General features: G+C 36.9%; 2 protein-coding genes across 4 annotated transcripts in view; one reads left to right on the top strand and one right to left on the bottom strand.

Moving 5' to 3' along the window:
• Positions 1-22138: 22138 nt before the first annotated feature.
• LOC121313971 (androgen-dependent TFPI-regulating protein-like) lies at positions 22139-52375 on the bottom strand. The gene is given in 6 exon segments (XM_041246740.1): positions 22139-22479; positions 34366-34517; positions 39601-39716; positions 44766-44867; positions 50236-50370; positions 52119-52375. Coding segments are annotated over 6 exon segments (1002 nt in total). The 5' UTR covers positions 52275-52375.
• Positions 52376-58459: 6084 nt separating this feature from the next.
• LOC121314863 (zinc finger protein 40-like) overlaps positions 58460-72089 on the top strand; it is an 83628-nt gene continuing 69998 nt past the window's right edge. For 2 of the 3 annotated variants that reach the window (XM_041248579.1, XM_041248581.1), the window contains exons 1-2: positions 58460-59012; positions 60506-60630. In XM_041248579.1, coding sequence (XP_041104513.1) covers positions 60591-60630 — 40 coding nt within the window. In that variant the 5' untranslated portion in view covers positions 58460-59012; positions 60506-60590. The remainder of the gene's footprint in view (positions 59013-60505; positions 60631-72089) is intronic. The other variant, XM_041248580.1, reaches the window with a different exon arrangement.

The following is a 72089-nucleotide window of genomic DNA, read 5'->3' on the forward strand; positions in this document are numbered from 1 at the left end:
TGGGCATTTCCCTCATGAGCACCATCTTGTAGTTCAAGGACTCTAGTAGTTAATCCTGTGGAGCGGACTCTCTCCTGGGTTGTGGTCGTGTGCAGGGGTAGATCCTCCTGGGGTTAGCCCATGTTGGTACGAGTCTGCAACACAACAAACAAAACACAGCAATCTTCTCTCAGCACCTGGATGTATGGCTATGGCTGTGCAGTGGCCTCGAGCTGTAGTACAGACACTTTTTGACTTTTTTCTTAGCAACGCGTCCTAGCTGATTCCCTATCACAGTTCTCCCTGTCACAGTTATTTTTCTAGGAATTTGATGTCATCATACCATCATCACACTATTCTTTTGGAAATGCACGTTCCAAGCGTGGAAGGTATGGAGGGGGTAGGCCAGTACCAGTTTGATTCAATTAACATTATTCAAATGAAATACACTTCCTTATCCCCTGTAAGAAATACTTAATGCACAACTTCAGAACAAATAATGAAAGAGCCCATGTAACTTGGTACCAAAAAAAAAGCCAACCAGGGAAAGGGCACAGAGCTACATCAGCACTTCCCCATGATTGTCAAAAGTACATACATAGGAATTTCACAACAGACTTCTCTGAATAATCTCAAAACAGGTTCATCTTTTTTTATGAATATACATTACAAATACAGGATAAAATTGAGGATATACTTAAGACCGTCGGTGCTAAAACTACTAAAATGTGTAGATCAATTAATTAATCTTTAGCTTGTGGTCATTAAGATCATAGCATCAAATCCTATTGTAGGAACATATTTCAACACAAAGGTACTTATTTTATAATAATTACATTTGTCACATAATTTTTTACATTTATTTTATTTATTTGGTTTGGAGCTAAAAATCTTATATATTTTTACCAGACATTTTGTTTTAACTTGAAGTTCATATTATATTGATGCTATTGATACTGATGGTCGCATTGCTGATCATATTAAAACAAATATTAATAGTATATAGTTCAACACATAAACTTCAGATTAATTAGCAGTAGCATATTTGCACAACTGTTGCACAGCAAACTAACAAAGGGAATCTTAAAAGAAGCATTTATGAAATAATTACAATAATTACAATTAACCATCCGCGGAGGTAGATAGATAAAGTAAAATCGGACCGTTTCTGTAATATCGTTCTAAAAGCTTACAAAGCTGTTGTAAACACCCTTTTTAATGCAATGCACATTTAATTCATAAACCGGTTCTTATGATGCATGACATCCGAAATATTAACATGGTGGCATTTAGAAAGTGGTAAAACCTGGGTCAAAATAAAAAAAGACAGGGCCAAGTGAATTGTTTAACGTTAGTATCATAGCATATTACCTGTTTGGTTGTAAACAAAGAAACAGGTAGGTGTCTTAGTGGGGGTTAATTTGTGGGGGTTTATCAACTATGTTGACAGCTATGCCTGCTGTAACTCATTGATTATTTTTGCGTTACCTACTTTGAACCATCACACATTATAAGCTATTATAAGCTGTTCCTCCACATTTGCATATGCCTATTATAGGCTGCTTGACTTTTTACCATTATCTGAGGTGATGCGGATGTACTTGACCTAATTATTTCAAAGTGTCCTAACCAAGTTTTACAATAGTTAAGAAACTGCAGCCGCTTAACTGCTGATACTGCCTAGAATTTTGTGTTGTATCAGTTTTATGCCAAGATGGAGAATCACCAAATAATTACAAGACATGTGAAGTACTGTAATTTGTGTATATATATTTATATATATATATATATATATATATATATATATATATATATATATATATATATATATGTCATGCACTCCATGCATTGTTTAAATGGCTCAGCTGTTTCATTAAACATACCTTGTACAACAGGCACCTGTTTTAAAACATTATCCTCTCATAAAAGCAAATGAAATGATAATACTTAGTAGGATCGATCACTTATAATCCGTGTTTACGTATACTATGCTTCTATGTCTCTATATGCAATGCTTCTAATATTTGTAAAAGTGTGTGTGTGTGATATTCTGAAAATGACCATGTGTGTCATGAAGCTCATAAACACAAGATTCTAGGCAGTAACCCATTTCTACCACATGAATAATGTAGTCTTATATACTAAGGACTATTGTTTATTACTCCACTGATTTCCTTTATGTTGTTCCATAAAGATTTGTCAAACCTTACTTAATCAAGTAACTAGACAAAAGGGCACAATGCCACAGTATCGTGCCTTCAGCACTGCAAGCCTTACGTACAAAGAATGCACTACACAGCAAGTCTAAGACACCTGCCTATTAAAAATATATATTTTTATAATATCTGTCTGGATCTCTTATCTGAAAGATGGCAAACAATATAAATCTGTCAACATGTGCAGTATATATAAACTTTTATTGTTAATGCAAGAACTGAACTGTTATCATACTGCAGTCCTTCAAACAAGCATAAGTACACCCACCCATATCTAGGGAGAGGCTCGATTTAGTGTTTTTGAAATTAATTTGCACTACACATGTCTGTCAGGGAGTAGGGTGTATTTTAACACAAATCTAGCACAGAAAGTTTCCATCATCTCTGCCAGAGGCCACACCTACTCATAACCTACAGCAACCCTCTGCTATTGGTCCATTCTAAAACAAAATAATATTGTTCTGGATTAAATTAACATTTTAGGCGCAAACAAATGACTAATGGCTTTGGAATTTAACAGTAATCAGTTACTGTGTAGAAGAAACAGTGTGTTGTTTTGATTCAGAATCTGTTTTTCTAGCCTTAAAGTGTTAAAGAGGTCAATTGTACAATAACATCCTGATTATTCAGCTAGTTTCTGGCTGTTTAATGATCAGCACAAGCTGAATGGCATATTTAAGATAACAAAAAATACCAGACACCATTGTTTTTTTGGGGCTTTTTTGTTCCAGTTCAAAAGACAGGAAAAGTTTCTTAAAAATACATTTTTAAAAATGGGAACTTGAACAACACATAGTATAACAATAATTATATTGGGGCAAAACTATTTCCCAGTTCATAATTTTAAGAATGAAATTGAACCCAAAAATAGGAAAGAATTTATATAGCTTTCCTGTAATTAAACCACACAGCATGTGGAAGTCCAAAAATAAGTAAAAATATTCCTCCATCACAGTAAAGCTCTCAACATCTCATAACAGGGCATGTCTGTCTATGCTTTATTTCAGACAAGAGAAAACTGTGTGTCAAATTAGGCCAGCAATATAAACCCTTTGAATACTAGAACAGTACTGTAGTAATGTGAAGGTGTATGTATATAATGCAGTTCAAGTTATGCCACTAGAGGTCAGTAGCGCCCTACATACTTACCCTCTACCTAGGATACCGTGGGGTCGAGGAAGTCCTTAGAGAACACTAATGTGTAGGTTTCAACAAAGATGGTTCTAATGAAGACACTGTTATTTAAGTTATACTCTTGCATCTTGGATCTCGGGTTATTACATATGGCGATGAGGAAATTGGACAACTTGTCTTAGGTCGTTGAAAACGGAGACAACGAAGGAGAAAAGACAAGTGTAGCTGCATAGCTTCGGCCCAACCTGCTAAAGTTAGCGGAAGCGCTCACAGACAACGGAACATGGCTGCCACGGTAGGAACAACCGCGCCGTTTGATAGTCAACTGCAGACATGGGAGGAATATTGCGAAGTGCTGTCGCATTTTTTTGAAGCAAATGAGATTGACAACATCAATAAAAAGAGGGCGATTCTCTTAAGTTCGGTGGGAAGCCAAACATATAGTCTGATGAGAAATTTGTTAAGCCCAGATAAGCCAGGGGACAAATCGTTTGACGATTTAGTTGAACTGTTGAAAGCGCACTACAACCCAAAGCCCAGCAAAATAGTTCAACGCTTTAAATTTAACTCGAGAAACAAACAGGCAAATGAGAGTGTGACTGAATATATGGCAGTGCTAAGAGAACTGGTTCAACATTGCAACTATGGAGACAGGCTAAAGGAAATGTTACGGGACAGGCTAGTCTGTGGTATAGACGATGATCATATTCAGCGCAGGCTGTTAGCAGAAACCGAGTTAACATTTGAAAAAGCATTGAAACTTGCTCAGGCATTGGAGACAGCGAACAAAGACGTTCAGGATTTACAATGGCAAAGCAAAGGAAGCAATGGTGCTAACTGGAAACATGCTAGCCAGGCTACAGTGCAAAAGCTAAAAACGTGGAGGGAACCACGAACTGGCGGAACTATGAGGGCATGTTATAGATGCGGTGGTGAGCACATGGCGAATGACTGTCGTTTTCTTAAGGAAATGTGTCACAGATGCGAGAAAAAGGGGCACATCAGGAAAGCGTGCAGGGCGAACTCCAAACCAAACCTAGAGGGGGAGGAAAACAAAAGCAGGGAAAAGTGGAAAAAAAACATGGGGCTCATCACATTAGCGAAAATCCTGAAACAGATGCAAGTGACGGTGAAGACGTGTTGATTATGAATAACGTAACAGAGACAATTATTCCCAAGGTAGCGCCTATCACATTACAGTTAAAAGTGAACAAGTCGGATGTGCAATTTGAGGTTGACACGGGGTCCAGTGTTACAATTATGAATGAAACAGAGTACTCCAAACTAAGGAATGGGGCAAAAGTACCTGAGCTAAAGACATGTTCCCTGCATCTCAGAACTATACAGGCGAAAGAGTGAAAACATTGGGTACTGCAAACTTAGCTGGACAGTACAGGGAGACTGTTAAACAGCTGCCAGTAGTAGTAGTGTCTGGCAAAGGACCAAATCTACTGGGCCGCGGTTGGATTAAGGAGTTGGAATTAAACTGGGGCACTGTAAACCAGATAGCTAGAGACAAAACAACACTCCAGGATGTGTTGAAGAAACATGAGAATGTATTCAAAGAGGAATTGGGGACATTGCGAGGCCCACCGGCTAAAATATATGTTGACAAAGAGGCAACACCAAGGTTCTTTAAGCCAAGACCTGTGCCTTATGCTATGAAACCGAAGGTGGAGGCTGAGCTGGACCGCCTCTTGAGAGACAAAATAATTGAACCAGTGAAATTCTCTGAGTGGGCAGCTCCCATAGTCCCAGTGCTAAAGCCTGATAACTCTGTGAGGATTTGCGGAGATTACAAACTTACTGTAAATCGGGTGTCCAAACTGGAACAGTATCCCATTCCCAGAATTGAAGATCTTTTTGCAAAGCTCTCAGGAGGGGCAAAATTCAACAAATTGGACATGAGTCATGCCTATCAACAGGTAATATTGGATGAGGAATCAAAAAAGTATGTAACTATAAATACACACAAAGGGTTATTTACTGTAAACCGTCTTCCATTCAGGGTTTCATCCAGTCCAGCTATCTTTCAGAGAATTATGGAGGGTTTGCTGCAGGGAATTCCCCATGTAGCCATTTACCTGGATGACATCATGGTGACGGGCAAGAATGATCAGGAGCACCTGCAGATGCTAAGCGAGGTAATTCAGAGAGTGGAGGAGGCAGGCCTACGGCTAAAGAGAAGTAAGTGTACCTTTCTGGGAAGTGAAGCTGAGTTTCTGGGTCACAAAGTGGATGCCACAGGACTACACCCACTTAAGAACAAGGTACAAGCTATCCAAAATGCACCTGCACCTACCAACATAACAGAGCTTAAGGCTTATTTAGGACTATTGAACTATTATAACAAGTTTTTACCTAACCTGTCTACACTTTTGGCTCCACTGCACAAATTGTTGAGAAAAGACACAAAATGGCAATGGAAAAAAGAGCAGGAGGCTGCTTTTGAGAAATCTAAAAAGCTAATGCAATCCAGAGATATACTTGTGCATTACGACAGTGAGAAAGAGCTGATTCTGTCCTGTGACACCTCCCCCTACGGGATAGGCACAGTACTTTCACACCTCATGCCGGATGGGTGGGAGAGACCCATAGGTTTTATGTCAAGAACACTCACATCAGCTGAACGAAACTACTCTCAGCTTGATAAAGAGGGACTGGCTGTGATTTTCGGGGTGCAACGGTTTCACAAGTATCTCTATGGTAGAAAGTTCACCATATGCACAGATCATAAACCGCTTCTTTCACTCTTCAACGAAATGAAGGCTGTGCAACAGATGGTGTCACAGAGGATCCAGAGGTGGGCTGTGACACTGCGGGCGTATGAGTACGTGATAGTCTACAAGGCGGGTAAGGACCACGACAATGCAGACGCCTTGAGTCGTGTGCCACTGCCGGACAATTTCCAATCCACAGGTCTGGAAGACAGGGTGCTGATGATGGAAGACATAGCGATGGTGACCGCAGAGGAGGTGAGAGTGTGGACAGGTAAAGATTCCATACTGTCTAGGGTGAGAGAGTACATTTTAAGGGGGTGGCCACAGCAGGGGGAAGGAACAGATTTTACACCTTATTCTGCTAGGAAGACAGAATTGAGTGTGCAAGATGGTTGTGTCTTGTGGGGGGCACGTGTCATCATCCCACAGCGAGGACGACAGGCTGTGTTGGAACAGCTGCATCAGTGCCATCCAGGGGTTTCGCACATGAAGGCTCTGGCCAGAAGTTATTTCTGGTGGCCCAAACTAGATGAGGAGATAGAGACACAGGTAAAGGCATGTAGAAAGTGTTAGGAACACCACAGCCCCGCTACATCCCTGGGAGTGGCCAGACAGACCCGGGAAGCGATTACACATAGATTATGCAGGACCATTTATAGGGCAGATGTTTTTGATACTCATAGATGCTCATTCCAAATGGATGGATGTTTACCTGGTAACTTCAGCAACATCAGCTGTTACAATTGACTGTTTGCGAAAAAGTTTTAGCAATCAGGGATTACCAGAAATGGTAGTTTCTGATAACGGCACCTGTTTTGTCAGCTCAGAGTTCAAGGAATTCATGAACAAAAATGGCATTGTCCATGTTACATCATCCCCGTTTCATGCGTCTTCCAACAGTCTCGCAGAGCGAGCCGTTCAAATATTCAAGACGATGATGAAGAAAGTGGGAGAAGGAAGTATGTCAACTAAAGTGTCAAGGGTACTATTCAGCTATAGGTTAACACCTCAAACTACCACAGGACTCTCCCCAGCAGAGATGTTACTAGGGAGGAAACTTCGGTCTACGCTTGATTTAGTGCATCCCGATTTAAAGAGAAAAGTGGAACTTAAGCAGAATAAACAAAAGGAACACCACGACAAGCACACAAAGGGGAGGAGTTTTGGAGACGGAGACTCTGTGATGACAAGAAACTTCAGTTACGGTCCCAAGTGGATACCAGGAGTCATTGTAACAGTGACTGGTCCTGTATCTTTCAAGGTAATGCTGGGAGATGGCAGAATAGTACGCAGACACATAGATAAGATCCTGTCTAGACAACAGGACAACACCACTGGGTCAGAGGATATTGTGCAGGACACACCTGCAGAGGTTCTACAACCACCAGCTAGAGTAACCATGCCAGATGAACTTGTTCCAAACAATGCGGACACTGTCTCAGAGCAGCTTGTTTTGAAACCAGAGGAACAAACTGGGAGTTCCCCAGAGGTGGGCAGGGACAATCAAAGCATGGCACAAGCTGTGCGTCGTTCCCAAAGAACTGTCAAAAAGCCTGGTTACCTGAAGGACTTTGACTTGTAAATAAAAAAATTTAAAAAGTTTGAAATTAAATGTTTATGTACAGTTAAGGATGGACTATTGTGTGTAGTTGTTATTACAGCAATAGTTCAGATACATCTAGTGTATTAGTGTTACATTTTGTTTATAACTGTGTTTAAATTGTTTCCAAATTTTAGAGAAGCTGAAATCTTAAGGGGGGGAGAATGTAGTAATGTGAAGGTGTATGTATATAATGCAGTTCAAGTTATGCCACTAGAGGTCAGTAGCGCCCTACATACTTACCCTCTACCTAGGATACCGTGGGGTCGAGGAAGTCCTTAGAGAACACTAATGTGTAGGTTTCAACAGAGATGGTTCTAATAAAGACACTGTTATTTAAGTTATACTCTTGCATCTTGAATCTCGGGTTATTACAAGTACTTAGGTTTGTGAGGAGTAAAACTAGTTAAAACATTGATGGGTTAATGGAAGAATGGAAAACGGTTAGCTAATTGCTCAGGTTAAAGTGGCGCATCCAGCAAAGGCGCTCCACGTGCCGTGCAGGATGTGCCCTATAGTCTGAAGATCACAGGTTCGAGTCCAGGCTATGTCACAGCTGACCTTGACCAGGAGTTCTTAGGGGGAACAATTGGCCAAGCGCTGCCCAGGTAGGGAGGGCTTAGGTCGACTGGGGAATCCATGGTTAACTGCGCATCAGCGGCCCCTGTGGCAGGTGTGTGGTTCTGCTGCCAGATCTGTGCTGTCCTATAGGTCTGGTGGCCTCACTGTGGATCCAGTGCGAAAAATGATGGTTTGGCAGGAGCACGTTTCAGAGGATGTGTGCGCCAGCCTCCGTTCCCCAAGTTAGGATGGGAGTTACAAGGGGTGAACTGAGGATACAGATGATAATTGACAAACTAAACTGGGGAGAGAATTAAAAAAAAAAAAAAAAAAAAAAAAAAAAAAAAATGGATCGAATATTCACTAGTTAGAGTATCCTAGACCCAGTTTTTTTTTTTTTTTTTTTTTTTTTTTAATATAAGACATCAAACCCATAAGCTATTACATCAGGATTTTGTAGTATTAGTTTATTGGCTGTTATCTTATTAACACGAAAATGGAAGAGTATTATTAATGTGCAGCCAGTGTCTAAAATGGATGTCACAAAAAAATTATTTAACTTTTTGCTGTGGTATGAATGCTGTGCCTCCCAAAAAAAATACAATACAAAAATAAAGGCTACAGCCTTTATTTAAGGTTGTCTATAAAACCACTGTCATTTTGGTACATTGGGAGATTTCATATAGAGTTGATACTGTTTATTGGATTAACTGTGGTATACAAACAAAGGCTTTCAAGATCTAAAATATTTCTTCAGGGTTAATAAACAGGTATTATTAACACTTGCATATCACAAAAAAAACAAAAAAAAAAAACAAACGTGGTCATCTGTTTTAATGATATACAATGGCAATGGCTCTTGAATGTGCTTCAGACACTGAAGGTCCTATTAAACTGCAATCTTATTCTCCCATATACTGCTAACCTCAAGGGGACTACATAATACTGTTTGAGCCAACAAGGTCATTCAATGTCTTTCAGTAGGATGGGGTCAAAATGGGTTATCATGAATAAACTCCATATGATCCAGTGCTGAAAGAAATAAAGAAAAATACCATTCTAGTGTCACAGCTAACTGCTTAAAACAATGACATTATTTTGAGTCATAGTAATGAACAAAGACACTGTCTAGCCTGTCAGCCTGGAATGTGGCTGAAGTTACTTGCCTTTCCGAGAGAAAGACGACCTTATCTTGTTTTGACTTTCTTTTATGAGCGGAAGGAATTTTATAAGCCTGATAAGAAAACCAGAAAAGAGAATGGGTTAAGCTGTTCTTGTGACATGTTTGTGCCACATTAACATTAAATGTTGACTTTATTATTTGTCTGGCTTTCCAAAGAAAATGAGAAAAGATGCCCAATGATTCAGATCAGGTCATTCAGTTCTCAAACGACCAAAGTATGGTCAGGATTACAAGAATTTAGCCTTAGTGTATTTCTGTTCACTTCCAATAACATATCTAGTGCCCAATTTACATAAAATGTAGCTACAAATAGGTTTCAGTAAAATGTCAAGTAAATAAGTTATCTACTTTATTGGATTCATCACTGATTATTTTTTCAGTCAAATGAAAATAAACACTGATTCAAAGATTATGTTATACATTTATTTTTACCTAAATATTTGTCCTATCCTTAAAGTCAATGGAATTGGGGCCCTAAGAAAAGGAGTCCTTAATCTGCTGGGTACCAGTTTAAAGAAAGACATACCACAAACTTCAAACCCATGCAGAGTTGTCTGAACAGTTCAGCATTTAGTTAAAATAAGATATTTAAATTGTATTATTTATTTTAGCTTATTGTTTAGTTTGAATAGTGTACATTACTGTGTAGATCATGAATAATTGTCTTTGATAAATGGATCTGAAGATTGTTTTCTTACTGATTAAAGAAAAACCTGTTGATGTACTGTTCTAAAAATCTCAACTAGGGCTGCCACAGACAGAGCTGTATGAAACAAGATTATAACAAACAGGAGATGGGCAACAACGAGAGTGTGTGCAGTATTTTGCAATTTTTGACGGTAGGTTTTCAATCAATTTTCCTATAATGCTCGCATGATGAATTATAAACTCACAACAAATACATCAATCTTGAAACACAGGTCACAAAATTCACACTAAATGCAAAATCTATTCATTTGTGGTTTAGAGTTGAAAAAAATGTTACCCATCTCAGTGTCCCAGGATTATAGGGCATGTTATTGTGGTTGCTATTGGGATCTTGTAGGTCATACTTAACATCTATGTAGTTTAAGATTCACTTAAAAAGACTATAAAAGAGAATTGAACTCCAGGCCTTTACCTCTCTATGCCTAGTTGTTTCATCTCCACCCACTGTATCCAGCAGTTCATTTCACAAAACCACCATACATGGGGCCCTTCCTAATAATGGTTGTATTTGTGACTTTAAGACTATTCTGCAGGGCTGGCTTTTGTCCTCCAGAGGCCGGTAGCTCGCTGAAAACCGCTCTCGAGTCCCTGGGTGTAAAAGTGGAAGCTGGCTCGGTCATGGGATCGGAGGACGCTCACTGAACCTTCAGTTCTCTTGAGCTGTGTGGGGAATTGATGTAGTGAAGGGGAAAAAAAATTGGACATTCCAAATTGGGGAGAAAATCGGAGGTAAAATAATTGGGCACACAACCTTTTTTGAAAAATAAAAAAGATTATTCTTGTAAGTAAGAAGCAGATGATCCATCGTGACACATTCTGTTTTGCATTGTTTGATTTTCAAGTGTCACTTAAGGGTGTAATTGTGTCCCTGGTGAGAGGAAAGTTTGCTTGCAATCAGCTTTTAAAACACCCTAACCTAACCCTAACCCTTTTGTATATGTTACTTGCCACTGATTGGTACTCAATTGTAAAGGTCAGAGAAGGACACATGTTCTTGTTTTGAAATCAACACATTAATGATGTAATTAATATCTGCTGATAAATAATTCTTAAAGGCAATTACAGGTATGAGTATCAGCACACCCCAACAGTTGGCTAAGTTAAATTAGTTTTGGGAAACGGCCGGCAGATCAGTACACAGAGTACCTTTGAAGTTTATAAAATAGAGGACAGTAAAGAGACGGCACAGCACTGCAGTAGCGCCCTGGGTGAAAGGAAGATGTTGCATTGATTGGTACTCAATTCTAAATGTGAGGGAAAGGTAGCTTTTCATGTTGTGAAATTAGCACATGAAGAATGAATGAATGAATGAATGAATAGGCTTGTTTGCATACCCTTACTATCGGTATATACAGTTTGTAAAATAATTACTAATAAAGTATTGAGTGTGGCAATGGATGCTATAATTACACATAGTAAAAATAAAACAATGGAAGCCATCGCTAAAAATACCTGATAAGTTTCACTGTTCTGAAACTGAGAAACAGACACTGAAGTTTCTGACTGTTGGTAATTGTATGCAAACTGATTGTTTCTCTAACTACTGCTCAAGTAGGTGTGTTCTTCCCCAAAGTTCTACACCTGCAAAACAACATAACCTGAACTAACATTACTTGCATTGATGACAAACTTATTTTGAAAGACTGAAAAACTCTTATACATCTGGTCTTGTTTCAAGGCTCTGTCTCAGCCTCTACATCTATGGCCAAAAGCTTTGCATCACCTAGAATTTTAGGATTGAGACATCATATAAAAAAAAAAAAAAATATGAACATGTGGCAGGGCTGAGGTCTGCCCTGTAAATAGTGTTATGTGTGGTGGTGGTTTGTACATAAAATAGTGGTACAATATTTCTTGTCAGATTTCAAAATGTCATATTTTTCCATTTTTGTCAGTTTTTGTTAAGTATTTGGAAAACTACAAAGCGGTATGCAATTAAATATGTTAACGTAACATTATTCAGCAGGTTTCATTTGACTTTATGAAGCAGAATGCAGACATTCTAAAGGGTGATGCAAAACTTTTGGCTTTTGCTGTAGTATCAGTATCTTCCCTATGATTAATGTCTGCTGCATTATCTTATTTTTAAACTCCATGATAATAAATCCTGTAGTGAGCTATATTGTTAATGTTGTCCCAAAGGCGGCTATCATTGTCTGATAGAAATCATTCTTTGTGCACTTCATTTTAAAACAATGTGGCATCTTCCTCGTCAAGCTGTATCGCATGCCTCTTTTTTTATAACATGAAGTACTGTAACGGCCTGCCGTGTTACACCCATGATGCCTTGCCAACGGGTCTAAAAAGATAACATTGTTTGTCATATATTAAATAGCTAAATTCACTGTGTTGTTTCCCCTCAGTATAACAAGTTGACAGTACTTTTTATAGTAGCGACTAAGCATTATTTAAAGATCAACTATGCGTATGAATGTATCAGAATTTTCTTAACTAATTTTTTCTTCAAGTTGTTTAAATTCACTAAAGTACCCCTATGCCCTCAACAGAGCTCTCAGAAACATGTCTAATCTCTAAGTACATCTGGTACAACAGGAGTGTAGACATTAACTTGTCCCCCTGTAACAATTTAGTGTCTGTAAGAAATACAACATTTGTCCTATATGGTATTTAATTTACTTAGTAAATGACATAGAGGCAGTCTCAAATGATCGCTCACCAACGCCCCTGGGGGGTGGGGTGGGGTGGGGGGTGGGGTGGGGGGGGGGGGAGCAGTTTAATGTTTACACTCTGGTATACCAGGTCTACCTAGAAATAACACATCTCTGAGAGTAGTATTAAGGCCATTGGAGTGCTTTAAACTAAGGTTCAAAACATGGTTAGTAACATACTGTAACTGGTGTTTCACAGACATACTAAGTTGCCACCAGAAGTTTAACTGAGGAATTTTTTTTTTTTTTCATGGTGCTGCTATAGGTTGACTGCACTGGAGACTTCTCCATTGACAGTATCCGCAGAAAAGATTCAAGGCCCAGTTTTATATTTTATGGGTGCTATTGGTAGTCATTGGTATAGTCTCTGTGTCAGTTACATTAAGCGGCATATTTTCAAAACAGCTCAATGTCTAATGTAAGCAATTGCATTCAGCATAGCTCAGAACCGTTGCAAATATCATAAAAGGTAATTTTTAGGCTATTTACTCTTTAAGCATTCTTTCAAGTAGGAACACGGTAATGTTTTGCATTTCTCTGACAGTGAGACACCTGTAGGGACTGAGCAAAAGGAGGTCAGGTCAGAGGTAATACAGGCAATCAGCAGATCAGAGGATAATAAATGGGAAGAGGTACATTTTTAACTTTAGATGTTTTTTTTTTTTTTGTCTGAAATCAGCTTTTTCTGAATGAAATTTTCCAGAAAGCAATCCGAGAGATGCTAATTGGATTAAAAGGGCCCAGAAATATCAGTGATGAGATTCTTGTGTATGGAACATCCACTGACGACCACATGCAATCCTGAAAGAAGTATTCAACAAGAGCACACCTGAATTCTTCGGATATGTATTCACAGACAAAGCAGTATTCAACAAGAGCACACCTGAATTCTTCGGATATGTATTCACAGACAAAGCAGTATTCAACAAGAGCACACCTGAATTCTTCGGATATGTATTCACAGACAAAGCAGTATTCAACAAGAGCACACCTGAATTCTTCGGATATGTATTCACAGACAGAGCGGTGACCCCAAAAAAGTTCAAGCAATCCAGGAACTAGATTCACCACCAGGTCTGAAGTTCGGAGTGTACTTGACGCTTTGTGATGGTGTTCCACTGTGAAAGGTGCTATTTAAAATAAAGATTGATTGATTGATTGATTGATTGGCATGATTAATTTATTCTCAGGATTTACCCCTGATTATGTGACACTAACTTAACTGCTGAGGGCATTAACCAAAAAGGATACTGCAGAGGAATGCAGGTCTAGCAACAATCCTATCACAAAAGGATTGCTTTGAGATTGCGAGTGAGACACGTCATGACGTTTGGAAGCCAAGCCTTGACACTGGTGTATTCGCAACTGAAAAAGAAGCTGTAGCTGTCGTCTGGGCATGTGAGCATTTTCAAATTTACGTGTATGGACAGCCATTAACCATATTCACTTACCACAAACCGCTGATCACCATCTACAGTGATTCAAAGTCTAAACCACAGCCACAGAAAGACTTCAGCCTTACAACATGAGAATCTTATACAGAACAGGAAGTGATAACCCATATTTACTATGTATCACGGCACCCTGCTAAGCAGACAAATGCAATGCGGTGTGAAGAAAAGGTTTTGGAATAATTTATCAACTACATTGCCACGCATGCTAGACTAACAGCAATGACATTTGGGGACATCAAAAAAACAACAAGCAGTGACCCCACTTTAGAAGCAGTAGCAATAGTTGTACAATCTGGCCAGTGGTTTATTGCAGGAACCAACACTCGAGTTGATGTAACAGCATAAAAAGGGTATGCATGAGTCAAAGCAGAGCTAACTGTTGATCCACAAAGAACATGTATACATGGCAGCAGGTTAAGTAATGCAAAAGAAGCTCCAAGTACAAGCTGTTGATCTAGCACATGAGGGTCACAAGGGGCTAGTGATTGCTAAGAGAAAAAGTGTGGTACCCTGGAACTGACATGCTAGTTGAGAGGAGAGTGCAAGACTATATTACCCGTCAATCAGCTACACCTGTGGTGAAACAAGAACCATTGCCATGTTGCCCATGGAAAGAGCTCAGCATGGACTTGGCCAAACAGCACACAGCTGAATATCTACTGGTCATATCAGATGACACCTCATGGTATCCTGTTGTAGAAGTAATTACATCAAGCTAAGTCAGACAACAGACTACTATTTAATAGCCAATATTTCAAACTGTTTGCAAAAGACTTGGGATTCCATAACCACTAACTAACACCATATTGGATGAAACCAAATGGAGAGGTGGAAAGATTTATGAAGACAACATCAGGAAAACCTTTAAAGCTGCAAGTCTGTAGCAGAAGAACTAGAACTGGAACTCAGAAACTACAGCGCAACATCTCATAGCACTACAGCATTGTTTTCAGGATCACTCAGGATTAAACTTCCTGTGTTACCCAAGTCATCTGAACAGCATGAAGAAAAAATACACGATGACCTAGCCAAAGCTAAGATGAAAGCTTATGCAGACAAGAAAGCATACGTCAGCCCATCAGATCTATCCGTTGGGGATAAAATCTGCATTAAAGCATCCAGAGATGGAAAAGAAGGAATTATACTGGGTAGCTAAGACAGGATCCATGATAATCGCTTGAAAATGAGACTACATGATCACTAGGAACTCATCATTCTTTAAGAGAATCCAAAGATACAAATAAAGACCCTGACTATGAAAAGAATTTACACATTGATCCAGAAACGTCAACAGCTGAAGTAAACACACAGGAAAGTGGCATTGAGGCACCTGAAGTACCTAAAGTGGTGCTGGCACCACGATATCTCAAACGCCAAGTCAGAAAGGCACATGGTAAATACAAGATCTTTGCATCTGCATATAGAACTTCATAGTAGTTACATCAGCAATGAGGTAGCACCGTTTTCAATCTGTTCAAAATCAGTTTTGGACTGCCACAGGGAACGAGCAAAAGGTGGCCAGATCAGAGGTAATACAGGCAGTCAAGAGTATAATTTACAGTGTGGTTGTGCCAAATAAAGGGTCAGGTTTAAGCTAACTTTTAAGTGTTTAAAACATCACAAATACTTAAAAATAGAATGCAGGAAATTCAATCTGCCTTACTTATTGGCTTATCATCACAGACATCCTTATCATAAATGAGGTGATAAGAGCATGTTGCCTTCTCTGCTGGTCAAATGAGGATAACTCGGCTGCCACAGTTACTTATCAGTTTGGTGTTTTCCCAAGAACGGAAACTTCTTCCCTCTTAAACACAAGTTAACAAAAACGAAAGCTGGTAATATCATTGGCAAGACAGAAAAGTAATGTAAGTTTATCTTATAGAAACTAATTGTCAGTTAATAGGATGCCATAAGCTACCTTAAGAACTATGACATTCTATTCCTATTGTAATTTTTCATGTTTGTGAGACCAAAGCATGATTTGGCTTCATGTTAATTGCCATTAGTATTTGGCTGCTGTGAAAAGATCAGAAACAAAATGTTCCTTCCAATTGCTCCATCGACACTAAGAAACATTTGGATTGAATTGTTTCAAAACAAACATACCCTCCAAGTGATTTGTAGAGCAATACTGTCATCTCAAATTTTATCTACAAGCATGAGGGAAAATTCATGTCAACTGAGGGAAAAGTTCTAGTAATCATAATTATTATGAATAATTGTTTTTTGTGTATGAAGACATTGTTCTTGAGTTTTATTGTACTGATACTGGTTTGCAGTGTAACAAAGATGTAAGATTCTAAAGCTCTAAAGAACTGAAGCAACTTTTTCAAGGATTCTAACTGTCTCTAATTAATTAATAAAAATAGTGGTAGGTTATACTGGCAGTTTTTAGTTTGATGCAATACCAATATTTGTTAACCTTAACTTAACTACTATACTGATGTTCTATCTCTCCCTTCACGTTCATCAGTGTTACCATGATTATTCTGGTTGCTGTTAATACCTTTTTTTTCCACTAGGGGGGGACCAAAGATTGCTGAATCTACTACCATCATACTGCTTTTTGTACAGTATTTGTGCAGTTAGATTTTTGCTCTTGCCAAACAGTTGCCAGATATATTTGGATATATTCCTGAGATCATCTTGTCTTATATATATATATATATATATATATATAGATATATACAATATATATATATATATATATATATATATATATATACTGTACTGTATATTCTGTATATTTACATGTTGGTTGGATCTGTTGTATCATTATTGTTTACAGATAAGAAAGTAAATACTGTAACATTTTCACAAGCTCTCTTAACTGATCCACAGTTAGGAGGCCCTAACCTTTCCTGTCTGGTTAGAGAGGCTCTTGTTTTGTTTATTTGGTACAGAGGGGTAACCTTTCCAATTCAATGTACTTTCTTATCAAACGTAGGATTGTTTGAGATTATCGTCTTGTTTTCAAGAAGTTCAAGCCATAGTAGCAACAGTTATAACACACATATTGTTTTGTTTATTTGGTACAGAGGGGTAACCTTTCCAATTCAATGTACTTTCTTATCAAACGTAGGATTGTTTGAGATTATCGTCTTGTTTTCAAGAAGTTCAAGCCATAGTAGCAACAGTTATAACACACATATTGTTTTGTTTATTTGGTACAGAGGGGTAACCTTTCCAATTCAATGTACTTTCTTATCAAACGTAGGATTGTTTGAGATTATCGTCTTGTTTTCAAGAAGTTCAAGCCATAGTAGCAACAGTTATAACACACATATTGAGATGAATACAAATTATGTATGTATTATGTGACAAAATAATTGAGATACAAACTGAAACAGAACTTGAAGGATGTTATAAAAACCCATTTAACAAATCTGGTCATGCTTTATTTAAGGGAGTTAATGTTTAACAAATAGCTTACTAACACAAATATGTTTCATTTTTTGCTGTTTAGTGTGTATATATATATATATATATATATATATACACACACACACACACACACACACACACACACACACACACACACACACACACACACACACACAGTCTGGTTTGGTGGTGATAAGCATTAAGTGAGAACACCTGAATCCAACATGAATCCAATTTGTGGTAAACTACTATTAATTAAGAACATGATAATTACTGTTCTGCATTTTCGTTTTTTATGTTTTAAAAAAATTCTCAGGTTTTTTTTTAGGAGTTTATTTTAGAAATATTAAAAATGGGAATGAAATCAGTAAAAAGTTATTTTTAATTGTAACATCTGCAAAAATGGGGGGCGGGGAAATCTCACAATTTACACGTCGAATATGATACGTATCAGTTCTGGTTTATGATTAAGTTTAATGTCCCTGGCATGTATGATAAAGAATCTGTGGCCACAGTGGAGGTCACATTTTGCCAAGTTAGCAGATAATAACAGAACTGGACAGTGCAAGCCATTGGGAGATGCGTCAAAGATCACACAGGACATTTCCATCAATGCTCTCCATAAGTTTACCAACTAAAGCAGCATTATTTTCTGTCAAATATTTATGATTAAGAATTGTCAGTAGTGTCACCCGAAGTCACCAATACACACCTCTGTGCAGTAAACAGTGGCTGTCCAGCAAAGCACAGGCCTTGTTAAAGAAATTCCACCTTGTTCAGAGGCTGCCCCAATAAGCTTAACTGCTGTCTGCCGGTGCAGATATAATTCTAGTAGGGTTGCATCCGTACAGGTGGGACAGCGGGATGTCCCGTTTTCTGCGCGCCCACATTTTTTAACTTCTTATTAGTACTGAAATGGCTTACATGTTTCTATTGTTGTTGTTTTTTTATTTTTATTTTTTTACTGAATTTGGACATACTTGCAAATGGAATAAAAAATGATTCATTTTAAGGTCTAATAATGTGCACAAGATGGGTGAAAGTACTGCAATTCTAAAGTACAGAAGTAATATAAATAAAGCAGAGCCTGTACTCGACTGTTTGCCTGTTTTATATTACTGCTGCCCTTTAAGGAACTTTACATGCTTTCCAGTTGGGATTTTTACACTTCCATGTTGCAAATAAAGCATCTAATATGAGAATACACTGTGAGCTACAGTACCTGGACAAGTGAGGGTTTACCACAGAAGACCAATACGAAATAACAATTTAAACTATTTGTTCCTCTTGGAAGTTGCCCATGGTCAATGATTACTGTTTTTGAATCAGTTTGTGAGCTGCTTTTTTACAGTGCAGTGTATGAGAGGTGCTGATTCTGTGTTATTCAGCACCTTTATAATGCCCATTCTGGGAAAGCTGCTTGTTGTAATGGAGTCATGTATCCATATTGTTGGAACAAGAATGGAGAAACCTAAAGTATATGTAAAGTCCAGGTCAATTTTATGAACAGTAGCCCCAGGTCCCTGACGACACGATACCACCGGACCACTGTTCACAGGATCCCAATATAACTAGATCTTGCCAATTTTATATAGATGGAAAAAAAAATAAAAAAATTAACCACCTTAATTAGACCCCCCCCCCCCCCCCCCCCCCCCCCCCCCCCCCCCCCCCCCCTTTCCATTCCAAAAAACCACAAAGGTAAGTAGGATTGTAAGGATCTATGTTCAGTTCCATACCAAGTAACACATAGTTTCAATCAAACTAAGTATAAAGAGGACACTTCATTGGTATACAAAGGCTGTTTTCAATCAAACTAATACAAAATCAGGAGGTGGTTTCTCTAATATCATTACACTGACTGCGTAGAGAAGCTACAGCTCACTTCCAGTCCAGATGGCCAAATCATTGTTCCTCGAAAATTACAGGCCGGACAGAGATTGAAGCATAATGGTAAATTATCACATCCACCAAGCCGGGGCCTTGTTTTCAATCAGCACAGGAACATACTAATCAGGGACGCATGCTGAGGCACTGAGCAGGGAGGTCAAATCCATTTGGAGGAATGGGTTTAATCTTTATTAGATAACAAAAACAGGAACTGGGGTACAAGAGTCAGCTGTGGCCAGCAATGTCACTCTGTCTTTCGGAACAATCTGTTTAACAGCACTTCAGTTGTTTGTGTTAGGTGTGCTTTGATTATTTAAATTATAATCAGAAACAAAAATGCAAGATAACGGGGGTCTCATGACAGGAAGCACAAGTTTACAGAGTAGCAATAGTTCTGTCTCCTTCTGAAAACCATACAAAAAAGTCACGGCAGTGTAATTCCACTGTCTACAGTTTGCCACGAAGAGCACGTCAAAACTGTAGACAATGGAATCACACTGCAGTGACTTTTCTTGTGCCTGGGTTTAAAATTTTAATTAGGAAGCTTTACTAAAGAGAGGTGACGTTTTGTCAAGAATAACATCGCAATTTATTTTTTCATAGTTTTTGTAAGGATAGCAGTGCCATCATTAAATTGTTAGTCTTGTGTGGATATTGTTACATTTGGTGTTGCAGACTGAGCAGTTCATTAAAAAAACTCCCACATATGCCAATTTTGGAAGATGCACTACAGTAATAACATCTGTATTATACAGACAATAAAGAGCATACACGGAGAGTACTCAGAGTACTTATTAGAATTTTAAAAAGTTAGAAAATCTTTAACTCATGATTAATATATGTATGTATTTTATAGATTCAATAAAGTTACATGTTCAATAATAATAATAATAATAAAGGTATTAAATATGGCCTTGTAAATAAATAGTAGACATACAGAGATTGTGGAGTAGACTCATACTTGACAAAACCATTGCACGTTATAAAAAAAAAAAAAAAAAAAAAAAAAAAAAAAGCGGCTCAGCTCATTAAAGAGAAAAACAATTGGGGCTCCCGAGTGGCGCATCCAGTAAAGGCGCTCCACATGTAGTGCAGGATGTGCCCTATAGCCTGGGGATCTCAGGTTCAAGTCCACACTATGTCCACGGGGGTGGCGCACAATTAGCCAAGCGCTGCCCGGGTAGGGAGAGTAGGGAGGGCTTAGGTCAGCAGGGGAATCCACAGCTCACCGCACAGCAGTGACCCCTGTGGCCGATAGATCTGTGTTGTTCTCTGGCACTATAAGTCTGGTGGCCTTGCTGAGGATCTACAGTGCAAAAAATGACAGATTAGCTGGAGCACATTTCAGAGGACGTGTGTTCTAGTCTCCATTCCCTGAGCCAGCAGAGGAGTTGTGAGCAGTAAGCCAGGGATACTGATAATAACAGGGGAGAAAACCAGGGTAAAAAATAGGAGACAACTAAATTAAAAAAAAAAAGAGAAAAACAATTGAGACTAACTTAACCTCCTCCCTCCATGTTTAATGTCAGTAAAGAAGTGCTCACATTCATTTTCCAAAAGTATATATAAAAATATATCTTCATAACACTACATATCACTATCTGTGCATTATCATTTATAACCACTTTCAGAAACGACATAACATACAGTACAATTAGTAACATGTCTACATTTGTTATAAACCTACTATACTATAATTGTACAGTAACTCTATACTATAAGGCCCAACAGGGTGTCCATATACGTTGAATATACAGACGCCTTGGGGCGTTGTGCAGCACGAGATGATAGTGATTACCTCCAACCCTGGAGAAGTCTGTATATTCGACTTATACAGACATCCTGAAGGGCCTTATTGCATTTATAATCAAGGCCAAACAGTGGATTTAAAAAAAAAAAAAAAAGAAGTAATTTCTAGGGCAACAAATGTTAATTAAATGTCCTTACGCCAATAAATGGACCAAAAAACTAGTTCCATTTATGACTTTGAACGATTCATTAAGTTTAGCTGAGTAAATTAGTTTAATTGAAACATGCAAAAGTAAGTACATATTTAGTTTTGATGTGTTTTTATTACACATTGCCATTGAAAAGATCCACCAGGGGCTACCGGTAGTTTAAATTCTGTTCCATTGCCAGCCCTGGATTATAAGAACAGTGTGGCTGAGGACCCCCTCTGACTCACTCTGTGAGAACCCTCCTAGAGCAAGGAATAAGGTATCATAGCGACCTGAGGTCGGGAGAATGAATCCTCACATACGCCCCCAAAGGATGGACCCCCAGCTCCCCGCAGAGACCCACACCGTGAGACAGATAATAGTCATGCCAATACATAACATAAAAGAGAAGCTGAGAAAAGAACGGGAAAAGAAAGGACATACAAGACAAACTCGAAGGGTTAGTTAATGTTAGTGATAGTCGTTATGTGATTACCTGCTGCTAAAACCCTTCTAGAGGGGAAAACCTCTGGTGGTTCAAGTGGACAGGTAGCACCCACTCCGAGCATGGGGAGGGGACTAAATTTAAATGATATGAATATTGAATGCTTGTTTGCTTGTGCTGGAGGATGAGATGTAGGGAAAATAAGAAGGAAGTCTTCCATTAAATGGAGCAGAAAGGCAGGAAATTGAGGAGGATCTAACAGACAGCTTCTGATAGAGTGTCGAATATTTTTGGGCTGCTACGGCAGCGGAAACTGAGCTGGGTGGCGAAGTAGTATTTATTGTTCCAGCTAATCCTGAACAAGTGGTGTAATTTGGGGTGAATCGTCATGACCTTGGATGCATCCGATATGTCTGCTTTGGCCAGCCATGAACCTTGACCTGCGATTTTTATGAGTTTGATAGCGTCTGATATTTTGATATAGTGTAGTGAAAACTGATTGTGAGGAATTAGAGAGTTTGTGAACTGCTTGTGAGGTTTCCTCAAGGAGCTGAGAGGTCGATAATGAGGCTCATTTTGCTTGCGGGTGGCGATGCCTATAGGGTTGATGTGAAAAGTTGGAAATGGAGGGGCTGGAAATGGACCGCCCAGAAAACTTTTGTCTATTTCTGTTTATATGTGAGATCTGACTATGTTAGGTTCTTTCAGAGCAGAGTGCAGATTTTTGCAGGTAAATGATGATGAAGGGATTTCGGAAAGTCCTGTGGTGAATTTGTGTGAGAGGCCATTGATGAAATATGAAGTTAATGCTTTGTCTGTGTGAAGTTGAAGCGCCTGTGATAGAGCTGGAATTTTGATTGGAGTGGAAATTAGGAGCATCTTTGAATGTCATTTGGGACATACTAGACAGATAGACTTGACAGTGTGTGTCACATGATTTTACGGTGACTGACAGGTCCCCACAGTCCACTGTGTGGTGATCCAAGCCAGATGTTGTTAGTGAAGCCAAGTTGTACTCTGGAATTTCGATAGGGGGGACTTGGACTGAGGTACCGGAAGAGGAAGGTGTTGCTGGATAGGAGATTGCACTTTTTTACACAGATAATTGTGAGGGTCTGGAATCAACTCTCCAATAATGTTGTTGAAGCTGACACCCTGGGATCCTTCAAGAAGCTGCTTGATGATATTTTGGGATCAATAAGCTACTAACAAACAAACGAGCAAGATGGGCCAAATGGCCTCCTCTCGTTTGTAAACTTTCTTATGTTCTTATGTTCTTATTGCTGGCATGGTAGATATAGCTGCTGTTGCTGAAGGGGTGCCGTGAGTTTCAAGATTGTCCAATCTGGTGTTGATAATGGATATGGAATTGGCAATGGGATAAATGAGATCTTTTAAATCCTCGTAAATAGTTTGGTGCAATTGCAAACGCTGGTCTTGTATTGCTGCTGAGAACTGAACTGGCTCTGCAGTAGGGGGAACAGTGCGTAGGGTGGGGGGGAAGCTACCTGAAGCTGCTTGCAGTTGAGGAGGAAGTACAGGCTTGGTAAACATTAATGAAGTTGCCACTGGATGAAACAATTCACGAGAGCAGGTAGGAAACTCTGAATCGTGGTCATAGGCGTCTGAATTAGATGAAAGAATAAAGTGATGTCGATTAGGCATGATGATTCTGTCTCCGCCAACTGAAATGTTAATTCCTTTAACAAAAGATCTGATTTCAGAATCAGTTTGGAAGTCTAAACTTTGGCTGGAAAGCAAAACGCTAGACAGGGAAGGAGTGTGAGATTGGGGTTTTAAATAGGAGGTTACTGACGATAGACGTTAATTAATTAAGCTACCCAGCTACCACCCCCCCGAATTTCACGCTAAGGCTAACATAAGCTATGCTCAAAAGTGAAAATGAAGAATGAGTCATCCTGCCTACTTTGGCTATAAATATCTCTATAGCCTGATGCTGTGCATTCCTTGATGTTTTTAGTTTAAATTACATAACATGGTGTATAATTATATACAAATGTAAGATTAAAAAACATTTCCCTATTCACTTTAAAAAAAAAAAAAAAAAAAAAAAGATCTATAATCCAGTTAGATGCAACATCATATTGTTCAAGTATTGTTTTTCACAGTGTTTTCATCCGGGAGTGAATAAAGTACAGTACGTTTACAAGAGCAGTAAAACCACAGAGAGTTGGTAGCTTTAACAAGGACTTGGATCCAAAGTGTCCTGTGTTCAGACCCGTAGGGTAAACCTGTCTTCTAGATTTAATGTACAGTCCTGATATCTGTGTTCCAGCCATTTAATGTTAAAAATGACTTTTATAGTAGTATTTATTATTCACATTATCTCCCAGTCTGCAAAGGAAAATCCTCAAACACGCTGTTACTTTAACATAAATGCAACACTCTTGTAGTTAGATAACGTGATTAAAATGTGAATAACCTATTAAAACATGAGTTTTGAACAAAACTGGAAAACTCAAAGCAATGAAAAACCTTATTTTTAATAGGAATAGTGGGTGAGGGAGGTTACTGTATATGGCAGTAAACACTTAATGAGTTAATATTCCCTGTAGTGGAAAGGGTACATGTTCTATTTCTTTCATTAAAAATATCAGAGGTTCAGCAAAAAAATAAGTGCAAAGGTAAATGAAAAGTATAAAACAATTTGCAACTTAGTGGAAGGCAGGAGCCATTTATTTGTAACGGTTTCTTGTTAGTCTTGTATCATAAATGATTTTTCTTATTCTTTTTAGAACATATATTTAAGGCAATACAAAATTCTTAAATGTTTGGATGCAGCTTTTTATATCACATCATTAATATAAAAATGTTCATTTTGAAAACGAATCAAGCCATTTTACTGTTTATGAAACGTGTGCTAAACAGCTTCACTACTATGGTGAAGGCTAGCTTAAACTAGTTGTTCCATTTCATAATTCTTCTATTAAAAACACACATACCTTACATTTAATTCACAGCAAATGCATACATTGTCTGACAGTCATTTAGAGACATGTGTTTTCTGAAAGATAGTATATAGTGCATTCTTGCAAGAGGTGCAGCCAAGCAGAAAACACAATTGGCCAATTTGTGCCTGTAACCTGACTGCTCAAGCTACCTATGTTGCACTGAGAGGGGGGGGGGGGACATGAACTCTAATTTACATTTTTGTTTTCAACACCAGATGGTGGTAGAGTTTTTTTACTGTAATTTCTAATTGTAATTTCATGGTGCAGCTTCAAAAATCTCCTCAGAGGCACGCTTTGTTTTTTGAATTATGATCAGTAAAGATATACCATTGGCGTCTATACTTGCGGACTTCCTGTGTTAAAATGTATGCACTGTACTCCTAGGTGTTACCATAGAACCATAGACAAAGTAATTTGCCTCATGAGAAAATTAACCAGAGATTTAAGTCTCAAAAGAAGTTGCCAGCTAATCTAAATTGATACCTAGAATACACTTACAGACAGAGAAAATATCTTATTGGTACCCTGTGGTTTCAAATAGTCAATTATCTGTTATTAAAAAGCTCCCTCTTTATTTTGTACCCATGTTCATATCTAAAACTCTTTATGTGTGTGTGTGTGTGTGTGTGTGTGTGTGTGTGTGTGTGTTTGTGACAAAGTGCCCTCCCCTGTGTATATTATCTGTTATGTTGCGTGTGGTTTGTTAAATGTTGGTGTATAGTCATTGGTACATGGGATATAAACGGGTCTGTGTAACACGAGTGTTTAAAATGTATATTTGTATTTAGCACGGGATTAAATTAAAGTAGTTAATATGTGAGCACGAGGTTGCACATAATTAATTCACATGCTGGGATTCAAGTGAATAATTAATTAGTAATTGAATCCCAGCACAACAGTATATATAGATGCACGCTTTACTCACTCGCGGTTGGGTGTTCGGTGAGTGGAGAACGGGAGAGAGAGGAGGAGAATTAGAAGTAAATATCAATTGCTATTGCATGCTGGTGGGACCAGCACGATACTTGTTTATTTATCTGCTCACCGTGTTTGTTAGTGTGTCTGTCCGTGCACCGTGTTTGTCTGTATAGACCGTTTTGTTTGTCTTTTTATTTTGGCGTAGAGTGCCGTGTCCTGTTTCTGTTTGTTTAAACCCTTTTATTTTGCAATAAACTGGCGCAAGCAAGCGCCATCATCATTTCACATCATCTGTCTTTGTGTTCATTCCTTTTCCTGGTTCTGACGCCGTCTCTGTGACAGTGTTGTATTGTTCTTATTTTGTTCCTAACCAGCCAGTGGTCTATTGTATACTGGTGCCCTTGTAGTCATTATTGTATATTGTAATTGGTCTGGACCTAGTGTTTAGAGAACATGCAGAATCTCTTCATCAAATTCTTCAACATTGTGTCCAAGAAATTGAATTGTTTTTATAACTCAAATCCTCAGTGACAAGCAGGCTTACCACCACCTATAGTTATTTATTATTTAAAAGGATGCAATTTGTATGTATTGAGCAAAACCCCCAAATTATGTAAAAACTTGAAGTCACTCTTTATTTAAACCTTTAACTGTTTAAGTCCTAATTTTAATAATGCTGAGTAGATTTCACGTAATAAAGCTCAGGTACTAAAAAAGTGAGTCATACTTACATAGGACACGTAGCTTCACAGATCTAAACTGAACATTCATGTTTGAAATTGATAAAAGTGAATTCATTTACTGTAATACACTTACTACAGGAGTTGTCAACCGGCAAGTCACATGTCAATCTGTTATAGGTTTTTATGTTTATTCATGTTGGAAATACCCAGACCCACAAACACATTGACCTTGACCTTGCAGTAACTAAGAATTTTGGAACTTCACATAATGCAATTGATTACTTTGTCCCCATTATGCTTTTTCAGGTGCATAATAAAACACAGAGACAAAGAGAGTCTTTGCTTACCATTTTCATGTAGGATTTTCTTTTTAGCTTCACATGCAGTACATTGTAATACACACTACTTAAACACTTCAGGCATTTACTAAACCTAGGTCGAAAACAAAAGGTTGCTAAAAAAGTCATGTAACATCCATGTTTTCAAATTTTTGTTTTTGTTTCAATTTTTGACCTATTTTTTGCAGTGAGATATGATATATATATTATATATATATTATAATATATATATATATATATATATATATATATATATATATGATATCATATATATATATATGGCATCTACTATACATAGTGTTTTGTGAATCCTGCTTTCATTTTTATAATGTCTAAGAACGTTAGTTAATAGCGTCGCCAAAATTGTGTATCATGTATTTATGGTCTACTTTCTATGTTCAGAAAGGCTTCAATTAAAATGAAATGACAAATGTTTTTCTTTGAAGAAATGTAATTGATAAATTCAACACTATTGAGTATATAGTAGTTATTGATGATACTTTCTCAGTTCAACAAAAACCAAATGAATGAATACTAATCAAAACATACTCCAAGGAATTGTATTTGAGTGTAACATTCCCTTATAAAAGTTTATCACAGTAAATTTGCAATGTAATTGTGTGTTTTTTACATGCGCTTCCCATGGTAATACTATACATTTCCCAAAGTTTATCGTCATTTGCTATTTTTAAAATATGTTTCACCATACCTCTCCTGGCTTTAAGGGTTAACAAGATAGTTGGTCTGTGCAGCTTTAAAGTAACTGTAACACAGCTGAGAAGGAAAGAATGTTTATTTTCATTTATAATAACAAATCAATCTAAATGACTTCTCTACACTGGGAAAAGTTGTGTAGTTTCAGTATTTACATTGAAGCACGTCTCCAGTTAAGATGTGTTACAAGCTCAAAATACATCACCAAGGCAATGAATAAAATACAGAATGTGCGGTGGCTTCTTAATAAACAAATGTACCACTTCAGAGTTTGTAGTAGGTTTCTTATACATTACGACATATCATCCAGTTACTGTGCTCCGCATATTAGTTCAACTTCTTATTTTATATACAATAATTCCAGGCATATAGGCTTTTCAAACTTCAGAAACAATACGTTTTATTTACTTACATCCATGGCAGTCAAAAGTTTCTTTACAACTCAAATTTAACAATACTGCCTTAACTAGTATTGTTAAATACCAGAATGCCATATTACAAAAAATAAATTCTGTAGGCATTACTAAAATAACAGTGGAGGATGAGTCCTCACTGTATATGAGACTTTTTCTTTGGTGCTCCTCAGAATATCGTTCCATCTTTTCTTAAGCTCCTCCACCATTCTTTTGCCTACACTTTAAAAAGTAAAGGCTCTCGTTAGAACCTTGCTTTGCCACTGTGGGGAGATCTTTTTAGGTGCTTCTAAGAATCTTTTTTACATAGATTCTATTTTCTCTATTTGTAGACTTTCTGTTTTGTCATGTAAGCTATGAAACATGTATTGAAAATTGGTGTTTGCAAAACAATACTGTACTAGTATTATAAACCCGTAATTTACAAACTGACTTGATTAGAAGGGTTAAAAATGGAACCCTATGCAAAATGTTATTAACTGTTTCTTTGTCCTTGAAAACAATGTCTCCTTCTTACTGCAGACAAGTCTCCCACATCACCTGGCCTTTTATATAGCCTACTGTCTGACTGCTGCAAATTAACACCTGCTTTTCAGAGTTCTTAAAATAATCACGCAAATACGAGGCCCACAATTACCGGCAGCTTTAATAAATTAGACGGAATATTTAATAGACCACATTTGCAAAATCCCCTCCAAATTTTAGCTGTTTCGTTCAGAAACGCCCCAGAATTACATATGCATATATAGAATTACATATGCATCAAGGGCTAAAGCGCACAGAGACATTATCCCCGCAAATCACGTTTTATTGCATGTTTATGCCATTGCGTGTGTTTTATAAATCCCATCCAAGAATTCAGAACCCTCAGCGCCTGTTTTACAGTCTTAAAACATGCACAATCCTTTTATAAATCTGGGCCAGATTTGAAGGAAAACAAAACATTTTAATCAATTAAAAATCCCCAAAAGTGAAATCATCTCAAAGTCTGACACTCACATTTATTTTATGAATCATGTTAGAGGATGAAACTACTGAGCTCTGTAAGAAAATGTTGTTTTACTATCTGTAGAAGAAACTGTGTTGCTATTTCAGCTGTTAGCCGATGGCATGCTGTTGCTTGTCTGCATTGCTTCTTGTAAGCCCTGGGGCTAGTTTGTGCATTGTGACAGTCACCTTCACATCTGGTCTTGGTGAAACAGAGAGGTAATGCTGGCATTTTTTTTTTCTTTTTTTTTTTTTTTTTTGCATGCTGGTAAAATGCAGTACAAATTTATCAGTTGCCTCAAGCTTGTGTGGGCGATCAATCTCCAGAGATTAGTTTTTCTAGTTGATCAGAACTTACCTCAAGTCTGACGTCAAAGCTAGAGCCTACGTGGAGAAATTCAGAGCTATCACGTCACATAAACGTTTGTGTCTCTTGTATCATCCGTGGCAGGAAAGTTCAGGCATTTGCAAAATGTTCAGTGATTAAAATAACTCGTTAGGAGGATAAAAGCCAATAATATGATACAATCAAACTGCAACATAAGGACAGAACACATTGCAACATTGCGTTTTTATTTTACTCTGTAGTACATAACTAACTTAAACAATTTCCATATCCATGAAGAGACATTCCACCTTCAGTACTGTTTTTTATATTTAACAAATTAAGCTAATTGAATGTTAAATAATTAAAACTCCAAAATGCTTATGTAAGTTACATCTGTTGTGATCCTTTTTGCACTTTTCCAGTGATCATATCTTCCCATCATGGCAACTCACAAAGGAAAAAGTGCTTTGTCACTGAGATTTTCCAAGCTGACACTTTTTATTTCCTTTTCATCTTGCATCAGGTTTCACCTGTCAGCAAAAAGTAAAATGTACGTCATATACTAACAGGCCTGTGGATGTTTCAATCTAATATTAAACAAATACAATGGATTTGTCAGGTACAATCCAAAGAGGTTTAAACAACTGAAAAAGATAGATGCTCCTGAAAAAAAAGCTCTCCAAAGGTAATGAAGTTTCAGAACAACAGCAAAGCAATAATTCCGTAACAGTCAACAGTACCAAACTGGTAATCATTGGCAGTACCATGGTACTAAAATAGGATCAATGTTACTTATCTGGATCATGTAGGAGGGAAAAACAGGGATCGTGTTCCGTCATTGGATTCTCGGGTGCATGCCTGTACTTGCAGGAGTCGCTCCACCTGTGAAGTGTTGCCAGTGAGTTTTGTTTACAGGGGATCTTAGCTGCAGATTGGTCGCTGCGATTCCTTAACCGGCTGGTGGGCATGTCCCTTTTCTGGAACCAATCCCTGAACAGTATAGATATTATACCATTTATTGGAATCTGGGCATTTGATAGATAATGTAACATATGTAAGCGTGTTGATTTTTTCTTTGTTTTGTTTTTAATGTTTTTGTTATGTTTTTTTAATATAATGTAAAAAATAAAAAAAGGTTGTTCATAAGAAGCCCATAAGTGTTACTTATGTTTGCATGAAAAACAATATATATATATATATATATATATATATATATATATATATATATATATATATATATATATATATATATATCAATTCTCAGTTCTTGTACGTAATTTTTTGCTATTAAACTTAAGCAAGTCAGTTGGTCTTCTTTCATTGATTGACTTTGCTCTGTGAAAATTTGTCCATATGAAGAAACACTTCTTTCAGCATCCACAGAATTAGTAACAGCTGACTAATCTAGTTCAACCTTTCTGCTAAATTAGGAAATAGTTTTGTATTTCTCCACAATTCGGTCAAGGAAATTCCACTACTGTTTCCTTTTGCATATAGCTGATATCCCTCCATTTCTGATTTACAGTAAGTATCAAACCCTGGAATACAATCTAACAGGAGGGGCTACAAACATGCCGTGGGTCTAAAATCCTTACTGCCTTTAGAAATTTGTGAGCTCGTTGTAGTAACTCATCAATTTTTCAAAAACTTAATGGAAAGTTTTAAAAACACACTGCTTGTTTATTCTGCCATCTGTGCTGTGTAACTGTTATGCCAGTGCTGGGCATGTATTTATTAATTCTGCAACTTTATTACACATTTGATCAGTAGTGTGCAGATGACACTAAAAAGGTAGGGGCTCATGGAGAAAAAAGGATCTCATTGCTTGAAAGCATTGTTGACAATATTTTTATGATTGAGAAAAAGGACACTTTTGGGGCGTATGGGCAGGAAGGCAGGGGCTTAAAAACAGGTTCTTGGCACAATAAAATGGGGACCAGTGATAATGTTAATAAAGCTTTAATAAAGTAAGACCATTGATTTTAAAGCATTTGGTTAACACCCCTTTGAAAATAATGCATCATTGTAGCTCAGAAAATATTGCTTTTCTCTCAAACTGAAATGAGTGGTGTGAATAGACTGTTTGAGGTCAGGTGCCTAACTGAATAAATGCCCCTCAAACAGAGATGTATTGATTTCTCTTGGCTCTTGTTCAACCAGCTGCAACTTGTTGGCAAGTTCTATTGGCTGCTTGGCCTGGAAATGTGGCAAGGCTTCAGATTTCCGTTACACAGGCAGTGCAAAAACAAACCGTGCTTAAGAATTAAGTGCTGTAATTCAGAGTTTTTGTGTGTGTGTGTGTGTGTGTGTGTGTGTGTGTGTGTATATATATATATATATATATATATATATATATATATATATATATATATATGTTTGCTATTCAGTGTGGTAGTATGTGGTTTAAGGTTTTTTTTTTTTTTTTTTTTTTTGTCAGATAATTCCTTTTATATGCCATATATTGTAATACAATGTGTGATGTCCAATATGCAGCGCATCAGCTCTCTGCTCTCTAAGTCAAGCACCAAGGCTTCCTCTAGTAGACTTATTACCTGCCAAACATATTTTTGCATTGCAGCTTAATTTTCAAATAGGTTATGTTAGTACGCCAAGAATGTACCACATGCAATAAATGGTTAAACAACAACAAAAAAAAAAAAAGTTTCCCCAGTCTACCAAAAAAGGGCTTCCTTCTACCAGGCAGCGGGCCATGGATACAAACATTGAGAAAGCTGGAAACAGCTTATTCTGTTTGTTTGTTTTTTAAAGCATGTGCCCCAGGGGTGCCAGCGTATTGCTAGATTAGTGTTGCATTATGATTTGTGTTCCTGTGAACTGGGAACTTGAAGTATCCAGCAAAATATGTTCTGTGTATTATTTGCATGAGATGTAATCTCTTTTTTCTTAAAATGAATGGCATTTTAGGGACCATACATTTATGAGACAGTGATGTATTCATATTATCTAATTGGTGAAGGGTCTAACAACAGATGCAGTTTAGATCACTAAAATGGGAGCTGTTGTGTTCTAAGGTTTTAAAAACAAACTCTCCAGAGTGTCATTATAAAAGTCTCTTTGGTGTAATTTTGTCTTTAAAAAATATATGACATCACAAGCACTTCAGAGCTATTCAATACACCTCCATTTAAATAATTGAAATAGACCCCAGAAACTTTAACATTGTATTGTGCTGTCTTGTGACAATATGGTACAGGAAACCAGAAGATACAGTAACCTATGGCTGTTGTGTGCAATGTGTAACTATAGCAAGCCAATTTAGTAAAGAACACATTTAGTCCTTAAATAGAAAAAAAAAAAACATACAGTATAACTTATATAGTAGTTGCATTAGCTGTGTATGTAAATGTAATGTGTTGTTATACAAGAGAGGCATGTAACAAGGATTATAACACAAAGCAGCTCAGTTTAGCATGTTATGTGGTCTTGTGGGTTATACCAGTATTTTACACTTCTATTCACAGGTGGGAGCTTGGAGTCCTGGGTGCTCCTGGGGCAGTTTGTTAAAACATTTATGCGCACATCAGTTCAATGTGACGTGTTTACAGTGGTTTATGTGTCCTGGAGCCACAGATTCTTCCGGAGCATTTCTCATTGGATGAATTGACAACCTGCCTGCTATTAACTTCTTAATCAGAAAATCTGTATTATGTTTGAGAATTTATGAATACATATGATTACTGTGTTTCACTATGGTAATACCATAGCAGAGTGTAGTAAAGCATAGTATAAGTGAAAGCTTAGTGTTAATGAATGCACAGGCAATCTTTTTAATAATAATAACTTTTTTCTGTATTAAAAGGCCAAAAGAGAACTTTATGACCATCCTAAACTATAAGAAAGGCTGTTAAATTACAGTAGTAGACAGCTAACAGTGGAAATCAAAAAGGACAAGACATCCTATTTCCAATTAGAACCACATTTCACTTGGCTGTCAGAAATGGCTAGCCATTGCATTGCTATGGAATGAGAGATGTTGATTCGGCAAGTTTACTTTTGAAACAACAAAAGGAACCTTTGTACCTATTGCAGTAAGAGAGCTGAGTCAGTTTTCAGGACGTTACAACATTTCTCACGTCATAGAAGTGACAAGACAGGTATGTTAAGGTGTGGCTGTGGTCTCCAAAAAAGCCACCTAGGAAAAAGTCATGAATAATGAATGAGGATCGGAAAATTGAATTATTTGTATATTTTTTACATGAACTCAAGTCATAAGAGTATAACTTCTATACATACATGTGGTAATACTGTGCCATGGTTTACTCTAGAAAACCTTATTAAAATTATCTTATCAAAACAATCTTAAAGTTGGCCACATCCTTTGACGATAGCATGTCAGCCTTCAAAACCCCTATGCACAAATAACAAAAACAAATTCGCTTTGGAAAAGGGATAGTTTTTTATCAAATGCAATCAACAAAGAATGGTTATTTCTGACCCACTGGGTCTTGTTTTGTATATAACACATTGGTGCATAAGCATACTAACCCAGCCCTGGAAACTATATGGCCATGTGGTTCAATATACAGTTAAAATAAATTCAGCCAGATAAGACAACATGTTTTGAACACTGTTCAGTATCTGAAGCCCTGCATGGATCCTTTGGCAGTAGGTAAGAAGATACCATCCAAATCAAGGCCATACAAATAACCAACTCATCACAACCAAGACCATAGAAAATTATGTTTGCCTACAAAGCACACAAATAAAAAACAAAACAAAACAAAAAAAAAACATGTGGACTTGGAAGAGGCTTAGACAGCTACCATCAAACTAATTGTTTTACAACCAGAAGATCAGTAACGATAACTTCCAAAAAGAACATAGAGTCATGCCATTTAATTGCATTCCAACCCAATTTAACCCCTGATTCTAACCCCGGCCTCTAGTGTTCTAAACATATTCTTATAACAGTTGCCTTCTTTGGAACAAAGGAGTATCGGAATCAAGTTTATTTATAATGGTGTGTTCATTCTTAAAGCTCTTTACTACAAATCACCATTAGCATGAGAATAAATAAAGTTACCATACCAGAAATAAACACAGGCATATAATCTTATTCTTTTAAAAATGTCATTAAAAAATTATTAATGGGCATGGCAGTGACTTACCCCAGACGTAACAGTTTAGTGCTTCTCCAAAGAGAAACAGGGACATCACAAGTCCAACGCTAACCAAGAACAAAGCTGCCAAACCCAAAGGGCTAAACTTTCCGAGGAGAGGATAAACCCAAATGCCAACTGTGAAGTAAATCCAGCAGACCCTGTGAAGCATTCATTCACAACATTACGATGAAGTCACAACATTGTAAGTACAATCTTGCACAGACTGGTAACCTCATTTTATATTAGCCTAAAACAGTGAGTCCATACTGGATATGCCAAGGCAATGTCATTGTGTCCCAGCAATACAGGTTGTTAGAAAGTCAAAAAATCGATTTATTAAAGATTACTTTAAGTTTTAAGAGTTAATGTTTCAAGTGTTTAAACATTGTTAGTGCTAAAAAAAAAACTGGCATAACCTAGCATATCATTTTAGTTATGGTGCTGCTATCCTGATAGTGGCTTTTAATAATAATAATAATAATAATAATAATAATAATAATAATAATAATAATAATAATAATAATAATAATACAGAAATGATGAGAATAGTAAAATGCTAACAACCATCAGCTATCTTTGTTGTTTTGTTATCTGATTTTTAAACACTGCTATAAGAATACAGCAGCATACCAATTAACTTGAAATCCTTGGTATGGAGATTGGGCTGTTATGCGTAACAGAGATTAATAGACGGACCTTGGTTAAATAAAAAGATTTGGGAACCCCAGGATACAAAGCTAATAGATTTGCATAAACTAGTAAGTATGCTAGAAATGGAGCTGGAAGAAGTGAGACAGCAACAGGATCTTGAGGAACTGGCACACCCACAATTCATGGAAGTCTGCATCACCCCTAACAGAATGAAAGCCACCAGGGAGATAGAAGGTCAGAACAGCTGGGTTCAGGTAGGCAGAAGCAGGGAAAAAAAGAAATTTCCTCAAACACAACCACCAGAAATCAAAACAACCAACAGATTTGAGTCACTTCAGAATTTTGATGAGCAGAACCAACAACAAGAGAATGAAAGGAACAACATCCAGGACCCTACTGACAGTGGTGACCAGACAGCAAAAAGAAGGGAGGTCATGATTGTTGGGGACTCCATATTGAGAAACACAGCAAGTTCAATTCGCAGTTTGGTCCCCCTTACTACAACAGTGTGCTGCCTTCCGGGAGCCTCAGTCAAGCACATCACTGAGAACGTGAACAGGCTCCTAGAACGAACAGGAGACGACCCGGTAGTAGTCGTCCACATCGATACAAACAGCATTGGAAGAGACAGACCAAAATCCCAGGAAAACAAATTCAGAGAGCTAGGAAGGAAATTAAAAGAGAAAACCAAAACTGTGGTATTTTCTGGTATACTACCGGCACCTTGCAAAGGACCATATGGACAGCTGGAAATAATTAATCAAAACACATGGCTGAAGACGTGGTGCACACGGGAAGGCTTCACCTATCTTGATCATTGGACCACATTCTACAACGAGGACTATCTGTATAGACGGGACGGACTGCACTTAAATAACAAGGGAACCAGTCTACTTGGAGAATAAATCCTCGAGCAGGTTCAGAAGCATTTAAACTAGAAAGGAAGGGGAGAGAAATCAACAAAAAAACAGAAGGGAGACCGCATCAAAACAAGAACAACAACTCAGGTAAGACAACCATTAAATGTATTTATCTAAATGCTAGAAGTATCAGAAACAAAATTCTAGAACTTGAAGCTACTGCACTAACAAGTAACTATGATGTGATAGGTGTTACTGAAACTTGGTTGTCTGAGAGTGATGGGGACGAATATAATATTTGTGGGTATACACTGTATAGGAAAGACAGGCAGGACAGAAGAGGAGGAGGGGTAGCGCTATACATAAAAAACAGTCTTGAAGCCCAGGAAAACCTGGAAAAAGAAAATAAAGCCAAATCAATATGGGTCAGAATAACTGACAAAAATTCAAAGGGCATAATAATAGGAGCATGCTATAGACCGCCAGATTCAGACGGTGAGCAAATAATCTGTTATACAATGACATTAGAAATGCGTGTAGCAAAGGAGAAGCCATACTAATGGGGGATTTCAACTTCCCCCATATAAAATGGGAAAACCCAGTGGGTAGCACGAAGGATGAAATTGAAATGGTGGAAATGACAAATGACTGCTTCCTAACACAAATTGTCAAGGCACCGAAAAGAGAGGAGGCATGCCTTGATTTAGTCTTTTCGAAGACAGAATAACTAAAACAGAGGTCAGAGAACCACTGACAAACTCAGACCACAACATGGTCTTATTTGAAGTGTTTTTTAAAACCCCAAAAGTAATGACTAAAGCTAAGGTTTACAATTCTAGAAAAGCAAACTATGAAGGTATGAAACAGAGACTAACAGAAGTAGATTGGAGTAAAATAAAGAAAACACCCACAGAAGAAGGATGGTTGTTCTTCAAAAATGTAGTACTAGAGGCGCAAAACAATTACATCCCTAAAGTAGACAAATCTAAATGTAAAACTAAATTGCCAAAATGGTTTAATAGATCAATTAAAAAAAATATTCAGCGAAAAAAGGCACTTTATAGAGCATTAAAAAAGGACCAAAAAGAAAGTACGCAGAAAGAGTACACAGAACTGCAAACGCAAGTCAAAAAGGAAGTTAGAAAGGCCAAGAGAGAAATAGAAATGAACATTGCTAAGGGAGCTAAAACCAATTCCAAAATGTTTTTCCAATATTACAACAGCAAGAGAACATTCAAAGAGGAGATTAAATGTTTAAGAGATACAAATGGCAAAATCGTAGATGAAGAAAAAAAAATAACAAATATATTAAATGATTACTTTTCTCAAGTTTTTACAAAGGAAGATACTGACAACATGCCCCACATGTCATCCAGTTCCTATCCAGTTTTAAATAACTTTAGCATAACTGAGGTAGAAGTGTTAAAGGGACTAGGAGCTCTTAAAATAAACAAATCCCCTGGGCCAGATGAGATCCTCCCAGTAGTAATCAAAGAAATGAAGTCTCTTGACACAGGGGTGGTACCGACAGACTGGAAAATTGCAAAGGTAATACCGATCCACAAAAAGGGAAACAAAACTGAACCAGGTAACTACAGACCAGTAAGCCTGACTTCTATTATATGCAAACTTATGGAAACTATAATAAGATCCAAAATGGAAAATTACCTATATGGTAACAGGGTCCTGGGAGACAGTCAACATGGTTTTAGGAAAGGGAGATCGTGTTTAACTAACTTGCTTGATTTTTTTGAGGATGCAGCATTGATAATGGATAATTGCAAAGCATATGACATGGTTTATTTAGATTTCCAGAAAGCTTTTGACAAAGTCCCGCACAAAAGATTAATTCTCAAACTGAACGCAGTTGGGATTCAAGGAAACACATGTACATGGACTAGGGAGTGGTTAACATGTAGAAAACAGAAAGTACTGATTAGAGGAGAAACCTCAGAATGGAGTGTGGTAACCAGTGGCGTACCACAGGGATCAGTATTAGGTCCTCTGCTATTCCTAATCTACATTAATGATTTAGATTCTGGTATAGTAAGCAAACTTGTTAAATTTGCAGACGACACAAAAGTAGGAGGAGTGGCAAACACTGTTGTAGCAGCAAATGTCATTCAAAATGATCTAGACAAGATTCAGAACTGGGCAGACACATGGCAAATGACATTTAATAGAGAAAAGTGTAAGGCACTGCATGCAGGAAATAAAAATGTACATTATAAATATCATATGGGAGATACTGAAATTGGAGAAGGAATCTATGAAAAAGACCTAGGAGTTTTTGTTGACTCAGAAATGTCTTCATCTAGACAATGTGGGGAAGCTATAAAAAAGGCTAACAAGATTCTCGGATACACTGTGAAAAGTGTTGAATTTAAATCAAGGGAATTAATATTAAAACTGTACAATGCACTAGTAAGACCTCATCTTGAATATTGTGTGCAGTTCTGGTCACCTCGCTATAAAAAAGATATTGCTGCTCTAGAAAGAGTGCAAAGAAGAGCAACCAGAATTATTCCAGGCTTAAAAGGCATGTCATATGCAGACAGGCTAAAAGAATTGAATCTGTTCAGTCTTGAACAAAGAAGACTATGTGGCGACCTAATTCAAGCATTCAAAATTCTAAAGTGTATTGACAGTGTCGGTATTGACTTTTTCAGCCTGAAAAAAGAAACAAGGACCAGGGGTCACAAATGGAGATTAGACAAAGGGGCATTCAGAACAGACAATAGGAGGCACTTTTCTACACAGAGAATTGTGAGGGTCTGGAATCATCTTCCCAGTAATGTTATTGAAGCTGACACCCTGGGATCCTTCAAGAAGCTGCTTGATGAGATTCTGGGATCAATAAGCTACTAACAACCAAACGAGCAAGATGGGCCGAATGGCCTCCTCTCGTTTGTAAACTTTCTTATGTTCTTATGTAGATTAGTTACCCTTTCAGAATGCAGGTCAAGAAAGAACCACACATGATGGGACAGGTTTATTTACCAATACCAAATTCCTTCCAATCACTGTCTCTCCTATGTATCAATGATTGTATGACTTCCATAATTCAAAGGAAACCATGGGGCAAGTTTCTTATCCTCCTCAGTCCCTGTATCCATTTAAATAGATGTTTGGATTTTCAGTATAAAAGGTTTTTAGGTGCAGAAACCTAAAGTGCATTTAAATGGAGCCTTTATGGAACATTCTGGTGTGATTTATATTGTATTAAACAGTGCTTTTGTTAATCTTTGGAAACACTAAAGTATGACCAACTTATCCCTTTAATCAGGGTGAGGCAACCTCCGACTTGGTCAATTAAATAATTAAGGGTCTGGTTGGAAGAAAGTCCTGCAGTGGATTGTATTGGAAGAGCCAAGGTTACCTACCCCTGATTTAAAGGGATATCTTGCCCCAAGAAAGTGAATGTAGAAATGTAGTGACACATCTTTCAATTCACCTATGGCTTAAGGTCAAGAAAATACAATTTATTGAAAAAAACAGGGAGAGGGAACCCTCGATGAGACTAAGAAGTAAGATGCACTCCCTCTAACAACCTGTATTAACGCTCATCTGAACTGAAAAGGCAGTGAATGACAGAGTGGGCACCACCAGTAACAAGTCACTCCCTTTGGTGACTAGTTCATTTCACTGTGTAAAATTAGGCAGAACGGGTACATAAATATAGCTGAGAATCAACAAGCCAATATTTTAACAAGTCTTTCTCCTCTCTTACCAACTTATGTAGGCCACTGAAATGAGCACCAGAATGGCCAATCTATTTTTTCTCTTTGGATAGGTGTGTGGCTAAAGCAGGCTTTCTAACAGAAGCATTGGCAATACTATTGTGTGCTGCAATACAAATGTATAATTGTGGTTTATTGTACTGTGATAGTCAAATGGAAACGTTCCATTAGGTAGCTGCAAAAAACACAGACAGAATACAGGAATGCATTAGAGTCATTGTCTGTGTAGTCAAGGGCATCCAAGACCTTCACAGAAGAGAAAGACAAAGAAGAAAAAGAAGAAAAATATTTATACTACCACCATTTTGATCTTTGTGCCCTTGAAGGAATTCTTTATAGTCACCGAGTTTCTGGACTTTTAATAAAATACATACAATTTTATATTCATATGTAAACCTTTGGAGAAGTATTTGAGCGCAGTTCAATGAAGCAGGTATACTGGCAATATATTCCCCAGTGAAACTGACTGTGTTGAAGATTCCCTTTAACAATATTATGAAACCATCATCTCTGACACTGCATGTGGGTAATTTTAGTGAAGTCAGCTATTGGAAATTCATATTTTGGGGTATGTAAATGCCAGCAAGGACTAATGTATTTTAAGTTAGAGGACTGCATTTAAAACAACTCTTTAGATTTCAGATTGAAAAGCAAGCCAACAGATGTGAAAGTCTAATGTGTTAATAAACGGAGTTACCTACTGTAGCCCAAAAAATACAACTTATTTCAATGGGCTCCCTTAATACAGAGTGTTATGGTGAGTTGTTCAAAACCCCAAACATTATTAAATAACACCCACAGCTTGCTTGGTTACATACAGATCTGGGGGAGAACCTTGCCCACAAGCAACCCCTGAAAACCCTCCACCCGCACCCTTGTTTGCATACTGACCCTGGAGCAGCGAACATGAATTCCCACTGACATGAAGCACTGCACCGCCGCATAATGTATTGTCTCAATAATTACAAGATAACTACTTTGTAATTGCTGTGCAATTTGTGCCGTGTAAATAAACACATTACCCAGTATGCAACAGTCCAAATCAAAAAGCTGCCCTTGGTTAAAAAAGTACATATTAACCCCCAATGTTTTTATTTTTATCTTAGTGTGGGAAGAATATTTTCTCTGAGGCCGCTGAAACCCATTTTCAATGAGACCTGCTCAGACCTCAGTTGATTGAAGTGCTTTTTGTGCGGGGGCCAGTAGTCAAATCTACAATTCAGATGGGAAAGCCGTATGTATTAAGGAGGTGCATTCATTCGTTGTAGATAAACAGAGTTTACCTTTGTTTTGTTTAATATTCCAATTAATGTATTTAGGCTTGTATATGCAATGTTAGTATGAAAATTATTTTACATCTCTCCTCAGAAATTATAAAGAAAATATCTGCATTTCTACAGCAGACAAATGTTTAACACATTTGGAGCCTAGTGACCTAAAAACAACAGAAAAAAAACCTGAAAAAAACTAAAACAAATCTACAAAGAAATTGTAAAGAAATATCCCCAGCAAACATGGTTGCACATGTTTGTTACTCTGATGTAATATTCTCATGACCCCAAGCAAAGCCATAATTGTCATGTGTAAGTTGACCCCTTAACAATCAGGTGGATGTGCACAAAACTCAGCTGCCTCCCTTTGTGTATCTAGTGGGGCCACCTGGGAGTCTACAAACTGCTCTAACTTCTTGATTTCCTGCTGCTGGTCTAGCTGCTCTATCAGACTAGCTATCAGATCTTATTGCTTGTTTTCAACTCTGCAGCTAGTGCATAATGTACCAAACTGTTCCTCTGTACAAAGACCTGATATCTCTCCTACCAGATATTACACTCAGTGCACTGCACCAAATACACTCCTAGTTCTTTATACCCCTTCTCCGCTGGCACTTCCGATTCATGAGGGCTCACTGTGGTATAGGTACAAGTGGTTCTCCACTGGCTATTTGTCGAGCCGAGCAAGAACCAAACTGAAATTCTGGCCTCACAAGTTATATAAATCTGGCTCACAGCCGAGCCGGGCCGAGGGCGGGGTTAAGGATTTTCGTCATTACATTGCATCAGTCAGTTCACTCCAGAAAGACAAACAACAAACATGGCAGGCAGTGAGTGTGATGAGAGAAAAGTACAGCCTTAGGACGCTGAGGAAGTGGCAGGATCTAGAGTGTTAAGGAAGATCTGGAGTCGTGAGTCAGAAATGAGAAAGTTTATGCCTGAATTTCTGACAATTTGAAGCAAATGGGCATAAACCATGGGTACGGTACACTTAACTCACACACTCAAAAACACAAAATTCTACCAAACTTATCAACCTTGACCTTTATTATATTAATATTAAGAAAAGTAATGCAGAAAATAAAAACATTCTAAACTTATTTACAAAAATAAAGTAAAACAGAATACAGCTGTACCATACACACAACCACGGCTCTCGTGCACCCAAACAAAAACAACTGTCCTTAAACGGAATATCTTTGGCAAATCATATTTTTAAAACCTTCTTTTTTCCCCTTCAGCAGAACTAATTGAACTTTATTAAGTCACTATAATCAGTAGAATTTGTTGATTTTAAAGAAATTCCTAAATATATTTACAAAATATAGAGAGAACCTACAAAAAAATATCAGACAGAGTGAAATATTGGGTGCATTAAATTATCTTTATTGTAGAAGGCTTTTACGCAACTGAACGGCTGTTTAGTCTATCTGTCTGTCAATCTCTGGCAGCTGAGGTTTGTGCACGCCCACCTGATCGTTAAAAGGTTAAATTGCACATGCCAGCCATGTTGTCACGAGAATATTACATCACTGTAAGAACCATTGCGCAGCTATGTTTGATTGGGATATTTTCTTTATAATTTATTTGTAGATTTGTTTTTGTTTTTGTCAGATTTTTCAGAATGTTAAACTTGTTAAGCTTCCACACCTATAAATATGCACTTTAAATCCAGTTATATCGAATATACCAGCTACCTGATACATTTTATGCTGACTGTGCTTTAAAGGGAAAGCTTTTCATAATTGTTTAATGAGAATAGTGTTAAATATCACAGGTGCCTCTGTAAATTTGTTTTTGTTTTTTTTCAGAATTATTTTTTAAATCACTAGGCTTCAAATGTTTTAAACATTTGTCTGCTATAGAAATGTCATGTTTAGGATTAGGTCTAAACATGAAGTTCTGTGTTGCATAATAACAATTGGATTAGTGATAGACACAATTCTCTACAGCTCTGTATAAAAGGGCTAGTCTTTCCCTATTTATTCCCATGAAGCTGGTTGTGCCACTTTTTTCACTTTTTCAATGAGGAGGACATATATAAATTTATAGTATACTCAAATATTTATTTTTAAAACCATATGGTATGCTACATCTTTAACTGATTTGGGATGCTAAGTGGCTGAGGGTCTTGTTGAGATCTCTGTATACTTAAAGAGAAAACAAACGTGCACAAGGTGGTAGGGATCATAGCTAATTGTAATGGGAGTGGGCTGTTCTAGACACAAAATCAGTGATCCCTCAGCTGAAGAAATGTAATTGGAAATGTTCATACTAAAGTTGGGTATGTGCAAGTGCAGTAGGTTGAGCATCAAGTTTTATGGATCATAAACTTGTGTAATCTGTTTTGGGACCTAAATTTAGCACTGCTTTTAACCAGGCTGATTAATCCCTTTTTCCCACGCAAACACAGCTATCTCTGCCCACAAAAATAGAGATATAGTGATGTTTAAGACCAAAGTGCCTGTGAGTTTGGATGTTTACAGACTTAAAATCAGAAGCAGAGAGAGAGAGAGAGAGAGAGAGAGAGAGAGAGAGAGAGAGAGAGAGAGAGAGATACACAAAAGGTTTAAATGATTAAAAAATATTTATTTCAGGACTTTTTGGACAAAAGCTGTGTAAAAACAAAAGTCATCACAAACTTGTTATAGACAGAGAGATAGATGTTAATGATGAGTTTGGCAGTCAGGCAAACAGGTAAGAGGAACTTGTTTTTAAGATCCTTCAATGTTATATCATATGAACTAACCCATTATTTCCTACTTCTAATTTATTTCAATAAAATGTAAAAAGCAACTTGAAATATATCCCCATAGCTATTACATTCTCCTTGTTTAGAATCACTTTGAATATAATTTTCTATTTCAGTCCTCACAGCTCTATAGACATCCTCATGAGTGGAATAACCAAGCACTCCATGAAGTAATCTGTTATATAGCACATACAGTGTTTGGAAAAAGTATGTTTAAACCTAATTTAAACAATGGAATGTATTATTATTAATATGTTTGTTAATAAACACAAAACAGGGAACCTTACTACAGTATTCAAATTCATAGTAATACTATTATTATTATGTGAAAATAATTAGAATAAGGGAAACCCTAGGGTTCTAGGTTTACACAGAAATGCATGAACATATAAATAAATACAAATTCATATATACATACACAGACAAATACATATATACATAGATACATGTAAAAATATACTAGAAAATGCAAGCCAGGTATACAGAATATAATATAAATAAATAAAAACATCAATCAATCAATCAATCAATCAATAAATAAATAAATAAAAATCTTTATAGCTCCTGAGCCATGTAAGAAAAAGGGGGCCCATAGTTAATTCAACTCATTGTATTCATCCTGAAATCTTGCTGTGAGTCTCTCCATAGATGCTTGATCAAAATGATATTTAACCACTGGGGATTAATGTGTTTTTTTCAGTTTAATCTCTTTTAGCAATGGTAAGGGATAGAAATAAAACATTTTGTTTTAAAACAAGGTCACCTAGTAAACATACAGACAACGCTACAGGATAGACTTTAATCTCCACTTCTTCTTAGCAATGCAGGGTCATTTGGAACAATTAGATTTTCCATGTCATTCTGTCGGTAGAGTTAAATAATTGCACGATATACATGCCCAAAATGAGATCCGTTCAAAAAAATAAAAAAATAAATAAATTGCCTTGTGATATTTCATATCGTTATCAAGATGTTCTAAGTATTAACAAGATGTGTCACATTTTGAATACTGGGATTTAAATTTAGTAATCCTTTCCAGAATGAAACAATGTGAATTTATTACAATACATTCCAGATTTGTTCTAAAACAAGAATTGAATTCTATTCCTGAACAGTTTTTAAAGATACTTACCATTGAATGATTAAGCCAAGATGGAAATAGTTCATCGAAACTTTTGGGGTAAACCAGCTCTCTATCATATGTGAAGATTATCCAGAAGACTGCAACTACAAACTGAAATCAGAATTGAAGTAAAGTTAATATAGGAACTAAGATGCCAACTCTTTATTGAGGGACTCGCTTATGTGGTCTCTGAATAAATGTAATTTGCATTGTTGTGAATAAATACTTAAAGTTTGATAAAGTGAAATCAATTTAGACTTCTGTATTTACTTTCTTTAAAGTTACGACCTGAACGTATGCTTGTAACGATCATCTACTGTTGACATATAAACCCATATGGAGAAGTAATATATTGCAGTATATGTCAAAGCAAATACAAATATATTTAAAATACATGCTAATATATTGTCCTCTTTCCTAAATATATGCTGTATAGTGCAATATATATATATATATATATATATATATATATATATATATATATATATATATATATATATTTCTTTATATATTCTCATATATTTCAGAAAACAGTCAAAATATATTGCAGTACATTCCTACAAGATATATTTTATAGATGGCAGAATTCTAAGATATAGTTTGAATTTGATCAAAATATAATGCAATACACTCTAAAAAAAAAGGCTTCTTTCCATGCCGTGGCGTGCCACACTGTTTATGTGACATACACATTTTCTTTTGCATTTTGACCATTCTAAAATGTTATTCTGGGTCTAAATTTAATTTCTTACCGGACACTATATTTTACTAATACAGGAAAGCAAAGGAACACTTGTATATTGCAGTTTTGATTTATTATTAATTTGTATTTATCCTTTCCTGAAGAAGTTTAACACTTGATATCATCACACACAAGTCATTATTGTCTTGACACAAAACAACTTTATAAATGACAGGACCTCACAGTACAAGGAATCAGGAAACTAATTAACATATGGCCAGAGCAGCGCATGCTGGGACTGATCAATTGGACTTTCTATCAGCTCCGAAGGACATGTGGACTGTTCTGTTCCCCTTTTTGGAAGTTAACCCTTGTGTTATTATTTCAACTTGTGTGTACCACCGTCCTGTCCTGTCTGGGGTAAATGTGATGTGCTACGGTATAGTGTGTCTGAGTCGTTTGATGTGACCCCCCTGTCTCTCCCGACTGCGTGTTGAATTCCCTGACCTGTGTTCCCTGCTCTGCAGCTGTATGGGTTGGGTGAATAAAACTTGGATGATTTAACTCTGTTGAATATATCATCACTTCTGGAAAGAATGCATGTGTAGCAGTAATGATAGAATATAAATAAAAAATATTGTAAAAAATATATAATTTTATATATTTCAAAGTATATGCAAGCATACTTTGAAATATGTTCCCTTATATTTCATACTATATGTTGATATATATTTTAAAATGTATGTCTAAAAAATATTTAAATATATACAATTTATAGAAAAATTTTACTGTTTGCAAATGTGCATGTTTAAAGATACTTACTCGTTAACTGGAATGAGTTTTCGTGTTTAGGGTTTATCTTACTCACATTTAGCCAGGCGATCAATTTCACAGAAAAATAATATCTATAAATTTAGATTTTGAAGGCCTAAAAAGGGGTATCGAGGTGTCTCTCCTCCCACTGATTTTTGACAGCTTGCTTACTAAAATTCTCCAGCTTTATTGCACACATTTATTGCAAACAATTAATTTGTGTATACAGTGGAGGACATAACGGTTGTCAATGCTAGGCATTTTTAACCCTCGTCTCAGGCAATAATTTGTATAATTGTGGTAGCCTGCTATGTTACTTGGGAGAAACATCATCCTATGTTGATTTTTCATTCATAGCTTGTGATCACATAATTGTTTGTTGTGTTTCCAGTCAGACTGGAAATAGGTAAGAAGCATATTTGAAGACTACTCTTTTTAGATTGTTTTAAAATGCATAAATATTATTAAAATGTGATAAATAATAATGTTTTAGGAATGCTTGGAAATAATCTCATTTGTCCGAGAGTGGTTACATTTTTGTAAAAAAAAAAAAAAAAAAAAAGACTAAGACAAAGACAAAGTTCTTGTATTGTGCCATTGCTAAATAGTAATCTTCGACGTGTAGAGAGAGGGTTCTTTATTGTATTTCCTTCTGTTTATAGGAATAAAGGGACACACTTTTAAAATGTATTTCTTTGTATTTTGCAGGTACGTGTATCTCCTTTGTAATTATTTCTGTTGAATAATATTATTTATTTAGTGTTTATATCATGCACCAGTGGTGTGCAGATACCCCTTATTCTTACACATTATTCTTACACATACTCGAAAACCAATGCTAGTATAAATACTCAAGAGGTCTGAGAGGTTCATGCGAGCACATGTGAAGCCATCTGGAGGCAAGGAATGCAATTAAAACATCCAACCCAATTGAGCACAGGTAAAAGGGTCTATGTGGCAGAGCAAAGCTCTGCCCTTTTTAAATTGGCAGGGATGGGGTTAATTTCCCCTACCTGCCTGGGTTTATTATGTTCAGGTGGCTGGGGTTGATTAGTTGATTAGGTTAATTAACGATCAATCAGCACCTAGCCACCTGACATAAAAGGAGGCCTCTGCTTCTCATTTGGGAAGAGGGAGCTGAGGAAGCAGGTTGGTGTTTGTGGGTTTTTGTATTTGTGAATCCAGTGAAGGCATTGCCCAGCCTGGAAACCTTAATTTTGCAAGTTTTGTTTTTGTATTGCTTTATTTGTGTTTAAATCCCTTTATTTTGCCCTTGTGCACGTTTATTTTGTGTTTATTTATAATAAAAGTATATTTGTTTGAACTGCAGTCTGTCTCTGGGCCTCTATCCACTCACCAGCTTGCCACAGTCTACGTATGGTCAATAACAAACATGCTTAGAAATAGGCCAAGGAATCATGAATTCACTAAAATGGAGACAAAACACAAAGCAGAAACCGAGGACCTTTAATGATGAACATCAGTGGAGCAAGTATGCCCACATTATGTGTGTCTCAATTTTGTATTTTTAATTGAAATGTTCTTTTGTTTTTACTTGTAGATTGCTAATGTAAAATGAATCTGATTAAATCAAACTGTCTCGAACTATTAGAACTAATGATTTGAATTGACTCGAGCCAGATAGGTGACTCGAAGAAACTGATTCGACTCGACTAGCTTGGTGTGTCATAGACTTGACTCGACTCGAGTCCCAAATTTTGTGACTCGATTACAACACTGACAAGTATAGTGTGATATTTTGTTATCCATTTTCAGCATTAATTCATTTTTTTCAAGAACCCAGTAAAATGGCCAAAATGTGTTCCTAACATTCTTCTGCTATTTTTTGCTTTTCCTGGGAGAGTAACATGACTGGTGAAGCATGATGTTTTGTGCATGGAATGTGTTTGAGAAGAGTTGTTTGGAAAAGTGTTCTGTAAGGAACCAGATGCACATATTGAAGAGGCCATTTCCATTTTCAAAAACCAAACCCCTGTTACAGAAAACTCCCATATAGAGTTTAGCTTGTCAAATGGAATTATTTGAAACAAACAAGCATTTTCTTAGCATTAAAGCCTCCCTTTTTCCTTTTCATGTCATCCTTCCTGTCCATATAAAAAAGTAGATTACAAATGAAAACATACATGTTTAATCTAACCACAGATGGTACCCACCAAAGTACAAAGAGTGAGCCTGCTGCCCAGCAGACAGTTTGTAAATTTACTGGTTGATTTTGGAAAATGCCACTCAGGTCATTTTTGACTCCTGGCTGTTTATTCTGAGACCTATAAGGCAAAACTTTGAACTTCAAACATGTCCTTGTATGTCATTCATGTCAAGGATGGGCTAATGGCTTTGCTCCAGCTACTGTAGAAAGACTACAATATGACAACAAGTAAACTTAAACTATAACAAAAAAAATTGTCATCCTCTGATGCCCACTGATGTTACTTTGAGGATCCTCAAAGAGACCCCCAGTTTGAAAACTGTTGTTTTATGTAATATTATTGGGTATTATTGGTAGATCTATTAAAATGGTCAGGTCTTTGTTGAAATAGTCACCATTCATTTTGTACAGTGTGACAGGGTAGCCGTGTGGTGACGTCAGGCCAGAAGCAGGAACAAAACAAAACTAAATAAAGTACTGCGGTGCCAAAGGTGCTGAGGCGCTGTTTATTTTTAACAAAAAATAAATCGAATATTTTAACAAAAACCGATCAAACAAAAACCAATCTCAAACACAAACTGAGTACAGGTCAGGCTGGGCAATCGCCTTCACTGTTCCTATATGTTTTGTTTAAATTTCTTTCTCCTCTCGCTCTCCCGTACTCTCCTCTGTACACCCACCTCTTTTTTTTTTTTTCATGGCCAAGGGGTTACATGGCTATTAATTCTCTCATTATCCCTCGACCATAGTCTGCACAGGTAGAATTATTATGTGTGACTGCCACCTAATTCAATAATTACTAGCTGACAGTCACGCATTCACACAAGGAATTAAAAAAAAAAAAAACCAATACATCATGGCAGACAACACCTTGCTCGTCCTCGCCAAACAACAAAACAGCTTTTTACCGTCATATTTAAATATAATACATATACATAAATCAGAATAATATAATAAAACAAATAAACAATAAATTGCACAGGGGCGGAGGGGTACCCCGTTCTAAAATTAACATAATACATATACCGGGCTCCTCGCCCTGTTACATGCAGTAATTTGGATTCACGTTAAATTACACTCAATCATATTTTATCCAAGATCTTGGTAGTTACAGACCCAAAGAATGTTGGGTTTAGGGTTAAGCAAATTTCCTGACCCAGAAAATCTCTTCAATTGCATTATTGGCATCTCAGTACGTTAAACTGAATGGAAAGGCAAGGGCTGGAAGCAAACCGTGTAAACCATGTGGTTCAAAGACGCAAGTCTTACTAATGAACTAAAAGAAGCTCTGTAGTGGAGAGGTGAGTATGTGTCTTATGCTGATATTAGTATTGTCAACATCAGCCACTGTTTTATAACATAAAAATGAATATTAAAACATTTAAAAAATGTCAAGAGTACTGGCACCCCGCCCATTCAGTGTATTTTCTTTTCAATGCATCATTAGTAAAATGAGATATTCAGTTTCATCAGAACTTCTACCTGACCGGTCATAACTCTGGAACTCGGGGGGGGGGGGGTGTCTTCTGCACTTTTCATTTGATACAGAAAAGGTCTATTTGGACCCCAGTGTTTAAACATTGCAGGGGAATAACACTGACATTAACAGAGGTTGGCGATACTTATTGACACCTCTGTTTTTCCTTGTTAATTTAATTGTGTAAAACTATTCTTGAACATGCCAGTATTTTGGAGCAAGCATGCCAGTATTCTGGAACAAACGTTTAGTTAATCTACCCTTACTGGACTGTGAAGTCTGTGTTATGGGATCCTGTGTTACAGTGCAAAAATAAAAATAAAAAGTTTGGTTCACTTACTGCACCCACAGGGAACACCATAACTGAATAGAGAAGATCTTTGTATAGATTAAGCATCTTAAGATCTTTCCCTTTGACAAATACATGCTGGAGGTCAATCACAACTGCAAATCCAAAGAAGACCATCTGCAGAACCTAAAATAGATCAAACAGATTATTTTAATAGAACGTTCAACACATAATAATGATGAAATAAACAAGGATGGTATGGTATCTACCAATAGTTTCAAATTACAAAATAAAAATCAGTCTTTTAAAGCAAAAATTAGATTAGCACCTGCATCATACACAAGAAAGCTCTTCACTATGTTATTTTCAAGAATAAAGCAGTTGCTTAAAAAGCCATTTTATTGATAAAATATACGACTCACGTCAGCAATGGAATCTTTGACTGGGCTGGAAATAAAATGCTGTGGGTTTTGAATTTTGGTCTAGTAAAATTATAACAATGTATTTTTATTTCAACACAACATAGCCATTTTGAGAGTTTGAAATATTTAATAGAAAGACAAAGTAAATCTGGATACAGTCTTTTTTATTATTATTATAATTTCAAAATGGTATACACAGCTATTTTGAAAGTGCAGGTCTATGTAAGCTTCATCATTCATTCAATGGCTGGAGGCTAAGATGTGCTTTTAAAAAGTAAAGCCTGAATATATTGCAGGAAACAACAATTATGTGCAGAGCCTCTATACTGTAGGATACATCAACTTTGAATTCCTATTGAAGTATAATGGATGATAGACTTTAGCGAATGAAATTAGAAAGCAACAATGCTGCAGTTGTTTGCTGTTTTGTTACTGGAATTACTGATCAGTCTGTCTGAGCGCATGCTTATGTTGCTGCATATTTTGTAATATAACACACCGTGGCTGTTGCCACAGCAACATGCATTGTTATCAAACCTTAAACTGATGAGGACATTCTAATGTTTGTCACAGCTCACTGCCTTTTTTTATTAAATGCCATAAATTAATCTGTTGTAGTGAGGACAGGAATGTTATTGAAAAGGTCAATAGCAAAGTGAAAAATCCTACACCGACCTAACTTTTAACTGAATGATTCAAAAATGATAAAGTTATGTGTAGCTGCTGTGCATAAACACAGTCAGTTCTGAATATGAGGAACTAAAATATAATAAACTCCAAATATATATATATATATATATATATATATATATATATATATATATATATATATATATATATATATATAACTCGAGAGTATTAATAGATCGACATATTAAATACAATTGGTGTTTTAACCCGATTAGGTTCAAAGTTCTAAGTTTTTTTATTATATACTAAGTAAAACCCGGAACAAGTTGTACAATTGTATATTTACTTTTGTCTTTAAATCAATGGCTAAATTACAGAAGTCAAATGTTTGAAATATGAGACAATTCACTGCAAAACCACACACATCTAGACAGCGCAGTATTAATCAGATATTCTGAATATAAAGTTCATAATCAAAACAAATAGCTGACAAAACTAAAGATTGCCTCCATTGGCTATGTTTTTCTTTGCAGTTTTATTTGTGCAAATTTTCCGTTTGTTAAACTGTCTACAGATAAAGGAGACATTTTGAACTTTCCTATTATTTGTGGTAACCCTTTGAGTTACAGCATAAATACTACATACAGTAGTAACTACTAAATTACATTTATAGTAGATTCGCAGTTTGTGTTTTCTATATAGTGCTACCTAATTGTGGAAATATTAAAGAATACCACGGATAGTGTAAATCACTTTATTTGCTTAGAAGAACATTGTATACTGTGACAATGCCTTATAGATGCCAGGCTCTGTTTTAGTCAATGATCTCTTCAACATAAATACAATTTTAAAATGAGACAATTAGAAATGCATAATTCTTACCAAATTTAGGAAGGTGAGGTATTTCCACCGTCCACCATACACAAAAACCCCATCTGGCAGATCATCAGGGTTAACAAGAAGCAATATAGTAAATAAGAAAGTATACCAGACAAACATAGCAAGATGGTAAGCTTTGCTCCAAATGATTCCATTCATGGTGCCTCTTTATGTACTGAAAAAGCTGAATAGTGACTGAAAGGGAGATTTCCAAAACTTATATGGCAAATATAGCCTTGGACCTTACTGATATTGTGAAAATAAAACAAACTATTGCCTGTTAATAAGAGGGAATTTTTGCTTCTACAGAAACAAGCAAAGAAAGGCCCTTATTGTAAGATTAAAGCAGATCAGTGAAGCTAATTATGGAATTAGTTTATGTAAGTATTTTGAAGCACAAGGAATTTACTGTTTCTACTTACGCAACTGTAAAGATAAAAATTTAATGCAAAGCGATTTTGTTAAAGCTTATAAATGCCAATTTAACACACACGACCCACCAATTATGCGTTCAAACAGTAACTCAACTGCAAATGAACATTTTTAGCAGCTCAGATGAACTTCACGACACACTTAATGAAACAAATGTATTGACAACATATTATAATATATTAAAATATTATCATAACCCTGGTTCCCTGAAATAGAAATGTAACCATGACCAAATGGATATTTACCTCTTAAAGACCTGAAACCTGAATAAGATATATCAAAGCTGCTCGTAGAGCCTGTGACGCAGTCATGGCCCGCCCCGAGGGTACAAAAGCACTGTGGTCACAGATATCACCGTCATTTTTACTTCAAGCCTGCTGCAATCATGGATGCAGAGACCTTGAAGGTTAATGGTTACCTTTCTATTTCAGGGAACCAGGGTTACGATAATAGCCTAACGTTGCTTTTCAATTATGAAATGTAGCCATTACCATATTGGTAAGTGTACCAAAGACATGGCAAGGGCAATATTACAGAATGACTGCTGCCTTGTGCATTGCAATATGGAACCCCAGTAACAAGTAGCTAGGGTAAAAAAATTAAGGGGGAAACACAACTCTATGCCTATGTTGTAAGGGTCGACTTAACATTCTAGTTCCAAAACCAGAGTTTTGAGGATTCATGATATTAAGTCTGTAGAACCTAGTAAAGGTATGGGGAGTAGTCCACACCGCTGCATTGCAAATGTCCTTAACAGATGCACCAAATAATAAAGCCCACAAAGTTGCTATGCCCCTGGTGGAATGGGTAGTGAACTTTTCTGGAGGGGACAAGTTGGCCAGTTCCTGACCGTGTGTGCTATCTATTTGGACAGCATCTCTTAGACAGCAACTTGGCCTGGTCCTATCTACCTGATTTTCTTTAGACACACTGGGAGCACGGTGAGTGGAGGGAAGGCATAAAACAGCTGCCTCGGTCACTAGTGTGCAAAGACATCTATTGCCTTCAGGCCCCCGCCTGTTATGAAGAAACGGAGGGGACAGAGGGTTGATTCCTGGGAGGCAAAGAGATCTATCTCTGCTCTCAAAAACCTCTCCTAAATGAGGCTCACCACCTTGCATACCCCTGCCATTCCACACATGCTGGACATGGTGACAACCTCCCTTCTGGTGAGACTATACAGCGCTACACTGAGGCGTATATGGGCCTGTTGTTTCCACTAAGAGAGTGCCTTTAGACAGTGATGAGATGGTTCAGCAGTCTCCTGGCCTGATTGACTGCAAAAGCTGTTGCATCGTCAACATTTTGAGCCTCCTTTGGCTCAGATACAGGTTGCATAGTAGTAAGCACCCAGATGTCTGTGGGCACTGATGCCAATAGTCCAATTGACTCTCTGAGAAGGGACCCTGGGCCTGTGGCAGCAAATTCTTAGGGCTGCTGCTTAGCCTGTGGCTTGGCCTGCGGCTTCTGTCTGTGAAAGGAGGTGGAACCTATTAAAAGGACCCTAGAATTAGTAATTTTGTTTAAACAGAAACACTTCTATTACACAACTACTTGTGTACTGTAGTACAATGCCTTTATATAAAGTGCTACCATGCACTGAATTTAGTATAAAAATGTATATCAGGATCAACACGCTTTCAACCCACCATGACTGCTATTAACTTCATTCACACTAACAGTTTCATAACGTGATGATAGCACATTATATAGTTTATAATTATATAATCATGCTATTCACAAACTTACAGTTATGTGTGAACAAGTTCTGTGAAAATAAAATTCAATTTAGCTATTGTCACACTGTTATATAAATAGCTGTTGTTCAGTTGGAGTGTTCTCTGAATCGCTGCTGCATTCTTTGTGATACTAGTCCAGGCTATTTATAACTTCACCATTATTAACAACAGCTTCCCAGAGACTGCAATTAAAAGGACCATTGAAGAAAAAAATTAAACTCAACAAATGTTGTTAAATTTAGTTTGTATACAGTCACGTTTTTAAAAGAGCCTCTTAGCTTTTTTCAGGGGAAACCAAATGAAACTTGGCAGAAAATGTTTAATTATTTTTAAAAATGAAAGAAAGAAAGAACAAAAGAAACAATGGTCCTATTCAAATAGCTTAATTTAAGGGGTATTCATGGGCTATTTAAAGAGTGTCTGTTAAATGGAAAAAAAAAAAAAAGTTTATTAAACTGCTATTGTGGAAAAGAAAATATTAACAGTTTACAACAAATTGTGTGCTGTAACTGTATTGTGTTATAACACACAAACAGATGCTATGCTATGTCTTTAGAGGATTATCTTTCCAATTGACATTTAAAAAAAATCTGTGACTATAGATTTACTATACACAAAATATCCTGGCGTGCATTACTGTAGTTAAGAAAGTATAGAAGTAAAAAGGCCATTGTTAAATATAGCAGTATAGCATGTTCAAAGACTGGAATCATTAAATGACATTTTGAGGGACTATTCAGATGTCAGAAGCATGTGATAATAAATTTAAAAGCCTGCATAGGTGGATTTGGATAAACTGACACAAGGAAACAACAGACACAACAGACTGTAAAGGCATGTGAAAAACCTATCTTATAATAACTGGAAATGCACTGAAAGTATCACCAATTATGATAGTTTATTATGCTTTACCATGCTTTGCCATGCTTGTCTGCTTGCTTATACTTTACAACAATGTGCTGTGGTGCTATATACCACAGCAAACACGGTAATGAAATCAATTAAAAATGTTTTCACAAATAGAATTCTTTAATACCATTATTTTTATTGTTCTTGAAACACTTTTTAATGCCCTTGAACCATTAAATGAATAATTAACTGCAATAAGCCCAACAACTAGATTTATCAATGCAAATTGCATCATTTTTAACATAACATTCCTTCAGGCTTCTCAGAGTGTAAGACCAGGTAGTTATTGTCTTGGCCATCGTGCCATATTTTTTATGTTTTACAAAGTGTTTGTTTTGTCTGCTGAAAAGTTTTATTTGTTTATTTATAATAAACACATGCAGAAGCTCTTTATATCTCACAGTACTATTTGTGTCTCCTTCCTAGTCTCCTCCAAGCCTCTCAGTGACATATGATGTCTCAGAAGTGGGATTACAGCGCCACCACATATGCAAGCGGGGGAATTCTTTTTGAGAATTTTTTTTTTTTTTGAAGAGTGGAGAAAAAATGGGGAAGATGACATTGCTTGCTTGGACCATGGGCACCTCCCGGACATGTACCCCTGGAAAGACCCCCTCTTTATGAAGGCCTTCATCGGGGTGAGCTGGAGACAATGGAGATGTGGATCTGCCTGAAGGCCTTACCATTGCTGCAGACAGACCTGGACACCTGCCTCACCTGCCTTAAAGGGGAAGAGTGGCGCTTCGTATGTGCTGAGCCCAGGCACTCCACCACCGTGTGCGGCCTCATTCACAGGCCCCTTCAGCCACCTGCGCCAAATAGGAAGAAGGGGAGGAGTGTCTGTCCCCAGAAGAAGGGGAAGAAACAGATGAAAGCTCCCGCATCCAAAAGGGGGGGAGCCAGAGCGTCCAGCGCCCATGAGGGGGGAGCATGAGCATCCAACACCCTTGAGGAAGATATTGGACTAGCTGCTGGACCCTGAGGGGAAACTCAATGACGCCCCTCTGTCTCCAGCGTCAGAGGGAGACTACATGCTGCTCCCACCTCCACTGCCAGAGGAGCTGAAGCTACCTCCCGATGGTCAGCACCTGCCATCGCCTCCAGAGGATGAGCACCTGCCTACGCATTCCGAGTGTCAGTGCTTGCCGTCACCTCCCGAGGGACCACTCCTGCCCTGTCCTGCAATGCCTAGGACTGCCAAGCCTGCACCGTCTGAGGCTGCCAAGCCAACAACGCCTGTGGATGCCAAGCCTGCACCATCTGAAGCTGCCAAGCCAACAACGCCTAGGGCTGCCAAGCCTGCACCGCCTGAGGTTGCTAAGCCTGTGGTGCCCGGGGATGCCTGTTCCGTACCACCTGGGATGCATATTCGCCACCACCCAGGGATGCCTGTTTGTCACCGCCCGGGGCTCTTTCAGTGCTGGAGACGCAAACCTTGTCGCTGGCAGCATTGCTGCTGTCAGCATTTTCATTGCCAGTGTTGCCACTGACAACATTTCCGCTGCCAGGATTGCCCCAGCTGGAGGAGCCAGCCTTGCCAATGTCAGCACTTCCGTTGGCAGCATTGCCGCTGTCAGCTTTGCCACTGACAACATTGCTGTTAATGAAGGAGGGCCTAACACACTTCACACATCACAGTACTCTGTGTACATCCTGGTCTGACGTCACCACTAAGCCTTAACTGAGTTCCCTTAACCGAGTTCCTAGTATAGAAATACAGCTATGACCAAAAGTTTTGTATCACCTAGAGTTTTAGGATTGAGACATATTTTTTTTAAATATATATGAACATTTAGATATTTTATTTAATATCATGCACCCAAAAAAACTACAAAAAGATCACAAATATCTACTGGAAGCCATAATAGCAGTACAGTATTTCATGTTACATTTTCAAATGTCACATTTTTCAATTTTTCATTAAATATATGAAAAACTACAAAGTGGTATGCAATTCAATATGTGAATATGACATTATTCAGCAGGTTTCATTTGACTTTATGAAGCAAAATTAGCTGGCCATAGCTGTAGGGTTTAACTACGCAAGATGAATCTTGAGTGTGTTTGTTTACATTTAACTTTACAAATTGAATGACGGGAAGGAAGTGGATCCTAATTTTAGAACCAAGGCTAAAAAATATTTGTTATTTTTCCTTTAAATTCTGGTAAATCTATTATACAAAATATGATATAGGCTCTGGCTGATGTCAGATATGGTACCTGGCAGGCCCTTGTGAGCTTCTCTTGTTAGGTCTTCAGGTGCCCCTCAATAATGACCCCAGTTATTCAGTCCTGGGCTACTACGACTATGACTACTACTACTACAACTTAGTTTTGGGGCACACCAATGCGGAGTCAGCTGTTGACATGATAGTCTTTGTTGACCAGTGTCCTCTAAATGGTGGGCATTTAAATAGGACTACTACTACTACGACTACTACTGTTCATGGCTCCACCAAGGCGAGAGGCCAGCTGGTGAATCTGCTCCTAGCTCTTGCTAGACTGGCCATCTACATGATCACCAGGGAGGATCTCTTTGACTGTGGGGTCATGTTCAGGGCCCTGGTCCCGGGTTTCTTTAGGGCATGCCCACATGGAGAACTGCCCTGTCACAAGCTGTTAGAGCCAATGGAAAATGTCCTAGAGTGACAAGTCCACTAGGAGACTGCATAGTGCTGTTCATATGCAGTACTGTTCATTGTTTTTTTAAATTATTATTTTAAAAGAAATACACCAAAAGAATAACCTGGCTACCTTTTTTTCCACAGAAAATGCTAAGTGCCAAAAAGCAGGCCCAAATACAATAAATAAAACTAAAACAAACAAACAAACAAACAAAAAAACAAACAAACAAACAAACAAACAAAAACTGTAGTGTAGTTCTCTCGAAAAACAGAATAATTTGTACGTTTGGAAACCGGACAATAACTTAGTATTTTTATCTGTCTCTGTAAAGAGTGGAGAAAGAATACTGACTTTTCTTCCTAAATCAGAAAAGCCTTCCAGTCTATACAGAATGTTTAGTGTTTATATAGGGCTGCATGGCATGCTTTATGGAGTTGAAAACCACTGCCCTTACTTGTACCTACCAATGAAACAGCTGATGTCGTAAACCAATGAATGATCTGTAATCCAACCCCCTCCCCCCCTCCATTAAAGCTTGGCAAAGCACCGCAAATGCAATTTTAAACTTCTGAAACACATCCAATCAATTACATCGGTTTATAAAATCTTCCATTGGCAACAGGAGAAGTGTTTCTGTCTCCTACTAACTAAAACCAGAGTTTAACCTTACCAAGAGTTGGGCTGTTGGATTAAGGGATATCTGAATGGGAAAGCCCAGTTGGTAGTGAAGGGACACATCGTGACCTGACAACAAGGAACCTCCGGGATATCCGCCAGTCCTCAAACTATGTACAAAAGGGAGGTTAGTAAGGGGACCAAGACACACAACTCGCATCTATAATAACGAATTGTCTTACGTAATGTTACAAAAATCGGGAAGACCTGAGTTACGATTATTTATTTACTCCTGTGTGGTTCTTTTTTTTTTTTTTTTTTTTTTTTTAAATTAATTAAAATTTGTAAAAAAGTGTTTGCTTTAATGATGTGCGTATGTCACAAACCACCCTTCTTACGTTTCTGCAGTTAGGAGGCGGGGACGGGACCCCCGTTGACGTCAGTGGGCCTGCCTGTTTCCTGCAATAGAAAGTAAGAGAAGGTAAAGAAAAAACAGACCTTAATTACCGTAAACGTTTATTACAAAAAAACAAACAAAAAAAACCCAAAAAACTGAGATTTATTAAACTGAAGTCTCGTAAGTATGACTGTTTAGGTTTCCAACAATTGCCTTTTTAGTGCGTTAATATGTTTTGGGTGCATTTGTGTGAGTAGGTGGTGTGTATGCTTATCAAGTCAGGACGTTGGAAATATGAAGAGGTCAATTGTTTGTTTAAGCTGCAAAAAAAAAAAAAAAAAAAAAAACATGTCTATTCATTTTTCGATGATAACGGCAGTGATGCAGTCGTGATAATATAATGTGGTCTCCTAAACCAACAGGCCACTTATCAATCGTTGCAAGCAACGTTGCATGTTTTGGTGAGATTTAATGCAGTTTTTTTTTTTTTCTTTTTTTATTTCAGTTGTCGATGTTATTTGTAAATTCATTGTTTTTATTTTTAATTCGTGGTGATGGTTTTATTTAATGTAGTTGATACGGCACCTTAGAGAAAGTCACAACTGTTTTAATCTATTGTATATGAGTTTTTTTTCTTCCTTTTCTAGTATTGGGAATTGCCTTTTAGTTTTACGCTGTTGTTGCAGAGGGGTTTTCCCAGGCTCCTCCCCTCAACCACATTTATATTCTACTAGTGGTATAAAAAATATATAGTTTAATCCCGCGCAATTGTTTTTACTGAGAGTAAACGAAAATGCAAAGCGTGATTTAACCCCTGAGCCTGCACCAGAAATGGATCGTTTTAGAGCCTTGTCTAGCACAGACTTCTTTGTCTGTTTCAGCATGACTTGCTTTAGTTAAAAACAACCCCCCCCGAACAGATAATTTTGCAATAAATGTGTGTATTCATTTTCTCACCAATACATACAAACAAAAATACCCCCCCCCCACCCCATTAAAAAAAAAAAAAAGGAAATTACTGAAATGCCAATTGTCATGCTTTGAAATTTAAGAACTATTACTATAAATACATCATATTGTGGAAAGCTGTATTTTTATTGTGAGTTTTCTAAGGCATTCTTTAGTGAATAAATAATCTGTGACCAGTTATGGTAAACTCACAGTAAAACCTGGTTTGAATGGTTCAATTTGCTACGTAAATCCTATAGAGGTTTAAAAGCCACTGCACACAGGATGCGTTTCGTCATATACTGTACCACCCATATAATCTGTAAATGTTGTGGTACTGATTGCACTACAGCAGATGCGTTTCAGAGATGACTGCTTTACATTGCTTTGCAATGGATGAAGGGCAGGTGTCCCCCCAACAGTAACTATCACAGGTTGCTGCCATTTTAACCTACAGAAAAAAAAAAAGTTAGCAAATCAAAGTAATGAATTCCAAAATCACAGTAGTGTGCAAGGTACAATAAGAAATGTTTATTAAACTAAGATTTTACCTATTTTGGTTAAAAAAAAAAAAAAAAAAGTCACCACAGCTGATTTGTAGGTAATCTATTAACTTTATGCGCTGCTGGTTGTAGATGTTGTCATCAATAAACCTAAAGGTAAAATGTGTGAAAACTATTTATAATGTTTTGTTCCACTTCATTTTTCTTTCTTTTTTCTTTTAGACCGATGATTTGATGTTGTTCAAGAGAGTAATAGGAGGCTGTCCTCTTCCTTCATCAATAATGTACCAGTGATCGGAAATAAAAAATGCCTCGAACAAAACAGAATAATCCTAAAAACCTGAAAGGTAAGTTATTGCTGTTATGTTTACTTATTTCACAAAAATTCTAACAAAAATAACAGATCGATAACCAAGCAAAACTTGGAAGATTGTAATAATGGATTCCACTGAAATATGTACACATTACACTAGTGTAGCCCTCCGCTCTAATAATACAATTGCATAACCTTTGGAAAATATAAAATAAATCAAAATATTGCATTCAAGTAATGTGTATTGTTACTGTGAATTAAAGTGCTTTGACTACATGAAGTTGGAAAAACAACTACTTGACTTTACCTGTCCTAGATGCTTTGTGTCATCTTCATCTTTCACTCAGCTGCACAGAGCTGCTCTGCAAGAATGCAGTCTTGAACATTGAAGTACAATATTGGTAGAATAGAACCAAATTATATATTTAACTGATTTATATTATATGTACCCCATATAATATAAAACATATACCATATCTTTAATGTTGTATATTGTGTAGGGGGCTTTGTTTAACAACATGCCGATCAACATGGTTCCATCCTTAATATTGATGCTTTTTTAATACTTTGTGTAGCCACTGTGCATTATGGTTTCCCTATAATGTGTGTTGACTTTAGTACTGTTTTGGGTTTGGTACCTTTTCACACTTACACACCCGAGCCAAAAAAATTGTTTCCTGCTTGGCATGTTTAAAATGTTTAAATGAAATTGAAGTCTGGTTTCATGAATAAATGAAGAATGTGCACAGCATTGTGCTGCGTGCCTCCAAGCATATGTTCTGAATGCACTTCCTCTTCCTTTTGAGAAGTTGTTTATTTAATACAAATTAATACAGAACGACTGTGGGTGGTGATTGTATTACCTATATTTCCTCACTTGGACCTCTTACTTATTAAATATATTGGTATCCCTAAATATATAATCATTAAAAATACGCAGATGGTACCTGGAAACGTTCTCTTTTTTTCTAGGGAAACAGTACAACTGGGGATGGGGAGTTAGTTGCCGGATAATGTTACTCAGACGACTTGCTCACTAAATATCTTGGTTACACTGAATAGGCCATTGTTCTCTTTAAAAAATATGCTAAAGATTTTAATGAGTAATCCATCTCACAAGTTCAGTGGTACCCTAAATATTTAATACCAATGCGGAATGACTGGGTGAAGTATTTGATTGCAATTTTACCCCAAAACATATTTTCCTGTGGTGACTGCCAAGACTACTATAATATTCAATGTGCTGTTGTCCTTGACAGTCCTTTGCCAGAAACCTATTTGAGAGTACAATATAGAGAAAATGTCACATTGCTAACAGGATAATTCTGTGACAAATCACTCAACAGGTTACACCCTACCATCTCCAATTTACACCAAAGTTGTTTTTGAGGTTGTTTCAGGCAAATAAGCTCAAATTTATGATTTAGGCTGATCAGGTGAAGGGGTCAAAAGTTATAGAGAGGTCAAAATGTGGTTGATGGGTACTTACCCCCCTTACCGTTAACCAACCTTTTACTCAAAAACGTTTTGTGCTACAGTCTGAAAGAAAGAAAACAAAGCAGAAGTTACACCTTAACAAATTGTTTGACCTTTGACCTTTGGGTGAAACTCCAAAAATACAAAGCTAAAAAAATACAAAGGTAATATTTTTGCTTTGAAAAATTCCTAACCTGCACCCCCCCCATTTCTAAGAAACCTGAATAATTTCAGGTAACAAACATTTAATTAGAATCAAATGACATAAGTAAATGAATAACACATCATTTGTGGGTGAAAAAAGTCAAGGATGGTGGTGGTGGGGTGGAGGCAGGTCACAAGACTGTAACACAAACAATTTTTGAGTAAAAGGTTGGTTAAGGTTAAGAGGGAGCACCTCTATAACTTTTGACCTTTTGACCTAATCAGTCTAAAAATGTACATTTGAACTTGTTTACTTGAAACAAGCCTAAGAACCAAGTTTGGATTAAATTGGGAGATGGCAGGGTTTCAGATCTTTTTGGGGGTGATTTCGTCATAGAATGATTCAATACCGTAAGTTACTGTATTTGGGCTACCACTGAATTTGTGGTAAAGACTGCTCATTAAAATCTTTTGCATATTTTTAAAAAGTAGATAATTATATATTCAGAGATACCAATATATTTAGTAGGTAAGGTCTGAGTGAGGAAAATGGACAACTTTTAACTTAATTGTTGTTTCCGTAATTTGTGTCGCTACTATATATAGTTGTTGTGTCTTGTTTTCAAACACAAGCTCCCTTAAGAAATATATAAACCATACCAAATTGTTGGGCATTTGGCTCTTTTGAGCAAAAAGAGGTGGGACACATACAGAAAATGGATGATCTAAAACAAGCTTTATGATTGAACTGTCTATAGTAGCTTGATTTTAACAAAATATGCAGTATACTGTACTTTATACTGTACATCTGCAATATATATGATTGAATCTTTCCAATTGCCAATAAAAAATATAAGTCTTGTAAAAAATATAAAAACTGTGAAAGATCATACTAATTTATGTTTATAGCTACAGGTGTAAGAAATAAAAACAACTACTTAATGTAGGGATTTGTACAAAACATTCATTAGCCCCTCCACAATCCTTTTAAAATGGAGCCCAAACAATGCCTGTATTTTATGTGTAATATTGTAGCTAGACTAGAGCCCTCCTGTGACTTTTGTGTTCCTCAGGTGTAGCAATAATGTGATGCTACTGTGAGTATTAATTATATTGGTATTTGCCAAGAGAAGATGAATGGCTCAGTATACCTTTTAATATCTCGGAGTAATTATTGGCTAGAAAAGTGTACATTGTTACAGATTTTATTATTTTGCTTTCCTTTTGAGAGAAGTCTAGAACAAACAACCCAATCAATTGTATATTTAAAGTAGCCAGTTCAGCTGAGCCATCAAAACCTCAAATAACATTATGACTTGTGAATTAATTACTGTTGGTGATGGGGGTTGCATTTTTTCGGTAAAGGTGGGAGTAATTTCACTGTTACTTTGTTGTCTAAAAACAAATCACAATATAATTAAGAAACTCGTTGTGCCAGTAAACATGAGCCTCGGGACAAAGCTGTTTTTAATGCTTCTGAATCTTCTTCTTACCTTTAGTTGTGCAATGATTTGGACCTGTAGAGGCAGTATTATTTTTTCCTGACCTGGTCAGTGTCTTAAAGGGTTAAACTTTACTTGTAGGTTCATGTTGTTGTTCTTTGCTTAACCTGTAAGGTATTTCCTCAGCATGTAAATGTGTATAAAGCAACCAGTGTACAGTGTTGGGAATTTCTCTACCGGGGGTATATCGAGGGAAGGTTTTTAGCAACTGTAACTACAACAGATTTTAAAAACAGAAATAGGTTCAATAACATCTGCTTAATGGAAACCTCCGTGGAACATTGACTGCTCGATTTGACATGATTCCAAGTGCAAAAAAAATCATCTTCATAAATTGTTGTTTAATAGTTTTAAAGACAAATCCCTTCCATTGACAAATACAGTAAGTATTGCATATTGCAGGAAATATTCTATAGTTAATATAATTCATATGTATATAAAGTTAAAACAGTATGTGCTCTCTGTATTCAGTAATGCAACCATTTATGTTAGGTAAACAGTATTTCCATTGCTGTTGCAAAAAAAAAAAAAAAAAAATGCATATTGCAACGTAAATTTCTTTTGACATCCTCCTGTAATTATCTTTTTATTCTACTCAATGTACAGAATGTAAAGGACAATGGAATATAAAACTGTTGAACAGTTTTGTTATAAACATTTGAAAACAGGGCAGATGGCAAAACCTTGTTGGGTAATGGTTCACAGTACTACTGTCCTCATTGCACAAACGGAACATGACATAATTAAAATGTTTAGATTACCGCCTGAACTAAACACAGCCAACAAAACACTGCAGTCTTTAACTTGGTGTGCTGTATATTCCACTATTATTGATAATTAATTTTTTAGAAACTATTTTTATTTCTACTGCATTTAATAGCAGGCTTATAAGGTATATTTGAAATCAACAATACAATCACAATGACAAATGAACCTCTTCAGTTGCTATGCAAAGTATATTCCAAGCCATTTATTGTGCACTTCAAGCTTGGTGTTGGACCTTTTCCCAAGCCAATCAGGACATGTTTCCATTTCCATTCTGTTGGCCAGGCATGGATACAATACAGGCATAGATGAATAAAGTGCCAATGTTCAACTATACTGGAAAAATAAATTAAAAGTAGATTTTTTTTTTTTTTTTAATACTGTAATTAATTGTAATACCATTTTGTGGTAAAGTAGAACCTCAGAGTTAATGCTCTTGAAAGAGTATGAACTGCAAATACGTGTATGATTATGACGCATGTATTATTTTTAGAGGTAGGAGAGGAAACTTTTGAGTTACCGTCAAACTTACTTTTACAAATTGTTTAGCATGAAAACAAAAGGTCACAATCTACATATGGTGCTCTACTGCTTGCTTTTATAAAGGGTGATGTATACTGCAAAATAGCAACAGCAAAACACAATATCAAAATAACTGTTGAAACTTTACTGTGGCAAACATGAAGGTTTACAAAATGATTCAGAACTGAGTAGACAGTGTCTGAGAACTTGCTTTAGCGTTTCATTTTTTTAGTTAGTGTTGAGATGTCAACAAGACCCAGTGCTTTACAGTAATTCATATGACTCAGAACTTGCTTATGTGAGGTTTTTTTTCCACTTAAAAACATCCTCTCGCCTTTTGCAGATTTAGGAGTGTCTGGAATAGGAAGCCATGTTTTTTATCACCTGTGCTGGTAGAAAAAAATACTGCTTTGTTAGATCCCTTTCATACCTGTATAGATAGGAGCAGGATGCTGTATTTTTATTTTCTTTGGTCAGTGTTTGGTGTTGGGGGGGGGGGGGGCTACACACCACTTTGTGTGGGCACGCCTAAAATACATTAGAATCATTTTTCGTGTCAGAAGCATGGGTGAAAGTGGCCAAGGATCATTTTGACTGAAGCTCCTGGGGCAAAACCAATGTTTTGGCCCAGGATCTGGGGGCCTAGGCGTTCTCAGTTTGGTTCGGTTCGGTTCATTTACCAATCAAACTTTGCTGTTCACACTGTTCTCCCATCTGAACTGTACTGAATATGGGGGAAAAAAAGCCGCTGTGTGAACAGGCCCTTACTCTGCTGTTCTTGCGCTCTCTCTCCAGTCCAAAACTAATCGATTGCCAGTTGATAGTCCAGGCATAACTAATCAGGTAGGCACGACTGTTTTGGTCTAGCAAATAGCATCTTACTATGTTTCAATGCCCGGTGGAGCATTCTCATTATTGTGGTATCGGCGTCATTTTCAAGAACAGCATTTCGTTCCAAGGTAGATGCCCTGTAGTTCTGACACCCGACCGTGATTGTTGTTGTGGTTTCTTTTTTTGTTTGTTTTTGTTTTTTTTAGAAACACAAACTTGGCAAAACATGTTGCTGTCCTCATCAAAATTGTGTTTCTGCACTCATCTGCGTTGAAAATGGTGCTTGCATTAATCACAGTATAAGCCGTTTTACTGCTTATTGGAAGTTCAAGCTTCCCAGTGCTGCTTGGATGTCGTAAATAGCAGCGTCCCTGTGCCATAAACCTAACGTGTTTCGCTAGATGGAGTTTGCAGATCTAAATATAGTTATATTTTTAGATCAGTGATGGAGCTTCGAACGTGGCAGGATTAATTCCGTGTCACACTTTGCACACACTGAGTCGGACAGAACATTGCCAGATCTGAAAAGTGGAAATATCATATTGGAACTGCAAAAATATCGTATTTTCAGAAAACAAATATCATACATTGTAAAATTTAGAATATAGAACATGTTGTGTTTTTTTCCATCCTTAATATGTGACGTCATATAAACTGTATCACAAGCACTATGCTGAATAACTCCACACCACCCACTGATCACAATCACCTTTTGTTTAACTCTTTGTTGTACTGCAAGCAATTAGATTCATTATTATGCTTTTTCTACTTTTGTTTCTTTTCGCTGTTCAATTCTATGTATTGTAATTCTGCCCCTTACATGTTTTGGTTACCCACACTGTTTTTTGCTTCATTTGTAAACTATTGCATTAGGTACTTCGTCTTGCACTATGTTATTTATTTAGTTATTTATCTGTGCATTTACAATGTTCTATTGTATATAATGCAGTTATGTTCATTCTGTGTAGTCAGTATTCATGTTGCTTATCTACTAGCTTTCAGATATTTAAAATATATTTTACTATGCTTAGTCATCACACTTCTCCACCGCCACGAGGTAGCGAGTCGCACTTCATTGAAGCTGCACATCTGTGCAGCTGCTGAAGTCCGTGGCTGCGTGACGTGCTGACGTAGAAGGTCATAATCTGTGCAGCAGACTGAGAAAAGTCTTAGAAAATTTAAACTGGAAATTGAAGGTTGAATACTTTTTGGACTTGCCAGAATTATCGTACATTTGGCCATTTTTGCAATTATCGATCGTACAAGGGTTTGAAATAATTCTACAAATACGATAATTATCATACGTCTGGCAACGCTGGTCGGACACCAGACAGAACCCTCCCCCAAATATATTTTTTTGCATTTCTACACAAACCATGGGAATTGACCTAGGGAGGCCATTTTGATGTAATTCCATCTACAGAAAGAGAGAGGAAAGGTAGAAGTTACAGGAGATAAGTAATTATTTGAAGACTAAAAGATTTTAAATAATAATAGTAAACTTGAAAAAAAAAAAGAATCACCATCAGGTTATGGAGTGTAGGCCTACAGATGTGAATGGGGAATGAATGTGCATACCGAGGTTTTGACTAAACTAAGGTTTATTGATTTGAGGGTAGCTTACATACAGAATGAGTTGTAAACAAGGAAGGAGAAGGGTTATTGCCAGCTAAAGTGCAGTGATCGTTTGTTCCTATATTATGGCCTGTTGCCAATAAGTATCGCTTGTTAGGGGACACAAATGCCCTGTAGATATCAGTGACCTTTCAACTGTGTGTATCTGCAACTAGCATTTGTAATGGACAGTGGACACCCGATGGGCCAGACGGAAGGCTCTCACTGGCCTGATTTGGTCCGCCGGCTGCCAATTGAAGAACACTGCTAAAGGATAAATAAATATTTCAGTGTAGAAATGCAAACGTTGTGGAATGGATGTGCGCTTGTATACAGATTTTCTTTGTAAGTGCAATATATAAGTGCCAAGTTATGAAATGTGTATGGTGAAAGGCAATATTGATTATGACATTTATTTTGTTACATGTATGTTTTTGTTTCAAGAAAGACAATCTTATGAACAAGTCCAGTGCACATATGATTATACAGAAACAATACAACATAGAACATTTAAAGTATTAATAATAGCCAGCACGCAAATTGCTACTGAATTGCCAAATGTAATATAGCTATTACTGTATGATTCTCCTAAATATTATTATTATTATTATTATTATTATTATTATTATTTATTAATACATGCTTCACTTGTGTGGGATTAATTTAATGTTTTCATATGCTGTAGGAAAAAAAAAAACACCTGAGTGAGTCCTGAAACGATTTAATCGAAAAGGTCATCCTGAAAAAGGGGCTTCTATAAGAATCTTTCATGAGTAATCATAATTATTACATGTCTGTAAGTATGTTTGTTATAATCAACAGATAACTGGGGAAAACAAATTACAATACAATATAATTCTGTACGTATTGATTAATAAGGAGTTGTAAAAGTACAATTTAGGCCAATTCACACAGGACGCAAGATACAGTTAATGTACGTGCTGTGCAACATCTGGAGCGAAATAGGTGAGTCGTGGTAGCATGGTGTGCCAAGCATAGGCTGTAGAAATGCAAAATAACAACTCAAAATCAAAGTAATGAATGATTATCCAGACAAATGTGTGCAAAAATTAAATATGCATGTTTATTTGCATTGAATCTGTATTAAATGACAACAAAATAATTTCTACTACTAATAACAATAATAATAGTACGAAACCATTACCGTGTAATTTTGTATAGTTTGAGTAATGCAAAATATTAAGTTGCATCAGGCCACTGCGTCCCCTATAAATTGGTCTTGTAAACAAAATTAACATGGCCAGTCTATTAGTTTAATTACATTTAGCTAAAAACCTCAAAGTAACTGCCAGTCTTTCTGAAGCAGAAATACACTTCCTGAAGTGTGTGTCTTGCTTTTGTATTCGGGGCGCTGTGAGATCAACCATCAAATCTAACCAAAGCCATCTACTGTAATGGTGATCTTCTAAAGCAAGCTCTGCCATTAAATTTTGGAAGGTTCCTTGTTGCCATCTTTGCATGGCAGACAAGTACCCTTTTGTCCACATTTTCCACTTTTTTGGGTCTTCATTTCAGTCTCATCGTCGTTAATACAATAGGCAGTAATGCTACTGCAGCCACAATCTTGGATAGCACCATGTTGAATTGCCATAAAATTGCAACCAATATCACTACCAAATTGCCAAATGTAGACTAGAAAAATTACTAGCAATAATTGCCAAGTGTTGACACACCAATAAAACAGTAACCAGCCACATGAGTAGCTGGCTGCAAATGACTTCCCCCATGCACTGTTGCCTGCAGGAGTGTATACGATTAATTTGGCAGTGGTGTTGAGAGAGAGAAAGGCAGAACCGGCTCAGTGTCAAGAAAGTAGGAGCAAGCCAGAGACATTGATGCTAGAGGAGCAAAACCACAGAGGAATTTGTGGTTGAATGGCGCATAGGAGGCAGAAAGTGGCATGGAGATTTGAAGGATAAAAAATAAGTGGCACTGACAGCAGCAGAGAGAAGTCAAATGTTTTCTGAGAACTGTAACAAAACAAAAAAAAGAAAAGTGTATTAGGGAAAAAGTAATTATGGGTATTAAATGTTTTTTTTTTTTTTTAATATGTAATATACATTATAAAATAAATAGACGTGTTAAATGAAAATATTTAATGATGTGGCTTTAGACAATCAACAGATCATTTTGATTTGGAGAAGGACAAAGTCATCATCAGTATGCAGACTTGCAATCATAACAATAGAACTTACTGCAAACAAAAGGAGTTATTTTATTTTGTATTTTAGTCAGATGTGTAATGTAAAAGTGGCAAGTTATGAAATGTGTATGGTGAAAGGCAATATTGATTATGACATTTATTTTGTTACATGTGTGTTTTTGTTTCAAGAAAGACAATCTTATGAACAAGTCCAGTGCACATATGATTATACAGAAACAATACAACATAGAACAATTAAAATATTAATAATAGCCAGCACGCAAATTGCTACTGAATTGCCAAGTGTAATATAGTTATTACTGTATGATTCTCCTAAATAATAATAATAATAATAATAATAATAATAATAATAATAATACGTGCTTCACTTGCGTGGGATTAATTTAATGTTTTCATATACTGTAGAAAAAAAAACCGCCCAACTATGTTGCTCTAATCTAGTGGTGGATAAAGAAGGTGTAAAAACATTTCTGCACTCGGGACACTGTTCACCTAAGTTTTGTCTTCAAAGTTAAATCAAGCGTGAACGAAGCATCCCTTTTTAACTTGCCAATGTACTTGTTCATTGATGAGCAGTATTGTGAGTCCTGAAACAATTTAATCGAAAAGGTCATCCTGAAAAAGGGGCTTCTATAAGAATTTTTCTATAAGATGAGTGTTGTGTCCTGCAGCACCCCCCTCCCCCGTTTAATAACGTTCTTCAGTTACAACACTCATATTGTGTGTCCCCCGAGACCCGCATTACAGCGAAGGAGCACTGTATGTGGGTTCTAAATTGTTTTACATGATCCGCTGCAGTAGTGATTGTTGCATTTTTAAAATCTAGGTCTAATTTGACACGCCTAACGGCACTACTAGTTGAGAACGGTAGGTCAACTAAACCTGCCCCGGATGCCTTTGTCTACCAATAATTGAGTTAGAGCCAGGTTACTGGCTGCTGTCAAGTATCAGTCAATTAATTAATCAATCCATTTATTTAACAAGTTGCCACAGAGCGCTTCACATGGACAAAACATGAAAATTGACAGAGCATTAAGCATTAGAAGCAGTCCAACAGATTCATTAAATACAATAAAATACAGAAGTATGATAAAAAATAAAAACAATAAAACATACAGTAAAATGGCAATAGTAGTAGTCATGTATATGATAGACTATAAAAATGTCTTCAGCATAGTTTTAAAAACTGCCAGAGTTGGTGCCTCCCTCAAAGACTGGCAATTTGTTCCACAATCTAGGGGCCCTGTAGCCGAACCCTCTACCACCGGTGTTCTTTTTTTTTCTTTTTCTATTTTAATTTTGGATCGGTGAGGTACCCAGCATCCTGAGATCGGAGCAGCCGATCAGGAACATATGGGACCAATAAATCACTCAGGTAGGAAGGAGCTAACCCATTTATTGCTTTATAGGTTATAAGCAGGACTTTAAAATCATTCCTGTATTGTATTGGGAGCCAATGTACGGATGCCAATACTAGCGTAATATGATCAAACTGTCTTGTTTTCATTAGGCAACAGCGTTTGCACATGCTGCAATCTGGACGAAACACAGTAGTTTGGAACACCAGAAAATTGAGCATTATAGTAATCTATTCTAGAAGTTACATGTATCAGCCTCTCAGCATCCTGTGCTGAGAGAAAGCATCTTAATTTAGCAATATTTCTTAGATGGAAAAAGGACACTTTAGTTATGTTCCTAATGTGGGATTAAAATGAAAGATCTGGGTCAAAAATTACACCCACATTTCTAATTTCTGTGTGACTCAATGGGGTAGCTGTCCACTGCACAGGGACATTGGTTTACCCTCTCGCGTTGATTTCTTGACCCAAAATTATGGACTTTGGGTTATCAGAATTTAACAGTAGAAAATGTGTGTTCAGTTCATGATGAGGTGTTTTTTTTTTTTTTTTTTTAATTGAACCTGTAATGGTACATATAACTTAATTGTATTTTAGTACAGGGTAAAAGTCACAAAACAAACCAGATTTCATGGTCCATGTCACATTTTTCACAGCCATCAAACTCTGAAGTGTCTACTTTGTCCTCCTTCTCTAATAGGGAAATGCGTCCCTAGTGGAGCATAACTGGCAAACTTGCCCAGTGCCTGTACTGACCAGACCAGGGTATAAACTCAAGGTTTTGGGCTGATATTTGTAAGCATGTTTCTGTTTTTAAAAATAGATATGGGTACTGTAACCAAGTTACAGAAAGGCATTATATGTAGCTAGTTATTACCATGACCTCCCATTATTTGAGGGAGACAGTGACCGCACAGCACTCGCTGATGGATGTGCTTATCTGTCTTTATGTAATACCCTTTCATTGCCCATGTTTTCGATGATGTAACCATGCCAGTCTTTGATGGCAAAGGGCAAAGAAGCCCTGTTTAACCCAGAATGCATTTTTGTTGTTTTGTTTTGCTTTTGAGAAATGATGTAGGTTGAGTATTCTTGT

This window comes from Polyodon spathula, chromosome 4, assembly GCF_017654505.1.
Source record: "Polyodon spathula isolate WHYD16114869_AA chromosome 4, ASM1765450v1, whole genome shotgun sequence".
Classification (NCBI taxonomy): Eukaryota; Metazoa; Chordata; class Actinopteri; order Acipenseriformes; family Polyodontidae; genus Polyodon; species Polyodon spathula.